This window comes from Triticum urartu, chromosome 2A (genome assembly GCF_056163025.1).
Source record: "Triticum urartu cultivar PI428250 chromosome 2A, HENAU_Tu73, whole genome shotgun sequence".
NCBI classification, from domain to species: Eukaryota; Viridiplantae; Streptophyta; class Magnoliopsida; order Poales; family Poaceae; genus Triticum; species Triticum urartu.
Genome location: NC_141874.1, coordinates 685061863 through 685133951, shown reverse-complemented (window position 1 = coordinate 685133951; position 72089 = coordinate 685061863).

The window sequence follows — 72089 nt, the reverse complement described above, 5'->3', positions numbered from 1 at the left end:
AACTTGTCGAAAACCTTTCGCAACAAGTCGAGCTTTGTAGACAGTAACATTACCGTCAGCGTCAGTCTTCTTCTTGAAGATCCATTTATTCTCTATGGCCTGCTGATCATCGGGCAAGTCAACCAAAGTCCACACTTTGTTCTCATACATGGATCCCATCTCAGATTTCATGGCTTCAAGCCATTTTGCGTTATCTGGGCTCATCATCACTTCCTCGTAGTTCGTAGGTTCGTCATGGTCAAGTAACATGACTTCCAGAATAGTATTATCGTACCATTCTGGTGCGGATCTTACTCTGGTTGACCTACGAGGTTTGGTAGTAACTTGATCAGAAGTTTCATGATCATCATCATTAGCTTCCTCACTTACTGGTGTAGAAATCACTGGAACTGATTTCAGTGATGAACTACTTTCCAATAAGGGAGAAGGTACAATTATCTCGTCAAGTTCTACTTTCCTCCCACTCACTTCTTTCGAGAGAAACTCTTTCTCTAGAAAGGATCCATTCTTAGCAATGAATATCTTGCCTTCGGATCTGTGATAGAAGGTGTACCCAACAGTCTCCTTTGGGTATCCTATGAATACACATTTCTCCAATTTGGGTTCGAGCTTATCAGGTTGAAGCTTTTTCACATAAGCATCGCAGCCCCAAACTTTAAGAAACGACAACTTGGGTTTCTTGCAAAACCACAGTTCATAAGGTGTCGTTGATACGTCTCCAACGTATCTATAATTTTTGATTGTTCCATGCTATTATATTATCTGTTTTGGATGTTAATGGGCTTTATTTTACAATTTTATATTATTTTTGGGACTAACCTATTAGCCCAAGGCCCAGTGCAAATTGTTGTTTTTTTGCCTATTCAGTGTTTCGCAGAAAAGGAATATCAAACGGAATCCAAACGGAATGAAACCTTTGGAAACCTGATTTTTGGAACAAACGTGATCCGGAGCACTTGGAGTGGACGTCAAGAAACAAACGAGGAGTCCACGAGGCAGGGGGTGCTACCTCTTGAGCACTGCATTGGTTTTCCCTTGAAGAGGAAAGGGTGATGCAGGAAAGTAGCGTAAGTATTTCGCTCAGTTTTTGAGAACCAAGGTATCAATCCAGTAGGAGGCCGCGCACGAGTCCCTCGCACCTACACAAACAAATAAATCCTCGCAACCAACGCGATAAGGGGTTGTCAATCCCTACACGGTCACTTACGAGAGTGAGATCTGATAGATATGATAGGATAATATTTCTGGTATTTTTATGATAAAGAGAAATAAAAGATGCAAAGTAAAATAAATGGCAAAGGAAATAACTAAGTATTGGAAGATTAATATGATGGAAGATAGACCCGGGACCATAGGTTTCACTAGTAGCTTCTCTCAAGAGCATAAGTATTTACGGTTGGTGAACAAATTACTATTGAGCAATTGACAGAATTGAGCATAGTTATGAGAATATCTAGGTATGATCATGTATATAGGCACCACGTCCGCAACAAGTAGACCGGCTCCTGCCTGCATCTACTACTATTACTCCACACATCGACCGCTATCCAGCATGCATCTAGAGTATTAAGTTCAAGAGAACAGAGTAACGCTTTAAGAAAGATGACATGATGTAGAGGGATAAACACATGCAATATGATATAAACCCCATCTTGTTATCCTCAATGGCAACAATACAATACGTGCCTTGCTGCCCCTACTGTGACTGGGAAAGGACACCGCAAGATTGAACCCAAAGCTAAGCACTTCTCCCATTGCAAGAAAGATCAATCTAGTAGGCCAAACCAAACTGATAATTCGAAGAGACTTGCAAAGATAACCAATCATACATAAAAGAATTCAGAGAAGATTCAGATATTGTTCATAGATAAACTTGAAAATAAACCCACAATTCATCAGTCTCGACAAACACACCGCAAAAGAAGATTACATCGAATATTTCTCCACAAGAGAGGGGGAGAACTTTGTATTGAGATCCAAAAAGAGAGAAGAAGTCATCTAGCTAATAACTATGGACCCATAGGTCTGAAGTAAACTACTCACACTTCATCGGAGGGGCTATGGTGTTGATGTAGAAGCCCTCCGTGATCGACGCCCCCTCCGGCGGAGCTTCGAAAAAGACCCCAAGATGGGATCTCGTGGATACAGGAAGTTACGGCGGTGGCATTAGGGTTTTGGCTCCATATCTGGTAGGTTGGGGGTACATAGGTATATATAGGAGGAAGGAGTACGTCGGTGGAGCAACAGGGGGCCCACGAGGGTGGAGGGCGCGCCTGGAGGTTAGGAGCGCCCCCCTACCTCATGCCTTCCTCGTTGATTGCTTGACGTAGGGTCCAAGTCCTCTGGATCATGTTCGTTCCGAAAATCACGTTCCGGAAGGTTTCATTCCGTTTGGACTCCGTTTGATATTCTTTTTCTACTAAACCCTAAAATAGGCAAAAAAAATAGCAATTCTTGGCTGGGCCTCCGGTTAATAGGTTACTCCCAAAAATAATATAAAAGTGTATAATAAAGCCCAATAATGTCCAAAACAGAATATAATATAGCATGGATCAATCAAAAATTATAGATACGTTGGAGACGTATCAGGGGGCGCGCCCTCCCCCCTCATGGGCCCCTCGTGACTCAACTGACCTACTTCTTCTTCCTATATATAATCATATACCCTAAAAACATCCAGGAGCACCACGAAACCCTATTTCCACTGCCGCAACCTTTTGCACCCAAGAGATCCCATCATGGGGCCTTTTTCGGAGCTCCGCCGGAGGGGGCATCGATCACGGAGGGCCTCTACATCAACTCCATGGCCCCTCCAAAGATGTGTGAGTAGTTATTTCAGACCTTCGGGTCCATATTTATTAGCTAGATGGCTTCATCTCTCTCTTTGAATCTCAATACAAGGTTCTCCTCGATCTTCTTGGAGATCTATTCGATATAACTCTTTTTGTGGTGTGTTTGTCAAGATCCGATGAATTGTGGGTTTATGATCAAGACTATCTATGAACAATATTTGATTCTTCTCTGAAATCTTTTATGCATGATTGGTTATCTTTGCATGTCTCTTCAAATTATCAGTTTGGTTTGGCCTAGTAGATTGATCTTTCTTGCAATGGGAGAAGTGCTTAGCTTTGGGTTCAATCTTGCGGTGCTCGATCCCAGTGACAGAAAGGGAAATGACACGTATTGTATTGTTGCCATCAAGGATAAAAAGATGGGGTTTATATCATATTGCTTGAGTTTATCCCTCTACATCATGTCATCTTACCTAATGCGTTACTCTGTTCTTATGAACTTAATACTCTAGATGCATGCTGGATAGCGGTCGATGTGTGGAGTAATAGTAGTAGATGCAGGCAGGAGTCGGTCTACCTGTCATAGACGTGATGCCTATATACATGATCATGCCTAGATATTCTCATAATTATTCTCTTTTCTATCAATTGCTCGACAGTAATTTGTTCACCCACCGTAATACTTATGCTATCTTGAGAGAAGCCACTAGTGAAACCTATGGCCCCCGGGTCTATTCTCCAACATATTAATCTCCCATCAACAAGCTATTTCTATTACCTTTTATTTTGCAATCTTTACTTTTAATATCTATCATAAAAATACCAAAAATATTATCTTATCATCTCTATCAGATCTCACTCTCGTAAGTGACTGTGAAGGGATTTACAACCCCTTTATCGCGTTGGTTGCGAGGTTCTTATTTGTTTGTGTAGGTACGAGGGACTTGCATGTGGCCTCCTACTGGATTGATACCTTGGTTCAAAAAACTGAGGGAAATACTTACGCTACTTTGCTGCATCACCCTTTCCTCTTCAAGGAAAAACCAACGCAGTGCTCAAGAGGTAGCAGTCGTCTCGACGGATTTAGATGGTGCCCTATTTAATGTGAATGCAGCCATCTCTAATGCATAACCCCAAAATGATAGCAGTAAATCAGTGAGAGACATCGTAGATCGCACCATATCTAATAAAGTGTGGTTATGACGTTCAGACACACCATTATGTTGTGGTGTTCCAGGTGGCATGAGTTGTGAAACTATTCCGCATTGTTTCAAATGAAGTCCAAACTCATAACTCAAATACTCACCTCCACGATCAGATCGTAGAAACTTGATTTTCCTATTACGATGATTTTCCACTTCACTCTAAAATTCTTTGAACTTTTCAAATGTTTCAGACTTAAGTTACATCAAGTAGATATACCCATATCTCCTCAAATCATCTGTGAAGGTGAGAAAATAACGATATCCGCTGCGAGCTTCAATGTGCATTGGACCACATACATCAGTATGATTTCCAATAACTCTGTTGCTCGCTCCATTGTTCTGGAGAACGGAGTTTTAGTCATCTTGCCCATGAGGCATGGTTCGCAAGTACCAAGTGATTCATAATCAAGTGATTCCAGAAGTCCATCAAAATGGAGTTGCTTCATGCGCTTTACACCAATATGACCTAAACAGCAGTGCCACAAATAAGTTGCACTATCATTATCAACTTTGCATCTTTTGGCTTCAATACTATGAACATGTGTATCACTACTATCAAGATTTAGTAAAATAGACCACTCAGCAAGGGTGCATGACCATAAAGATATTACTCATATAAATAGAACAACCATTATTCTCTGATTTAAATTAATAACCATCTCGCATTAAACAAGATCCAGATATAATGTTCATGCTCAACGCTGGCACCAAATAACAATTATTTAGGTCTAAAAACTAATCCCGAAGGTAGATGTAGAGGTAGCATTCCGACGGCGATCACATCGACTTTGGAACCATTTCCCACGCGCATCGTCACCTCGTCCTTAGCCAATCTTCGCTTAATTCGTAGCCCCCATTTTGAGTTGCAAATGTTAGCAACTGAACCAGTATCAAATACCCATGCACTACTGCGATCATTAGTAAGGTACACATCAATAACATGTATATCAAATATACTTTTCACTTTGCCATCCTTCTTCTCCACCAAATACTTGCGGCAGTTCCACTTCCAGTGACTAGTTCCTTTGAAGTATAAGCACTCAGTCTCAGGCTTAGGTCCAGACTTGGGTTTCTTCACTTGAGCAACAACTGGCTTGATGTTCTTCTTGAAGTTCCCCTTCTCCCCTTTACCCTTTTTCTTGAAACTGATGGTCTTGTTGAACATCAACACTTGATGCTCCTTCTTGATTTCTACCTCTGCAACCTTTAGCATTGCGAAGAGCTCAGGAATAGTCTTATCCATCCCTTGCATATTATAGCTCATCACGCAGCTCTTGTAGCTTGGTGGCAGTGATTGAAGAACTCTGTCAATGACACTATCATCAGGAAGATTAACTCCTAGTTGAGTCAAGTGGTTGTGGTACCCAGACATTCTGAGTATATGTTCACTGACATAACTATTCTCCTCCATCTTGCAGCTGTAGAACTTATTGGAGACTTCATATCTCTCAATCCAGGCATTTGCTTGAAATATTAACTTCAACTCCTGGAACATCTCATATGCTTCATGACGTTCAAAACATCGTTGAAAGTCCCGGTTCTAAGCCATAAAGCATGGCACACTGAACTATCGACTAGTCATCAGCTTTTCTCTACCAGGTGTTCATAACATCTGGCGTTTCTCCTGTAGCGGGGTTGTCACCTAGCGGTGCTTCCAGGACGTAATTCTTCTATGCAGCAATGAGGATAATCCTCAAGTTACGGACCCAGTCCATGTAGTTGCTACCATCATCTTTCAACTTAGCTTTCTCTAGGAACGCATTAAAATTCGACGGAACAACAACACGGGCCATCTATCTATAACAACATAGACATGCAAAATACTATCAGGTACTAAGTTCATGATAAATTAAATTTCAATTAATCAAATTACTTAAGAACTCCCACTTAGATAGACATCTCTCTAATCATCTAAGTGATCACGTGATCCATATCAACTAAACCATGTCCGATCATCACGTGAGATGGAGTAGTTTTCAATGGTGAACATCACTATGTTGATCATATGTACTATATGATTCATGCTTGACCTTTCGGTATCCAGTGTTCCGAGGCCATATCTGCATATGATAGGCTCGTCAAGTTTAACCCGAGTATTCCGCGTGTGCAAAACTGGCTTGCACCCATTGTATGTGAACGTAGAGCTTATCACACCCGATCATCACGTGGTGTCTCGGCACGACGAACTGTAGCAACGGTGCATACTCGGGGAGAACACTTATACCTTGAAATTTAGTGAGAGATCGTATTATAATGCTACCACCGAACTAAGGAAAATAAGATGCATAAAGGATAAACATCACATGCAATCAATATAAGTTATATGATATGGCCATCATCATCTTGTACCTTTGATCTCCATCTCCAAAGCACTGTCATGATCACTATCGTCACCGGCTTGACACCTTGATCTCCATCGAAGCATCATTGTCGTCTCGCCAACTATTGCTTCTACGACTATCGCTACCGCTTAGTGATAAAGTAAAGCAATTGCATGGCGATTGCATTTCATACAATAAAGCGACAACCATATGGCTCCTGCCAGTTGCCGATAACTGTGTTACAAAACATGATCATCTCATATAATAAGATTTAGCATCATATCTTGACCATACCACATCACAACATGCCCTGCAAAAACAAGTTAGACGTCCTCTACTTTGTGGTATAGTGATTGCTTTTTGATCTTCAGAAAGAACCATATTCATTGAATCTGATTCAACTGCAGCTGGAGAAAAAAACACCCACTAGCCACCTGTGTGCGAAGCACGTCGGTAGAACCAGTCTCACGTAAGCGTACGCGTAATGTCGGTCTGGGCCGCTTCATCCAACAATGATGTTGAATCAAGAATCAACTAGTGAAGGCAAGCAATATGTATATACTCATGCCCACAACTCCTTTGTGTTCTACTCGTGCATATAACAACTACGCATAAACCTGGCTCGGATGCCACTGTTGGGGAACACTGTAATTTCAAAAAAAATCTAACTCACACGCAAGATCATGGTGATGCATAGCAACAAGAGGGGAGAGTATCATCTACGTACCCTCGTAGACCGTAAGCGGAAGCGTTATGACAACGCGGATGATGTAGTCGTACATCTTCACGATCAACCGATCTAGTACCGAAGATACGACACCTCCGCGATCTGCACACGTTCGGCTCAGTGACGTCCCGCAAACTCACAATCCAGTAGAGCTTCGAGGGAGAGCTTCGTCAGCACGACGGCGTGATGATGGTGATGATGTTGCTATCGGAACAGGGCTTCGCCAAAGCACCACTACGATATTACCGAGGTGGATTATGGTGGAGGGCGGCACTGTCGGTGTCAAAACCGGCGGATCTTCGGTAGGGGGTCCCGAACTGTGCGTCTAAGGCGGATGGTAAGAGGAGGCAGGGGACACGATGTTTTTCCCAGGTTCGGGCCCTCTTGACGGAGGTAAACCCCTACGTCCTGCTTGATTATTCTTGATAATATGAGTAGTACAGGAGTTGATCTACCACGAGATCAGAGAGGCTAAACCCTAGAAGCTAGCCTATGGTATGATTGTATGTTGTCCTATGGACAAAACCCTCCGGTTTATATAGGCACCGTAGGGGGCTAGGGTTACACAGAGTCGGTTACAAGGAAGGAGATCTACGTATCCATATTGCCAAGCTTACCTTCCACGCCAAGGAGAGTACCATCCAGACATGGGACGAAGTCTTCAATCTTGTATCTTCATAGTCCAATAGTCCAGCCAAAGGATATAATCCGGCTGTCCGGATACCCCCTAATCCAGGACTCCCTCAGTAGCCCTTGAAGCAGGCTTCAATGACGACGAGTCCGGCGCGCAGATTGTCTTCGGCATTGCAAGGCGGGTTCCTCCCCCGAATACTTCATAGAAGAGTTTGAACACGAGGATCGTGTCCGGCTCTGCAAAACAAATTCCACATACTACCGAGAGAATAATATTTCCACAAATCTAATCTGCTGACGTACCCCGTAGCGTGACATCACACCACTGCAGGTCTTGATTTGAATCGTTTTTCATAACCTATCTCAGCATGTTTCGCGAGGCGGTTTCCTTGGCACATCTTGTCGAAGCAGAGATCGTGTCCCCTTATTACGGGATTCCTATCAATACGGACGTTGGTAACCCAACTGCACCATCAATTACGGCGCTTGGGGCATAAGCAAGTTTTACCAGGCTGGTGGGGGCGCATAGTTTTGTCCGCCCTTATAAAGGGATAAGGTCTCACGTTTTTCTACCCACGCCTTCTTCCTCCTTGCTCATCCATTCTTGCGCACTCGAGCTCCAACGCCCAAGTCCACATCCTCCTCCCCAACTCTCTCCAAACAAGTCCGAAGCGGGAGGCAAGTGGATGGCCTCCTCCATAACGGAGGGACACATCAAAAAGCTACATGGAGCCAGATACCTAGCCACGGATATCGCGCACCGGCTTCCAGCCGTGGGGCAGATCGTCCCTGCCCCGGAACCTCATGAAAGGGTGGTTTTCCTCCCCCACTTCGTCCGCGGACTGGGGTTTCCCCTCCATCCATTCGTCTGCAGCCTCATGTTCTATTATGTGCTGGACTTTCATGATCTGGCCCCGAATTTCATCCTCAACATCTCGGCGTTCATCGTCGTGTGCGAGGCCTTCCTCCGCATCCGGCCCCACTTCGGCCTATGGCTGAAGACCTTCAATATCAAGCCGAAGGTAGTAGGCGGCGAACAAGCGGAATGCAGCAGAGCCATGGTGGGCAAAATGCCCAACGTTACATGGCTCGAGGGCTCCTTCGTGGAGACCATAAAGGGGTGGCAGTCGGGGTGGTTCTACATCACCGAGCCGCGTGACACCAACTGGGTGGCGGCCCCCGAGTTTCGATCCGGAATCCCCATGCGGCTCACTTCCTGGAAGGAAGGAGAAGGGCCTGTCCTGGGGTTCATCGGTGGAGCTGGACGGACTCCAGAAGTGTATCCGGAACATGATAAGCAAGAAACTTAAGCTTGTCAACATAGTCCAGGTCATGCTCTTCCGCCGGATCCTCCCGTGTCAACAACGGGTTTTCAACTTATGGGAGTTCGATCCGGCCCAGCACCAGACTCTACATGAGCTCTTCGACACGATGCATAAGGACGTCTGGAAGGTGCTATTCAAGGGTGCCGAGGTCCCTCCTTCTCTTACCGAGGACCATGGGCTAAGCATGAAGTGCCCTGCGAATCCGGTAAGTTCTGTACATTTGGTAGGGTATTTATTTCTCATAGCTTAACCATGTGCGGGGTCTGAGCTCCCATGCCTTTGATAGGACTGGGTGGAGACATCGGAGCAGATTAACTGTCCGGCCCCTCTGCCCGAAGACCCTGCGGACGCTCTCCTGACGGAGATGCAGACTCCGGCTCCTTATGAGGTGTCGGAGAAGACCAAGAAGAAGGCCAAGGGAACCCGAAAGAGTTCCCGGTGCCAGGTGGTATCGGACTCATCGTCCGATAACTCCGAGACGCACTCCTCCCGTGAAAACGAGGAGGAGGAAGATGAAGACTCTCTCCCTCCAACCGGGGGAGACAAGTAAAGGAAGGCCGCCCCAACCGGGGAGGCCGAAGGGTCCAAGAAGGGAAGGACTCTCCTTCCGGACTGTTCCACCACCGCCGCCGACGGCGAAGACGAGTGGTTACTCAGGGCCAAGCCCCTGGAGAAGTCGTAAGTATTCGGATACCAGAGTAACTCATAGCATATTTTTATTGCACTGCTTCTCCTAATCGTCGAATATGATCACGTAGTCTGCCCCGAGCCCGTATCGACGTACCCTCGTCGGACGGTTCCTTGGACTCGTCGGATATGGATAGCGATCCACTTCCATCCGCCTCCTCTCCTCGCCCTATGGACAATGTCGAGGTATTGTCTCAAGGGGCACCGAACCGGGGGGAGATAGTCCCGGAGGCGCCTCAAGGCGACCTTCCAAACTCCAGGAGCAAAGGGAGCAAGGCTCCCAGGGGTTCCAAGTTCGGCCCTCAGCCGGACACCGTGCCGAAACCTCCAGTGGTTCCGGACTCGGGCAGGCGGCCTTCTTCCAAGAGGGGGAAGCCGTCCGTGCCGGTGACCTCTGTCCATCCAGAGGCACCGGACAACCTGCTGGGAACGCTTTGCGGCGCTTCCATCGACGAAGAGCACCGCACTATTATGAGTGCGGTGATCAAGAAGGTTCGGTCTGCCAAGAGCGGACTGACCGAAGCCTGTGCCAGCCTTCTAATAGGCTTTGAGGTAAGTATTTAAAATATAGGAAAATATTACCGCATAGACAGTAGTCCCTGATGCTCTGTTTGGTGTTCACAAAGAAAAGCCGAATAGAGGATCAAATAATATCTGTAGGATTCTAATACAAGTATGTTTGTATGCGTATGCAGGCTTCGCTGCTGACCTCTGCCGCACTGACTACGGAGGTCACTGCACTAAGGCAGAACCTCGAGCGGTCCGAGAAAGAGCTTGGTCTTGCCAAGAGGCAGCTCGAGGAGAACAAAGGTAAGTAATACCTTGTCTATATAAAAAAGAAAATGTGGTTGTGAAATGACAGGATCATCATGAATGTTTCAGGGGCCACGACCGAAGTGGCGACCCTGAAGCAAGCATTGTCCGAGGCCGAAAACAAAGCGGCCAAGGAGCGCACCGAGCGGGAGAAACAAGAGGCACGGGTGGGCGAGGTGCAGCAAGAGCTCCAGGATCTCGTGAAGAAACATGAGACTTTGGAGCTTGACTCGAAGACGCGAGAGTCCGAGCTTGCCGCGGCCCTCGAGAGCACAAAGCATGCCAAGGCTGAGGCCCAAAAGGCCCTCCAGGAAATTGAGGTGATGAGGAAGATAGCGGTGGGTAAGGCATTCAATATGCGAAGCAAGCATGTGAAAGTAAATTACTTGTTACTTACCCGAGTCCGGAGCTCTCCAGGAGCATTCATAGATTTGCCCCGCAGCGTATCGGATGCCGCAAAAATATTACCAGGCCGAGGAGGGAAGCTCGACGGAGAAGCTGTTCTGGTCTCAGTATACTGGGACCGAACATCCGATGCCTATGAGCGACCAGCTGAAGCAACTGGTCGAGCTGCACAAGGTGACCAAACAGGCCATGAAGGGCCTTATAGTCCGGATGTGGCCTGGCGACTCCCTTCCCAATAGCTACTTCGGCCTGCTGAGGCGACTTGTGGATGCCTGCCCATGGCTGGAAGTCATCAAGAGGTCTGTCTATATCGAAGGTGCCCGCCGGGCTTTTGCCCGTGCAAAGGTGCACTGGGCCAAGATGGACGCCGAGAAGCTGGTGAAGGAGGGGCCGCCGCAGGGCAAGGAGCATCGCCACCCCGAAATGTATTATGAGGGTGTCCTGAAGGGTGCCCGTCTTGTGGCAGACGAGTGTGCAAAGGATGTAATTTTTGAATGAACTTGCTCGTGTGATCCTGTATTATGAAAACTTGTTCATATGCACTATGCAACGCTTGTTTGAATTTAAAATATTACCTTCCGTGCGGCTGTTTGTTAAATCTGAGAGATGGCCAGTCGTCGGCTTCTGCCCCCATGCCACGAGTGCTGGGGTGTTCGGGATAAATCTGAGCACTCTTTTTCCCATTGTTGGGTCCTTCGAGGGAGGTGCTCAGCACAATGAACAAGGCAATCAGACTATAATTCTTTATCACTCTCACATACCCATAGAAGTATACAATTTGAAATTTTGGCGAAGCCCCTAGTATTCGGAAGGCCGAATTCGGGGCGCTATACATGCCTTAAGCCGGACAAAGCCGACTCCTCGCTCTAAGCGGCATAAGTGTTTAGGGACTCGAGACCTCTCGAACAGCGACCAGCTCCCGCCTTATCATGACAGTCAGTTTTAGCTTTCTGCCTCCTTGGTTGTTGCATAAGTCCTGGGAGTTCCGTGGTGCGACGTAGCTTTCTGTCTCCTTGGTTGTTGCATTGTGTGTCCGGCAATCGTACTGCCAAACGGGGTTTCCAGAGATTAAAGTCCTGAAAGAGAGAAAAATAACAAAGCGGGAAGCCCCTAGTGCGGTTGAGCCACGTCTTGGGGCGTGCCGTAGTTGTGCCCCCCTCCCCACCTGTGCCCATGGTATTTTCAATGCGTAATTATGTACGCGTGGCATGGATTTTGCCGTTTGGCTGGTACTAGGGTGGGGGCCGCCTTGCTATGCGAGCTCAGAACGTGCCAGGCGGTCTTGTTGCCGATTACTCCGGGCGCGCTTGAAGGTGTCCGGGTCTTTAATCGCCGAACTGGTGGATTGCCTTAAGAGGCTGTTTTGCGCTTCTGCTGCGAGGGCCGCAGTGTGCTCCTCCATGCGGAGAGAGCGCTCTGTGCTTCCATTGACTGTGATGACCCCCCGAGGTCCTGGCATCTTGAGCTTGAGATATGCATAATGCGGTACCGCGTTGAATCTCGCAAATGCGGTTCGCCCGAGCAGTGCATGATAGCCATTGCGGAACGGGACTATATCGAAGATTAACTCCTCGCTTCGGAAGTTATCCGGGGATCCGAAGACCACTTCCAGTGTGACTGAGCCTGTGCAATGGGCCTCTACACCTGGTATGACGCCTTTGAAGGTCATTTTTGTGGTTTTGATCCTTGAGGGGTCTATACCCATTTTGCGCACTATGTCCTGATAAAGAAGGTTCAGGCTGCTGCCACCGTCCATAAGGACTCGAGTGAGGTGAAATCCGTCGATGATTGGGTCTAGGACCAGTGCGGCGAATCCGCCATGACGGATACTAGTGGGATGGTCCCTGCGATCGAAGGTGATTGGACAGGAGGACCATGGGTTGAACTTTGGGGTGACTGGCTCCAATGCATATACATCCCTTAACACACGCTTCCGCTCCCTCTTGGGGATGTGGATTGCGTATATCATGTTCACCGTCCGCACTTGTGGGGGGAACCTCTTCTGTCCTCCGGTGTTCGGCTGCCGGGGCTCCTCCTCGTCATCGCTATGTGACCCCTTATCTTTGTTTTCGGCATTTAACTTGCCGGCCTGCTTGAACACCCAACATTCCCTGTTGGTGTGGTTGGCTGGCTTGTCGGGGGTGCCATGTATTTGGCATGAGCAATCGAGTATTCGGTCCAAACTGGACAGGCTCGGAGTGCTTCTTTTGAATGGCTTTTTCCGCGGACCGGGTTTAGAGCCTCTGAATATGGCATTGACTGTCGTATCCTCGGTATTGTCGTTGTTGATGCGGCGCTTGTGTTTGTTGCGACGTGACCTGCCATTGCCATCCTTGGTATCCGAAGTACCATGGTTCTTTGATATATTATTGCTGCGAGCCAGCCAGCTGTCTTCTCCCGCGCAAAAGCAGGTCATGAGTGTCGTGAGGGCTGCCATAGATTTCAGCTTTTCCTGGCCAAGGTGCCGGGCGAGCCACTCATCGCGGATGTTGTGCTTAAAAGCTGCTAGGGCCTCTGCATCCGGACAGTCAATGATTTGATTTTTCTTTGTCAGGAACCGTGTCCAGAATTGCCTGGCCAATTCCTTTGGCTGCTGAATTATGTGGCTCAAGTCATCAGCATCTGGTGGTCGCACGTAAGTGCGCTGGAAGTTGTCGAGGAATGCGGCTTCCAGATCTTCCCAACAGCCGATGGATTCTGCTGGCAGGCTGTTGAGCCAATGCCAAGATGGTCCTTTGAGCTTGAGTGGGAGGTACTTGATGGCGTGTAGATCGTCACCGCGGGCCATGTGGATGTGCAGGAGGAAGTCCTCGATCCATACCGCTGGATCTGTTGTGTTGTTGTATGAATTTACGGGTTTGAAACCCTCTAGGATTTTGTGATCCATTACTTCGTCTGTGAAGCATATGGGGTGTGCGGCGCCTCTGTAGTGAGCTATGTCACGACGCAGCTCGAATGAGTCTTGTCCGCTGTGTTCGGCCCGGCCGGATTTACTTTTACTGTATCCGATGTGACGGTTATCGTCTCGTGTAGTGGCGCGCCCTCATGATCCGTAGATCGATCTTGCGTGTTTTGCTTTGTCCTCCAATACGTCTCGCAAGTCTAGCGTGTTTCCCCGTGCCTTGTTATTTTTATTTGAGTGGCATCGAGGTGCGGGCTCGGTTTTTGGCTGAAATGCCTCTCTGTCACGGCCAAGAGGTGGCCGATCAGCCGTGTCATATGCTGGAGATGTAGGTTTTAATGCTTCCTCCTCCAGTCGGGGAAGCAACCTACGCTTTGGGTAACTCCTGGAGGGGCGTTTGAGTTCATATTCCTCGGCCGCAAGGACTTCAGTCCATCTATCAGCTACCAAATCTTGATCAGCTTGAAGCTGGTGCTGCTTTTTCTTAAGGCTATTTACCGTGGCTATAAGCCGGCGCTTGAAGCGCTCTTGCTCGGCGGGATCCACCGGCACGACAAATTCGTCGTCGTCGAGGCTTGCCTCGTCTTCGGAGGGAGGCATGTAATTATCATCCTCAGCCTCTCCATCTGCCGCTCTCTCGGGAGGGCTGGCTTCTCCATCCTCCTGCTCTAAATCTTGCTGGAGGGGATTGTTGTCGTCTTTGGCACTGTCCGGAGTGCTATTATCTCCTGTGTCGGTGTCACCGCTTTTGCTTTGGCGAGACTTAGATCAGCGTCGCTGACGCTGGCTGTCGGTGTCAAAACCGGCGAATCTTGGGTAGGGGGTCCCGAACTGTGCGTCTAAGGCGGATGGGAACAGGGGGCAGGGGACACGATGTTTTACCTAGGTTCGGGCCCTCTTGATGGAGGTAAAACCCTACGTCCTGCTTGATTATTCCTGATAATATGAGTAGTACAAGAGTTGATCTACCACGAGATCGGAGAGGCTAAACCCTAGAAGCTAGCCTATGGTATGATTGTATGTTGTCCTACGGACTAAAACCCTCCGGTTTATATAGACACCGGAGGAGGCTAGGGTTACACAAGGTCGGTTACAAAGGAGGAGATATGCATATCCGTATTGCCTAGCTTGCCTTCCACGCCAAGTAGAGTCCCATCCGGACACGGGACGAAGTCTTCAATCTCATATCTTCATAGTCCAACAGTCCGGCCAAAGGATATAGTCCGGCTATCTGAAGACCCCCTAATCCAGGACTCCCTCGGTAGCCCTTGAACCAGGCTTCAATGACGATGAGTCCGGCACGCAGTGTTGTCTTCGGCATTGCAAGGCGGGTTCCTCCTCCGAATACACCACAAAAGAGTTTGAATACAAGGATAGTGTCTGACCCTGCAAAATAAGTTCCACATACCATCATAGAGAGAATAATATTTCCACAAATCCAATCCGCTGACACGTTTTGGCAGCATGACATCACACCACGACCCGGTAATTATTTGAACTGTTTTTCTTTAACCAACCCCACACATAACTCGAGGCGGTTTCTTGACACGTCTTGTCAAAGCAGAGATCATGTTCCCTTTATCACGGGATTCTCATCAATACAAACGTGGGTAACCCAACCGTGCCTGTTGGTATGACTCCTAGATCTTAGGTAAGTCTCGAACGGCCATGAGGAGGATGCCTGATATTCATCCCCTTTATAAAGGTACAAGGATTTCTCTTTTTTCCCTCCTGTGCTCAATCGAATCCTTCCCCCGCCTCGAGTTCTAACACCCAAAGCCCAGGTCAGGTGCTTCGGACCTTCAATCATGTCCGGATCCAGCCTTTGGGGCCGGTGGATGCCTTCCTCTGTCATGGAGGAGGACATCAAGAAGTTGAGGGAGGCCAGATATCTCACCACCGAAATTTCGCATAGGCTGCCCGCCCGAGGGCATGTCATCCCTACTCCCGAACCCAACGAGAGTGTTGTGTTCGTCTCCCACTTCCTCCGAGGACTAGGCCTCGCTCTAGATCCCTTTGTTAGGGGTCTTATGTTCTATTACGGGCTGGATTTTCACGATCTGGCCCCGGATTCCGTTCTTCACATCTCGTCATTTATTGTCGTTTGTGAGGCCTTCCTCCGCATTACCCCTCACTTTGGCCTGTGGCTCAAGACCTGCGATGTGAAGCCGAAGATGGTTGAGGGGCAGTACGCAGTGTGCGGAGGTGCTCTGATAAGCAAAATTGTTGATGCTCCATGGCCAAAGGGTTCCTTTCCAGAGGTGTCCGGATTGTGGCAACGGGAGTGGTTTTACGTCACAACTCCCCGAAGTGCCAAGTGGGTAGCTGCCCCCACCTTTCGCTCGGGCCCTCCACCACAACTGATGTCATAGATCAGCAGGGGGCTGAGCTGGGGTCCAGCCAAGGACGTGCCAATACTGCAGAGCCGTATCCGAGATCTCTTCGAGGGAGATTTCAGTCTGGTTATGGTAATGCAAGTTATGTTGGTTCGTCGAGTCCAGCCTTGCAAATGCCGACCCCTCCGCATGTGGGAATTCAACCCGGAAGGACCGCGCACTATTTAGAATTTCCTCGGCATGACGCGTGAGGAGATGTACAAATCATTCTTCGGACACCACCGAGGACGTGGGCCTGAGCTGCAACCGCCCCGCGGCCCAAGTAAGTAATCCCATGGCTGAACACACTGTCCTTTTATTTATCATGACATCATTCTGAAGAATCGCTCTTTGACCAGGACTGGATAACACAGGCAAAGATGGTCCGGTGTTCGGCCCGCCTTCCTGAAGGCTTGGACAATCCGGTGCTGGAAAAGATGCTCGAGCCAGCACCTTGTCTAGTGCCCTCAAAGGAAGATGAAGGGGGGAATAAAGAGGGCGAAAGCGGGCCTCCATCGCTACCTATTCCAATCGAGGGAATAAGAGCCTCCGCGAGGGAGGATAACCTAGGGGAAGTATCCGACATTCTCTCTCCCCGGGGAAGGAAGAGATCTACCTCTGAAGATCCGGAAACTAAGGTTTCCAAACGGGAGAAGAAATCTCCGCCAGAGGGACCTGCCTCGGAGGGTACTCTTGCCGCACAACGTCCGCGCGGGGATCATCCCTCTACCGAGCTATAAGTAAAAGGGTATTCAATAACCACAATATCTTTCTCTATTCCTGAGGAAAATAATCGAAGCATTTATCTTGCAGTTTGGATCTTAGCCCTTCTCAGCAGAGCTCGTCTTCGGGGGATCTTCTTCCAGAGATGATGGAGAGCGAAACGCCTCCCCCTGCCACACCGCCTTACGAAGCGGGCAACCCCGAGGTGTTGTCGTGGAGGGCTTCTCCTGATCTGGCAAGGCCAGAAGGTAATCCTATGGCCACCCGAAGTCCTCAGTATCTGGCTCTCAAAGAGAGCAATCAAAAGAGTCCGGCACCGTTTGGTGTGCGGTCGGATGTATAGAGGGATCTGCTGGAGAAAGCGGCTATCTCAGAAGAGCACTGCACATTGATGGGTACGGTGATTGAAAGGATTTCGTCCACCGAAAGTGTCGGTGTACTAGAGTAGGGGTACCCTAGTATCCCGAACTTGTGCACAGGTAGTCGCAGCATCCCGCGGCAAGGCTTGCCGGGTGACCGCCAAGGTCCTCCATGGTTCCTTTGGAGCCATTCAAGGACAAAGTATCCAAGCCAAGGAGACAAGACCCCGGCAAGAGGAGCTTGCCGGGAAGGCCAACCAAGGCATCTCAAGGAACTTGCCGCGACGCGCCACGCATCCCGGCAAGGCCCGGTGAGTGACAAGCTCCCGGACGCGACAAGACAACGACCGCGGCAAGGCGCTTGCCGCGGCAAGCCACCACTCTGTGCCCGCGCTCCAGCACATCAACCAACGTGTCGCTCTGGGACCCTTCTAGGCGTACGTGGCGGGAGGCTGTGCAGCCAGCGGTGCGCGGTGGCAAGCGGCGCTGACAAGATTGCCATCGTGGCGAGCGGTGGCGTCCCTGACGGTCCCTTTTGCACTATTTAGGCGACGCAGACGGGCATTTAATGCCCTGGTCCCCTGCCGTCAGGGTTAGGTATGATACACTGTAGCAGGTAGCTGTACCAACCGCAACACCTTTCCATTTTTACCCTTGTCTACGTTGCCACCTGTCGGTGACCCCTTGAGCATATAAAAGGAGGCCCATGCGCAACGTGGAGGGGGGGGGAAGAGAACACTCACACTCGGTCTCGTTAGCTGCTGGGGTGTACTGTAGCACTCCGCGCTCCCGAGCAAGAACTCAATACAAACCACAAAGCAGGAGTAGGGTTTTACGCATCCGTGTGGCCCGAACCTGGGTAAACTGCTCGTGTGCTTCGCCTCGATCCGCTCTTCGTGCGACCCTCGCCCCCGCCGAACCGAAAGGGACTCGGTCCGCCGGTCCCATAGGTGCTCGTGGATTAGTCCCCAGACACCTTTGGCGCGCAAGGTAGGGGGCTCGAGGTTGTGTGAACCAGATCCGGCGTTCACACGAGCTAGATCTTCATCATCTTCATCGACATGCCGCCGAAGAAGAAGGCTTCGGAGGCGGCTGCTCCGTCCGCGCCGAACCCACCACCGCCGGAGCAAACGGCTGATGGGGCAGACGCCGGTGGAAGAACGGGCGTCGACGAGGGAGCTCACAGTGCTGCCAGGTCCAAGGACAAGGCTGCGCTGCCCATCGGCGGCGTAGCCGGCTCCCACAATGACCAGGCGCACTCCAAGACCTCGGCGTTCGTACATGCACTGCGCCCATCTCAGGAGGCGCGGGACCGGCAGCGTCATGGTACTCACAGTACCATGCGTTTGCTGGACCAAGATCGAGCTGGTGGATCTCGGAGTGCTCAAGACCAGCATGCACGCCAACATGCTGGCACGAGCGAGGCACGGTCGCCTGGACGGGATACTGCTCCTTCTAACATAGTTAGAAGTCCGAGCATATCCCGCTCCTCGCACCGTTCGCCACCGCCACCCGCCACTACAGCAGAAGCTTTGGCGCGAGCTCAACTGCTCCTAGACTACCCTCCAACGGCAGACAAGATCGATGACTGGAGGGCCACCATTCAGAGTCTCATCGGCTTCGCCAACGGCGACACTCAACGGCAGCCGAGCACGTCGCAGCCGCGGCAAGTCAGCCAGGCACGAGCCGGTGGCGACAAGACCGGTGGGGGTGCAACCACTGTCCACTCTCCGCCCCGAAGGCCAAGATCGCCGACTCGCCGGATCCACCTCGACAGCGACTCCACCGCGTCATCAGATCCACGAGCTCGTCGCGATCAGCGTCAAGTTCTTCACGAACGACAGCAAGAAGACGCTCGTACTCACATCGAGCGCTGAAGAGAAGCGCGACGTCAATCGGACCAGCGCACTGGGCCCTCTGTCGACATGCATGCGCCAGGGGAACCACGCGACTTGCTGTACGTGGTAGGTTGCCCTGCGTTTACTCGTGAGCTGCGGCAAGTCCAGTGGCCCAGCACGAAGAATTTCAAGCCAGACGTACCAGAGAAGTACGACGGCAAGTCGCATCCGTCGGAGTTCCTCAGCATCTACACCATCGCGGTGCAGGCTGCCGGGGGGCGGGACGACAAGATCCTTGCCAACTACTTCCCGCTGGTGCTCAAGCCCAACGTCAGGTCCTGGCTCATGCACTTGCCGGACAACTCCATATCCTCCTGGGCAGACCTCTGCCATCAGTTTGTCGGCGCCTTTACAGGCGGCCACAAACCTCATGGCCAAGAGAGTGACCTTCATCTGCTCTCCCAGAAGGAAGGAGAGCCCCTGCGCAAGTACATTCAGAGATTCAGCCGTGTACAGCACAACATCCCAGATGTCCACCCTGCCGCTGTCATCAACGCGTTCCATCAGAACGTGCATAACCGCAGGATGCGGGAGGAGATGGCGATGTGCAAGATCAGAGACGTTAGTGAGCTGTATGCCCTGGCCGACAAGTGCGCACGTGCTGAGGAAGGGAGGAAACTCCCCGAAGAGAATACAGGAGCAGGAGGATCTGACAGCGAGGATGCTGCCCTGGCAAAGAAAAACCGGCGGCGGAACAATAGGAAGAAGAAAGGCAAAGATGTGCTAGTCATTGAGCAGTCCGGCAATGAAGGTGGCGCCAAGAAAGCCAAAGCTAGTAGCTCCGGCAAGGAGATTGCCGCATGCACCAACTGCCAGACTGTGGCGGTCGCCGACAAGCAGGACGGCACCGACAAGCAGTACTGCAAGATCCACCGCACCAAGGGCCATGACCTCCAGAGCTGCAAGAAGGTCGAGCAGCTTGTCCAGCAGCAAAAGGCTGAATACGAGCGATGCAACAAGGAGAGGGCCCAAGGAGGCGCTGGAGAATCTGGCAAGAAGCGCGCCGGTCGGGGAGGACGCCGCGGCAAGGCCAAGCAGCGGCAAGGAGACAGACCTCCCCGCGGCCGCGACAAGGATGAAGATGACGACAACGACGAAGACATGGATGGTGTCGAGACCAGTGAGCAGGAGTTCCAGAAAGCCACAGAGGTCTTGTGCGTTGACGGCGGTGCTTCTCTGCATAATTCGCACCGCCAACTCAAGCAGTGGGTGCGGGAAGTCAATGCGGCGGAACCACCTGTCGAGTCACGCAAGCTTCTGAAATGGTCCAGCACGCCTATCATCTTTGATATTGAGGACCACCATGATCGCACAACTGCGGTCGGGCGCTTGCCAATGTTGGTTACACCAACTATCCGCAACCTCAAGGTCACTAAGATGCTAGTTGACGGCGGGGCCGGCTTGAACCTGATCTCCTCCGCTGTACTCCAGAAACTCCAGATCCCTGACAGCGAGCTTGAAGAGACCGGCACATTCCAAGGAATCAACCCGGGAAGGAGCAAGCCGAAGGGGAAGGTCACGTTGCCAGTAACATTTGGCAGCGAGGTGAACTTGAGGACTGAGAGGGTCACTTTTGACGTTGCCGATTTTCCATTGCCTTACAATGGGATACTCGGCCGTCCAGCACTCGCCAAGTTCATGGTGGCCTCTAACTACGCATACAACAAGCTGAAGATGCCAGGCCCGATAAGCGTCATCTCTGTCCCTGGCGACAAGAAGGATGCTCTTATCTGCGCCGACAAGATCTATCGGGAAGCGGTAGCCGCAACAGATCGCAAGTCACCTGCCGTTGAAGCTCCCGGGGGGGAAGAAGAAGACCAAGTCCGGCAAGAGTTCTGATGCCCACTCCGGCAAGCGCACCTCTTCGGAGTGCTGCGCTGCCATCGAGGACGCACCATCGAGCTCCACCGGCAAGTGTAAGAAGACAATGGCAGCTCCGCCAGAGACCAAGAAGGTGTCCGCCAAGGAGGACGGCACTGGTGGTACCTTCACCATCAGTGCCACTCTCGACCCTAAATAGGAAAGCGCGCTCATTGCTTTCCTGCGGACGAACGTCGACGTGTTTGCGTGGCAACCGTCTGACATCCCTGGTGTACCCAGGAAAGTAATTGAGCACCATCTTGCCGTTTGTCCTCATGCGCGGCCCGTCAAGCAGAAGGTCAGGAAGCAAGCAGTGGAGCGCCAAGAATTCATCGCAGAAGAGATCAAGAAGTTGGAAGCAGCAGGCCTTGTCAGAGGAGTGCTCCATCCTACGTGGTTGGCCAATCCTGTAGTCGTGCGCAAGGCGAACGGGAAATGGAGACTTTGTATCGACTTTACCGATGTTAACAAAGCTTGTCCCAAAGACCCATTTCCTTTGCTGCGCATTGACCAGATTGTTGACTCCACGGTCGGATGTGACTTGCTTTCATTTCTTAACGCATACTCAGGATACCATCAGATCTTCATGGCAGAAGAGGATGAGGAGAAGACCGCATTCATCACTCCATGTGGCACGTACTATTTCATACGGATGCCTTTCGGTTTAAAAAATGCTGGTTCAACATTTGCAAGGGTAGTCCATGTCGCTCTTGAGCCACAAATACACAGAAATGTGGAAGCCTACATGGATGACATAGTGGTCAAGAGCAAGGACAAGGCAACTCTGATTCAAGATTTAGACGAGACCTTTGCAAATCTACGCAAGATCAGCCTCAAGCTCAACCCCGAGAAGTGTGTGTTTGGAGTCCCCTCCGGCAAGCTTCTCGGGTTCTTCGTGTCTCAGCGGGGAATCGAAGCCAATCCCGACAAGATCAAGGCCATTGAGCAGATTGAAGCACCAAAGCGCGTCAAGGATGTACAAAGACTTGCCGGTTGCGTGGCTGCTCTCAGCAGGTTTATCTCTAGGTCTGCTGAGCGCGCCCTGCCGTTTTTCAAAATATTGAAAAAGGCAGGTCCAATGAAATGGACTCCGGAAGCGGAGGCTGCGCTGCAAGACTTGAAGAGATACTTGTCCTCCACTCCAACACTTGTCGCACCTAAGCCACAAGAGAAGTTGCTGCTGTATATAGCGGCAACCAATCAAGTGGTTAGTGCTGCGGTAGTAGCAGAGAGGGAGGCAGATGACGAGCCAGCAACCATGGCAGGCGCATCCAGCGACAAGCAGGGGGCTTCCCCACAAGCTCTGGTCCCGATAAGGATGGATCTGCGCAGACGTGCGAGGAGATACAGAAGAGAATGGTACAGCGCCCAGTTTACTTTGTCAGTTCCCTTCTGCAGGGGGCTAGGTCAAGGTACTCTGGCGTGCAGAAATTGCTTTTCGGCCTTCTCATGGCCTCGAGAAAGCTGCGCCATTACTTCCAAGCACATGAGATCACAGTTGTCACTCGTTTTCCGCTGAAGAGGATACTACAGAATCTAGAAGCGACAGGCAGGATTGTTGAGTGGGCACTGGAACTGTCAAGCTTTGGCCTCAAGTTTGAGAGTACTTCAACTATCCAAAGCAGAGCATTGGCAGAATTCATAGCAGAATGGACGCCAACACCAGATGAAGAAATTCCAGAAACGAGCATCCCCATCGAGGAAGCAAGCAAAGATTGGTTGATGTACTTTGATGGTGCCTTTTCGCTGCAAGGCGCTGGCGTGCTGCTTGTCGCACCCACCGGAGATCACCTCAAGTACGTAGTCCAGATGCACTTTCCCAAGGAGCAAGCAACAAACAATACCGCAGAGTATGAAGGCTTGCTTGCCGGTCTCAGGATCGCGGCAGACCTTGGGATCAAGAAGCTCATTGTCAGGGGTGACTCGCAGCTTGTCGTCCGCCAAGTGAACAAGAGCTATCAGAGTCCGTTGATGGAAGCCTACGTCGACAAAGTGACAAAGCTAGAAGAGCACTTTGATGGCCTACAGATGGAGCATGTTCCAAGAGCTCAGAACGCCATTGCCGATGGCCTATCAAAGTGCGCCGCACTTAAGTTACCTGTGGAACCATGGATCTTTGTGCTCAAGCTGACTCAACCGTCTGTAACGCCATCAACTGGACAGAGCAAGAAGAGGAAGTTGATTTCTGGTGACTATTTTCCGGCAGAGCTTCCCGAAGCCGCCGCCAAGAAGGTCCCCAAGATCAACGCCAAGAGCGCTGAGGAGCAGTCTGCTCCGGCAAGCCCTAGGGTTTGTTCCGTTGAAGCAGAAGCTCCAGACAAGTTTTGCTCCGGCAAGCTTGCCGGGGAACGTCAAGCTCCAGCAGAGCCGCAGGTTCTCGCCGTAGAAGCGGATGTTCCCGCAGCAGCAGATTTGCCTTTAGTCCTTGTTGTCGAGCCACAAGCTCCAGCATGGACACAGCAGATTGTCCGTTTCCTTCAGACAGGAGAACTTCCCGAAGAGCAAGAAGAAGCGGAAAGAGTAGCCCGGCAGTCAAGTATGTACCAGTTTGTCGACAACACACTGTACAGAAGAAGACTCAACGGTGTGAAATTGAAGTGTATTCACCGGGAAGACGGACAAAAGCTGTTGGCAGAGATACATGGAGGCATATGTGGTCACCACATTGGCGCAAGAGCACTTGCCGGCAAAGCATTCCGGCAAGGTTTCTTTTGGCCGACAGCCCTCCAGGATGCAACTGCACAAGTAACCAAGTGTGAAGCGTGCCAGTTCCATTCCAAGCACATACACCAACCAGCTCAAGCTCTCCAGACGATCCCTTTATCCTGGCCATTTTCGGTCTGGGGGCTCGACATCCTCGGCCCCTTTCCCCGAGCAGTCGGGGGCTTTGAGTACTTGTACGTTGCAACCGACAAGTTCACAAAGTGGCCGGAAGTGGAAGCAGTGAGGAAGGTGACAGCGCAGTCAGCAGTCAAGTTCTTCAGGTCGATTGTTTGCCGCTTCGGGATCCCTAACAGGATAATCACCGACAACGGTATGCAATTCACGAGCCGCACCTTCATGCAGTATGTCCAAGACCTTGGCGCCAAGGTCTGCTTCGCTTATGTTGCTCACCCGAGAAGCAACGGTCAAGCGGAGAGGGCAAATGCTGAAGTGCTGCGTGGGCTCAAGACCAGGACTTTCGACAGGCTGCACAAGTGCGGAAGAAACTGGATCGAGGAGCTGCCGGTGGTTCTTTGGTCGATCAGGACGACGCCAAATCGAGCCACTGGCCAGACACCTTTCGCTCTAGTCTATGGAGCAGAGGCAGTTCTCCACATGGAACTCGTATACGGGTCACCTCGAGTGCTCGCTTATGATGAGCTTGAGCAAGAGCAGCTGCGACAAGATAACGTGCTACTCCTTGAGGAAGACCGTCTTCAGGCTGCTGTACGAGCTGCTCGCTACCAGCAAGCTTTGAGCCGCTACCATAGCCGCAAAGTTAACGCCAGAAGTCTCGAGGAAGGTGACCTTGTTCTTCGGCGTGTTCAGTCCGCCAAGAATTCCAACAAGTTGACGCCGAAGTGGGAAGGCCCTTACCGGGTGAAACGAGTCACTAGGCCTGGCGCTGTCCACCTTGAGACCGAAGATAACATTCCGGTGAGCAATTCCTGGAACATTGAGCATCTTCGTAAGTTTTACCCGTAAGGCGCGGTTGCCGGAACCTATTCTGGCAACCACCTTTTGTACAAGTCTTGCCGCTGTTGCATGTAATCCTTTGTACAAAGCCGGGCGCAGACCCCGTGCATAAGTAAAGCTCATATGCTCCGCACATCTTGTCAATTTCATGCTTTCTATTTTTTGCATATGTGATCTGACACTTTGTGCAGCACCTACTACCCGGTAAGCAATAACGAGCCGTAAGGCTCCATATCTTTATTTTCTCCTCTTTCTTTTTTCTCAAGGAAAGGAAGGTTCCCTCGCCCACAAGTTTGCCGGGGGGAAAGGAGAAGATAATGGTATGGACCAGGCGTCGTTCAAGAAAGTTTCGCCTTAACGGGAAGCAAACAACAGAAAAGCTAAGTTGCCAAAGTTTGAGCAATCAGATTTTTTAAATTTTTAAGTTATCTCCCTTGAACGACCGCACTTTGTATGGAAAACCTGTGCGCGGAGGAACCAACTCGTAGCTAGTTGTGCCCTTACTTTGTTTCGAGTCCGCTCAACAACTTAAGTGAGCTGCGACTAGTTGCGACAAGGTTTCTTGTCGGTAGCGGCACCGCCAGCAGGCTGCTGACGTCCCGCACTCAGCGCTCGCGGCTAAGGTGCCTGCACCGGCAAGTTCCCTAAAAGCGTAGGGCAAAAACATACAAAGGGAGGAATCAAGTAAAGGGAATAACATTGCAATCATTACCCGGAATAGAGTTATATTACAAGGTAGCTTGTCGCGGCTCTAACAGATTGTTCTCATAACATGACCAGCAGCGACAAGAAAAGAAGAAAACGGGCGGCCTAGTCTACGCGATCGCCCTCAATCCTCTTGATCCCGCTCACCTTGTCCACAATGGGTGCGACAAGGGTCTTGAGCGCCTCCAGATCAGCATCCGGCGGCAGAGTCTTGAGGACGTTGGTGAGGTTGAGGCCCGGGTTGCGGAAGGCCACCTTCACCAACACCTTTTGAAGAGCTCCCGCGCAGATCTTGCGCGACTCGTCGGCCAGCTGCTTTGGGATCTTCTCCCGGAGCCGCTGGAGGGCCGTCGCCACACCTTTGAAGGACAAGGTGAGCTTGGCGCTAGGTTGGAGGTTCTCATCAGAGGGATACCCGAGATCCTCCACCCCCAGCTGCGCCAGCTCCCTGTCGATATCTGCGGCAGCATTCACGAGACCCTCTGTCCAGTGCTCCACATTCTCCCTAAAAGCATTCTGGGCGGCGGCAGCACTCGCCAGCAGCGCCTTGTCAGCCTTGATCTCCTCCTTCAAGGCCACCTCCTGCTCCCTGGCGCCGTCCAGCGTCTTGGTCAAAGTGGTCAGCTTCAACTCAAGATCTGCGTTGGAGTTCTTGGTGGCGCTAAGCTCTTTGCCCTTCTCGGCGAGATGAACCTGCAGCTCTGAGTTGCTGTGGGCGACCTTCTCCCGCTCACGCTTGAGCGCGGCAAGCTCTTCACCACTCGCCTTGAGATCAGCCTCCAGCTGTGCGACCTTCGTCTCCAGCTCCTTCTTGGCGGCCTCGGCAACTACGGCAGCATCCTCTTCTTGCTTAAGGGCTCTGCCGAATTTTTGCTCACGCGCGGCAAGCTCCTCCTCGTGGCTGTCGAGGTTAACTTTCCGCTGCACCAGCTCGCCCTCCTGCGCAGACAGCTTCTCAGCGGCAAGCCGCTGTTGCTCTTCAACTTCGGCCTTCTCGAGGAAGAAGGCCTTCTGCTCTTCGGCGAGTTGCTCCCACTCCTCTGCCAGGGACCGGAGAGCTTCCTGGTTGAGACCCCAGAGCTCCTCCACGCGCTTCTCGATGTCCGCTCCCGCCTTCGCGACAAGCGCCTCGCGGGATTCCAGCTTGGCTTGCCGCGCGCGGTAGAGCGACAACAGCTTCCGTAGCAGCCGCTCCTCCTCAGGCTCGCCGCTGCTGCTGCTCGGCGCATCAACTAGTGTCAGCCCAGCGGAGGCGAGCACCTCTTCATCAAACCTCTCTCCCTCGACCAGCGCCCTGGAGCTTGACGCCCAGGGGAGGTTGATGAAGACGCCATCGCCGGCCTTCAAGTAGACGCCTGGCTGGGGCTCTTCGGAGCCTGGCGCTGTGGCAGCGGCGGACGGGTCGGCGGTTGACGTAGCGCCTGGCGCTCCTGCGGCCTCAGGGCCGTCAGTGCGATCGCCAGACCCCTCGCCAGCTGCTGTGGCGGCAGCTTTGGCGGCCTCGTCGCCGGCGGGATCATCAGCGCCGGCTGCTTCTTCAGTGGCAGCGGCGTCGTCGGCAGCAACCTCGGTCTCCATCGGCTCCGCAGCAGATGGGTCTGATGGCCGGAAAAGTGAGAAAAGTCAAGCAAATACCCAAAAAGAAGAAGAACCCAAGGGAAGCTTTGAAGAGAAGATTACCTGTATTGGGTTCGGCAGTCATAGTCTCTGCCGCCGGGGGGACGCCGGTGCTGTCCCTTGCCGGAGAACTCTCCCTTGCAACCGCCGGATAAAGGCTCTCCTCTCTCTACTCGGGGCATAAAGAAGTGGCGAAAAAGGGCTACATTGGGATAGACTCCGACAAAGTTTTCGCAGAGATGTGCGAAAACTGCCATGGTCAGAACAGCATTGGGGGTGAAGTCAAGGAGGCGGAACCCATATGTGTTCATAATATCGCAGAAAAACTCAGAGAAAGGCGGGCAGAGCCCGCAGTAGAAGAACAAGGCGAAGAAAGGATATCCATTTGGGGCCATTTTCCAAGCGACGGCTGGAAGTACCTTCGTGCGCGGATGCGCTCGCGTCTCCGTTGACCAAAAGAGGTAGTAATTCTCCCTCAGCTCCCTCGCGGCGAGCTTGGGGGGGGAAGATTGCCCGCTCCTTTCGCAGCGCCGCAAGCCGCTGCGCCTCGGTCGACTTCACAACCTTCCCTTTGTCGGCTCTCGGAGCCATGGCGGAAGTGGTGGAGGAGGTCGACGGCGTTGGTGGTGCTGGTGGCGATGGGGGGCGGGGCGCTGCTCTCTTTCAGCTTTGGGAAGACGAGGGAGCGGCGGAGGTTTCCGAGATTGGAGTAGCAACCGGCGAATGGGCGAACTACCCCTGTTTCCCATGCTTATAAAGAGGGAGGGGGCGGACGTTCCGCCTTTCCGAATAAAGAAACCACCCACGATCTCTCCCACGACGCCGCATTCAACGCGTGCCGTTCGGGGAGGGCGCGGTGGATACGGGGAGAGATACGGCGTAACCCAGGCCGCGCGTGCCCGTGCCCTGTTTTGGGCCTGGCCCAACAGCGCTCGGCACCGCGTATGGCCCAGGCCCGGGGGCTCCTGTCGGTGTACTAGAGTAGGGGTACCCTAGTATCCTGAACTTGTGCACGGGTAGTCGCAGCATCCCGCGGCAAGGCTTGCCGGGTGACCGCCAAGGTCCTCCATGGTTCCTTTGGAGCCATTCAAGGACAAAGTATCCAAGCCAAGGAGACAAGACCCCGGCAAGAGGAGCTTGCCGGGAAGGCCAACCAAGGCATCTCAAGGAACTTGCCGCGACGCGCCACGCGTCCCGGCAAGGCCCGGTGAGCGAGAAGCTCCCGGACACGACAAGACAACGACCGCGGCAAGGCGCTTGCCGCGGCAAGCCACAACTCTGTGCCCGCGCTCCAGCACATGCACCAACGTGTCGCTCTGGGACCCTTCCAGGCATACGTGGCGGGAGGCTGTGCAGCCAGCGGTGCATGGTGGCAAGCGGCGCTGACAAGATTGCCATCGTGGCGAGCGGTGGCATCCCTGACGGTCCCTTTTGCACTATTTAGGCGACGCAGATGGGCATTTAATGCCCTGGTCCCCTGCCGTCGGGGTTAGGTATGATACACTGTAGCAGGTAGCTGTACCAACCGCAACACCTTTCCATTTTTACCCTGGTCTATGTTGCCACCTGTCGGTGACCCCTTGAGCATATAAAAGGAGGCCCATGCGCAACATGGAGGGGGGGAGGAAGAGAACACTCACGCTCGGTCTCATTAGCTGCTGGGGTGTACTGTAGCACTCCACGCTCCCGAGCAAGAACTCAATACCAACCACAAAGCAGGAGTAGGGTTTTACGCATCCGTGCGGCCCGAACCTGGGTAAACTGCTCGTGTGCTTCGCCTTGATCCGCTCTTCGTGCGACCCTCGCCCCCGCCGAACCGAAAGGGACTCGGTCCGCCGGTCCCATAGGTGCTCGTGGATTAGTCCCCCGACAGAAAGCGGGCTGCAGGAAACCTTTATGAGTCTACTAATGGGTTTTGAGGTACGTGAAATGATGTACATTTTTGAAAGTACCGCACATTTTTAGATGTGCCCTGTGTAGATAGTAGCCCCTAAGACTCTGGTTGTCGTCCAAAACGGCGGCAAACAGAGGATCATAGTCCCAGGCAATAACCAGACTACCTTTATGTGCAGGTGGTGGAGGCTCCGGTGGCTAGTCGGACTGATGGGTATGCCGAACTAAAGCGGCAGCTGGATGCGGCAGATGCAGACATCGTGCTTGTCAACAAGCGGCTTGACGAGGCGCAGGGTCAGTGATTTTTCTGGAGATTGTCACATAATAGGAGCAGCCTAATGACAGTATCTTTAATATGTTGTGACTGCAGATGGAGCGGCCACCGTGGAGATCCTTCGGGCGGAGCTTACCCGAGCCAAGGAGCAAGCAAGGAGTAGCAATGCGGCCGCTTTACAGGTGGCCGAAGAGTTAAGGGCCGAAAAGGCCGCACATTGCGAGAGCAAAGAAAAAATTGCCAAGATGGCCGTGGAGTTAAAAGATGCTGCTGACCGTTACCGGCTTCTTGAAGAGGAAAACCGGGCGAAAGCGACGGACCTGGAGAAGGCCCGGGTGGCTGCCAAGGAAGCCCGCTCCAAACTTAGAGCGATGAAGGAGGAGCTGAATCAAGCTGCAGATATCGTGTCTGGGAAGCCTTTCTTGTTGCGGACTAAGTTCGGAGATCCGAAGTATGCTCCTCTGGACCGGTTATGGAGTTCTGCGGACGCGTACATCGATTTGGCTGCCGGCGCTGCTGATGCCGCCGAGTACTTCAAGGATCAGAAAGGTCCCAAAGTGGAGAAGCTGTTCTGGTCACATTTTCACGCTCTAGTCCGTCCGCTGCTGCTGAATGAGCGATTGACCGGTTGGGCCGAGCTCCATAGGTTTTCCGTACTTGCCATGAGGTCTGTTGTGGATCACGTATGGCCGGGAGGGCCAAGGCCGAGTAGCTACTTTAGTTTAGTGCAACAATTCCTTGAAGCTGTGCCACGCATCGATGTAGTAAAGAGATCAGCGTGCATAGAAGGTGCGCGGATGGCCCTTGCCCGTGTCAAAACATACTAGGCGGAGATGGAGGCCACCACTGTTGCGGCATAGGGTTCGGCCATAGGCCGAGTGGCTGCCGAGCACTACTTTGAAGAAGTCCTTGAAGGCGCTCATTCGATAGAGGCGCAGTGCTCAAAGAATATTATTTTCCAGTGACATGTAGTCCCATTGTACAAACAATGTTTTATTGAATTTATCAAGGTTGTATTTATACTTTTGCCCGAAAGTGCTATGATGCCTCCTGTGCGGCCGTTTATGTATATATGTATATAACCTGAAAGATGGTAGTCGTCGGCTTCAGCCCCCACGCATATAATGTGGGGGTGTTTGCAGAAGACGCATGTTCACACTTGATCCAACGTCTTGGTCCATTAAGGAGGTGATAGCGCAGCGAACTAGGCAACCGGACTATAATGCTTTAACACTTTCACTTAGCTAGAGGAGTTTGACAGTGGGGCTACTATATAGCCCCTGGTGGCTCCGCGCTCATCCGGATTCGGGGCGCGTACATGCCTGGCCGGGAAACGGCCCTTCGTTAAGGTGGAGGAATCTCAAAGATTCCGCTAGGTCATCGAGTGGTTGACCAGTCTCACGCTATATCATGACAGTCAGTTTTCGGCTTTCTCTACTGAGGTGCTCGTCCGGATGAACCAGGGCACAATCGCAGTAGTTCTCCTGGTGCCGCCTTAGCCGATAGAGCGGAACGTAAGGTAGAAAAACACAGGAGCCGGGCAAACCCAACATTTGACCAAAGACATGATTCAGGGCTGATGCATGTAAGGCCAAACTCGCGACGCCGAACACTCCCTAAGGTATTCGGTCTTTATGATGTAAACCGAGCCTAAATAGTGCCCTTTGTAATAAGCCCCTGGTGTCCAGGTACGTGCAATATTCAGACGTGGCCACATGCCAATACGTCAGCATCCTTCTCAATTGTACTGAGAATCCGAGGGATGTGTATCAACAAGAGACAGTAAAAAAGGTTTACGCAGGGTCTCAATCTAAAAAGAATCCTTGGAACGGGTCCCTGCTGCACGTCTGCGCCTGTGTCTCCGTGGTGCCGTATTCTGGACGGGTGTAGCACGATGGTCATCTCTATCAATTACATATAGCTGCACCGGACTCGTCCAACCGTGTCCGTGGTCTTAACGACCTGTTAGATGCTTTAGTTGGTGAGGCCATTTAGTGTGCGGCTGCCAAGGCAGCCGCGCGGTCTTCCATGCGCAAGGAGCACTCAATATTTCCATTTACTGTAATGATGCCACGTGGACCGGGCATTTTAAGCATGAGGCAAGCGTAATGCGGTATTGCGTTAAAGCGAGCGAAAGCTTCGTGTCCGAGTAGTGCTTGATAGCCACTTTGGAACGGAGCGATGTGGAAGGTTAAATTTTCGCTGCGGAAGTTATAGGGGAAGCCGAATATAACCTCTAGTAGTAGGGAGCCCGTGCAATGGGATTCTGGGTCTGGCGTTACTCCTTTAAAGGTAGTATTGCTATGGCTAATTTTTGTTGGGTCTATCCCCATTTTGCGGACTGTGTCCTGATATATCAGGTTTAAACTACTGCCGCCTGATAACCCACAAGTATAGGGGATCGCAACAGCTTTTGAGGGTAGAGTATTCAACCCAAATTTATTGATTCGACACAAGGGGAGCCAAAGAATATTCTCAAGTATTAGCAGCTGATTTGTCAATTCAACCACACCTGGAAACTTAGTATCTGCAGCAAAGTGTTTAGTAGCAAAGTAATATGATAGTGGCGGTAGCGGCAACAAAAGTAAAGACAGCAAAAGTAATGTTTTTGGTATTTTGTAGTGATTGTAACAGTAGCAGCAGGAAAGTAAATAAGCGAGAACCAGTATATGGAAAACTTGTAGGCACCAGATCAGTGATGGATAATTATGCCGGATGCAGTTCATACTGTAACAGTCATAACATAGGGTGACACAGAACTAGCTCCAATTCATCAATGTAATGTAGGCATGTATTCCGTATATAGTCATACGTGCTTATGGAAAAGAACTTGCATGACATCTTTTGTCCTACCCTCCCGTGGCAGCGGGGTCCTATTGGAAACTAAGGGATATTAAGGCCTCCTTTTAATAGAGAACCGGAACAAAGCATTAGCACATAGTGAATACATGAACTCCTCAAACTATGGTCATCACCGGGAGTGGTCCCGATTATTGTCACTTCGGGGTTGCCAGATCATAACACATAGTAGGTGACTATAGACTTGCAAGATAGGATCAAGAACTCACATATATTCATGAAAACATAATAGGTTCAGATCTGAAATCATGGCACTCGGGCCCTGGTGACAAGCATTAAGCATAGCAAAGTCATAGCAACATCAATCTCAGAACATAATGGATACTAGGGATCAAACCCTAACAAAACTAACTCGATTACATGATAAATCTCATCCAACCCATCATCGTCCAGCAAACCTACGATGGAATTACTCACGCACGGCGGTGAGCACCATGAAATTGGTGATGGAGGATGGTTGATGATGATGACGGCGACGAATCCCCCTCTCCAAAGCCTCGAACGGACTCCAGATCAGCCCTCCCGAGAGGTTTTAGGGCTTGGCGGCGGCTCCGTATCGTAAAACGCGATGATTTCTTCTCTCTGATTTTTTTCTATACGAAAGCAAATATATAGAGTTGGAGTTGGCGTCGGAGGGTTTCCAGGGGGCCCACGAGGTAGGGGGGCGCGCCCTAGGGGGGCGTGCCCCCCACCCTCGTGAGAAGGGTGTGGGCCCCCTGGTCTTCATCTTTGGCGAGGATTTTTTATTGTTTTTTCTAAGATGTTCCGTGGAGTTTCAGGTCATTCCGAGAATATTTGTTTTCTGCACATAAAACAACACCATGGCAATTCTGCTGAAAACAGCGTCAGTCCGGGTTAGTTCCATTCAAATCATACAAGTTAGAGTCCAAAACAAGGGCAAAAGTGTTTGGAAAAGTAGATACGACGGAGACTTATCAACTCCCCCATGCGTAAACCCTTGCTTGTCCTCAAGCAATTTAGTTTACAAATTGAAAGAAAGAAAGAAAAACTTTTACAAACTCTGTTTGCTCTTGTTGTTGTAACTATGTCAAGCCAGCATTCAAGTTTTCAGCATAGATCATAACTAACCATACTTGCAATAATTCTCAGGTCTCATAATTACTCATATCAATAGCATAATCAACTAGCAAGTCATAATAATAAATCTCGGATGACAACACTTTCTCAAAACAATAATAATATGATATAACAAGATGGTATCTCGCTAGCCCTTTCTGAGACCGCAAAACATAAATGTAGAGCACCTTTAAAGATCAAGGACTGACTAGACATTGTAATTCATGGTAAAAGATATCCAATCATAGTCATACCCAATATAAATTAACATTCATGAATGCAAATGACGGCTGCGCTCTCCAGCTAGTGCTTTTTAATAAGAGGGTGATGACTCAACATAAAAGTAAATGGATAGGCCCTTCGCAGAGGGAAGCAGGGATTTGTAGAGGTGCCAGAGATCGGTTTTGCAATAGAGATAAATTGAATTTTGAGCGGTATACTTTCATTGTCAACGTGACAACTAAGAGATGGCGACATCTTCCATGCTAAACACATTATAGGCGGTTCCCAAACAGAATGGTAAAGTTTATACTCCCCCTCCACCAACAAGCATCAATCCATGCTTGCTCGAAACAACGAGTGCCTCCAACATACATCAGGTCCCAAGGGGAGTTTTGTTTGCAATTAATTTTGATTTAGTTTGCATAAAGCATGGGACTGGGCATCCTGGTGACCAGCCATTTTCTCGTGAGTGAGGAGCGGAGTCCACTCCTCTTGAGAATAACCCGCCTAACACGGAAGATAAGGACAGCCTTTGTTGATACATGAGCTATTCGAGCATACAAAACAGAATGTTTATTTGAAGGTTTAGAGTTTGGCACATACTATTTTACTTGGAATGGCAGGTAGATACCGCATATAGGAAGGTATGGTGGACTCATCTGGAATAACTTTGGGGTTTAAGGGATTGGATGCACAAGCAGTATTCCCGCTTAGTACAAGTGGAGGCTAGCAAAAGACTGGGAAGCGACCAACTAGAGAGCGACAACAACCATGTACATGCATTAAAAGTAATAAACATTGGATGCAAGCATGAGTAGGATATAATCCACCATGAACATAAATATCTTGAAGGCTATGTTGATTTTGTTTCAACTACATGCGTGAACATGTGCCAAGTCAAGTCACTTAAATCATTCAAAAGAGGATACCACCCCATCATACCACATCATAATCATCTCAATAGCATGTTGGCACCCGAGGTAAATCATTATAACTCATAGCTAATCAAGCATGGCAGAAGCAACTATGATCTGTAATTGTCATTGCAAACATGTTTATTCATAATAAGCTGAATCAAGAACGAGGGACTCATCATATTTACAAAAACAAAAGAGGTCGAGTTCATACCAGCTTTTCTCATCTCAGTCAGTCCATCATATATCATCATAATTTCCTTTCACTTGCACGACCGAACGGTGTGAATAATAATAAGAGTGCACGTGCATTGGACTAAGCTGGAATCTGCGAGCATTCAATAAACAGGAGAAGACAAGGCAATATGGGCTCCAGGTTAAATCAACAATAATGCATATAAGAGCCACTTCAACAATTTAATTATGGTCTTCTCCTACTGACCCCCAAAGAAAAGAAAAGAAATAAAACTATTTACACGGGAAAGCTCCCAACAAGCAAAAGAAGAACGGGAAATATTTTTGGGTTTTCTTTTTAATTATTACTACTACAGCAGAAAAATAAACTACTACTATTTTTTTGTTTTTCTTAAGGTTTAACAAAAACACAAGAAGAAAGCAGGGAAAGGAAAATAAACTAGCATGGATATTATAGTGAAAAAGTATGAGCACCGACATCTAGCAATGAGTGTGTGTGAGCATAAATGTAATGTCGGTGAGAAATACGTACTCCCCCAAGCTTAGGCTTTTGTCCTTAGTTGGTCTATGGCCATGGCTGGCCTGGCGCATATCCATAATAATAGTTGTTGGGGTCGTACTCTGATGAGGAGGAATAGTTGGGATCATACTGTGATGAAGAAGAAGACTCTGACTGCCACTGGCTGACAGTCATCTCTGGATCCCAAGAATAAACAGATTGTCGTGGAGGCTCATCTTGTGGCTCCTGTTCCGGGGCTGGTGCAGGATTCTTGTAAGCTTGTACGGCAGCCCACGTGACGAGGTAGAGTCCTACAAAATTAAACAAAGAAGGAGCAGGCAGGATAATAGTCTCAGGATGATGTTTGTTAAAGAACAATTGATATTTAAGCTCTCCTGCCCTATTCTTAACAATAAAATCATGTGCCACCATACTTTTATGATCTAGATAAACACGGGGCAGCACCTTTTCTTCCTTCTCAGCATGCCTAATGGGTATGTTAAAATGTGCAGCTAGGCTTGTGGCATAGACGCCTCCAAAGATGGGACCCTTAGTACGGTTCATACTTAACCGTCTAGCAATAATATCATCCATACTAAAATTGTTATCACTGTATAAACCGTGGTGCAAAATAATTATATCAGCGATACTCAGGTTTCCACTCTTTCCGCGTCCAATTAAACAACGACTAGCAAATAATGCAAAGTAGCGTAAAACAGGAAAATGTATGCTAGTGATTCGTGCATCGGAAACCTTTCTAGTTTCTCCTACAATGATAGTATCAATAAATGATGATGTGGCTCTTTTGTCTTGCCCTCAAAAGGGATTAGACAAATCCGACAGAAATCATAAAGTGACATCTCCTTATGGTCATCATATAAATGAAACTCCACCGTAGGTGGTGAGTTCCTAGAATGAAAATGAAAGTTTTGCACAAAAGTATTTGTGAGCAAGAGATACTGATCGCATTGGTCGTGGAGGAAAGTGGTGAGGCCTGCATTGTGAGCCAATTCATGAAAATCTTCATAGATACCGTCTGTTCTCATGAAATCTTCAGAAGGCCATTCACACGCCCGAATCTCCGCGGTGGGCGGCAAATTATACTTAGGCTTCGGTGCCTTTTCCTTCGAGCTTTGGCTCGACGAGCCCCTCAAAAATCTCCTCATTATTTTTCTGAAACAATCTGAAATTTTTAGTAACTTCAAAATAAAAGTAAACCAAACTCAATAATATTGATAGCAACTACTCCTACAAGTGCCTAGAGCCTATATCAAGCATTAGAACTACTTAGAACCATATAAATTTGACATGCAAGCTCAAGAACATGGTCACCTATGCAGCACAAATTTGCAAAGAATAAAGCACTAGAACAAAAACTAATTGGACCAATGGAGGAGTCACATACAAAGGAACAATCTCCCCAAGCAGTTTTGCGAGAGGTGCTTTGAGCAAGGAGATCGAAGATCGCAGCAAAAGTGGCTGGAACTCATGCTTGAGTTGGTTTTTCGCGTTTGTGTGAGATAGAGGATGAAGATGGGTGCTGGGATAAGTGGAGGAGGGCTACCATGGGCCCACGAGGCAGGGGGCGCGCCCACCACCCTCGTGGCCAGGTGGCAGCTCCTCCCGCGGTAATTTTTGCACAGTAAATCCTCAAATATTCTCGAAAAAATCATATTAAATTGGAATGGCATTCTGAGGACTTTTATTTTCGGGATATTTTTATATTGTAAGGATAAGTCAGGAAACAGACAGAAAATACTTTTTTACTTTATTTAATATAAATAACAGAAAGTAGAGAGAGGGTACAGATGTTTGTGCTTCTAGTTTCATCCATCTCATGCTCATCAAAAAGAATCCACTAACAAGGTTGATCAAGTCTTGTTAACAAACCCGTTCCGATAATCATGAAACCGGAGAAATTTCGAATAACACTAAGTTACCTCAACGGGGATATGTACATCACCTATAATAAGAATATCATACTTCTTCTTGACAGTAGGGAGAGGAAATTCAAAACCTCCAAATATAATCGATGGAATTTTCCCAATAGAGTTGATACTATGAACTTGAGGTTGTTTCCTCGGAAAGTGTACCGTATGCTCATTACCATTAACATGAAAAGTGACATTGCCTTTGTTGCAATCAATAACAGCCCATGCAGTATTAAGAAAAGGTCTTCCAAGAATAATAGACATACTATCATCCTCGGGAATATCAAGAATAACAAAGTCCGTTAAAATAGTAACGTTTGCAACTACAACAGGCACATCCTCACAGATACCGACAGGTATAGAAGTTGATTTATCAGCCATTTGCAAAGATATTTCAGTAGGTGTTAGCTTATTCAAGTCAAGTCTACGATATAAAGAGAGAGGCATAACACTAACACCGGCTCCAAGATCACATAAAGCAGTTTTAATATAATTTCTTTTAATGGAGCAAGGTATAGTAGGTACTCTAGGGTCTCCAAGTTTCTTTGGTATTCCACCCTTAAAAGTATAATTAGCAAGCATGGTGGAAATTTCAGCTTCCGGTATCTTTCCTTTATTAGTAATGATATCCTTCATATATTTAGCATAAGGATTTTTTTAGCACATCAGTTAATCTCATATGCAAAAAGATAGGCCTAATCATTTCAGCAAAGTGCTCAAAATCCTTATCATCCTTTTTCTTGGATGGTTTCGGAGGAAAAGGCATGGGTTTCTGAACCCAAGGTTCCCTTTCTTTACCATGTTTCCTAGCAACAAAGTCTCTTTTATCATAACGTTGATTCTTTGATTGTGGGTTATCAAGATCAACAGCGGCTTCAATTTCTACATCATTATCATTACTAGGTTGAGCATCATCATGAACATCATTATTAATATTTTTACTAGGTTCATGTTCATTACTAGATTGTGTTTCAGCATCATACATAGAAATATCATTTGGATTAGCAGGTGGTTCAGCAATAGGTTCACTAGAAGTTTGCACAGTTCTATCATTTTTCTTCTTCTTTTTAGAAGAACTAGGAACATCAATATTATTTCTTTGAGAATCTTGCTCGATTCTCTTAGGGTGGCCTTCAGGATACAAAGGTTCCTGAGTCATTCTACCAGTTCTAGTAGCCACTCTAACAACATAATCATTTTTCTTATTATTCATTTCATTTAGCACTTCTTTTTGAGCTTTAAGTACTTGTTCTACTTGAGTGGTAACCATAGAAGCATGTTCGCTAACAAGTTTAAGTACACCTTTAATATCAGCCATATAATCACCCAAGCGTCTAATCATATAAGCATTTTCTTTTAATTGTCTACCAAAATAAGCATTGAAGTCGTCTTGCTTAAACATAAAGTTATCAAACTCATCCAAGCACTGACTAGCAATTTTAGTAGGAGGGACTTCAGCTTTATCATATCTATAGAGAAAATTTACCTTTACTACCTGTGTCGGGATATCGGGATCAGGAGGTTCTTCAGTAAATAAATAATTAAGATCATATGTTTCTTCAACAGGCGGTGAATTAAGACCATGTATTTCTTCAATAGGAGGTAAATTCTTAACGTCTTCAGCTTTAATACCTTTTTCTTTCATAGATTTCTTTGCCTCTTGCATATCTTCGGGACTGAGAAATAGAACACCTCTCTTCTTTGGAGTTGGTTTCGGAATAGGCTCAGTAATTGGAGCAGGAGTTGGCTCAGGAGCTGGCTTAGGAGCTGGCTCAGGAGGTGCCCAATTATTTTCATTTGTCAACATATTATTCAATAGAATTTCAGCTTCATCCGGTGTTCTTTCCTTGAAAAGAGAACCAGCAAAACTATCCAGGTAATCTCTGGAAGCATCGGTTAGTCCATTATAAAAGATATCAAGTATTTCAGGTTTCTTAAGAGGATGATCAGGCAAAGCATTAAGTAACTTGAGAAGCCTCCCCCAAGCTTGTGGGAGACTCTCTTCTTTAATTTGCACGAAGTTGTATATTTCCCTCAAAGCAGCTTGTTTCTTATGAGCAGGGAAATATTTAGCACAGAAGTAATATATCATATCGTGGGGACTACGCACAGAACTAGGATCAAGAGAATTAAACCATATCTTAGCATCACCCTTTAATGAGAACGGAAATATTTTGAGTATATAGAAGTAACGCAATCTCTCGTCATTAGTGAACAGGGCAGCTATATCATTTAACTTAGTAAGATGTGCCACAACAGTTTCAGATTCATAGCCATAAAACAGATCAGATTCAACCAAAGTAATTATATCATGATCAACAGAGAATTCATAATCCTTATCAGGAACACATATAGGTGAAGTAGCAAAAGCAGGGTCGGGTTTCATTTTATCTCTAAGTGATTCTTTGTTCCATTTAATTAAGAACCTCTTAAGCTCATATCTATCTCTGCAAGCTAAAATAGCTAAAGAAGCATCTTGATCAAATAAATAACCCTCAGGAATAACAGGCATATTTTCATCATCACTATCATCACTACTAGGACAAGGGCTATAGATAGGATTGATACTAATGGCGCACCAGGGAAGTAGTGCGCCACTACTATATACTAATGGCGCACCTGTTGGTGATGCGCCATTAGTGTGGAAAACACTAATGGCGCACCAGAAACAGGGTGCGCCACTAGTATTATTTTTTTTCATTTTTCCATACATACTAATGGCGCATCAGGTCGACAATGCGCCATTACTAGTTCTAACTAGTAATGGCGCACCAGGCAGAGAGTGCGCCATTACTGTAATTTTTTTCTTATTCTTTTTTTTGCAAAACTACTAATGGCGCACCGTTTCACAGTGCGCCATTACTAGTTTAAACTAGTAATGGCGCACTATTACACGGTGCGCCATTAGTATATATATATTTATATTTTTTTACTTTTTTGCAAAACTTCTAATGGCGCACCACCTGCAGGTGCGCCATTAGTAACCAGGGTTACTAATGGCGCATTTCCTTGTGGTGCGCCATTAGTAACCTGGGACCCCAACAAGATATTTTGGACAGCCCCACACCTACCCACTCACTTTCCCCACTTTATTCCCTCCACCTCCTTCTCCAAGCTTTCGGCTGCCTCCTCCTCCTCACCTCATTTCCACCATAGATTCATCAAAATTAAGTGGTGAAATTACCTTTTTTGATAGGTAAGTAAGGGGAAAGCTATCTTCATGATGTAGATCTACTTTTTTCTCCCTAGCTCGCTCCAACAACGTGCACATGCACTTTTTGTGGCCTAGCTAGATCTATGTATGTTTGTGGTGTTGCATGTGTTTGTGGTGTTGCATATATGCTTGTCTTTGAAGGTACCGGTATTTGAAATGCAATAGTTGCCAATATTTTGCCGGAATGTATTGATTCATTTCCGTTTCGGCGAGAATTTTGGCACTATGCATTCTTTTTGGTCCTATTTTTAGGGAAGGTCATGCCAAATTTTTTCTTGGTTCTAAAATATCGTTTTGCTCTACCCCGCAGGCGACCATGGTCCGCACGATGACTGAAGGCATCATGAATAGGTTTTTGAGCTCCGCGACGGCCGAGATGCTTCAAAAGAACGAGACGGAGATAAGATGTCCGTTTCGAAGATGCAAGCTAAAGAGCCTTATTGCGGACCCGGATTCCGGGCAGGTGCGGGACCACCTGCTCTTGCGTGGTTTCATGGATGGCTATCGGTGGCAAGGTGATGAACATGACTATGAAGTCGTCCATGGCCGGGGCCGGGCAAGAAATGAGGAAGGGCAACAAGACAAGTACCACCGCGGCGAGAGCGGGCAAGAAGACGAAGAATCTCCAGGACATGATCACGACGGTGATGCTGTACATAGTCATCATGTAGAAGATGTCGTACATGATGATGAGGAAGATCAAGACGAAGGGCATGATCATGAAGATGAAGATGCCGGAGCAGACGACGATGGAGGCTGGGTGCAGGACCCTCATATTCAAGAGATGCTTCTCAAGCAGACGGATAACGCAAGAGCTGCCGCCCGAGAGAAAGCCAAGCTGGATCAACAGGAGATACACGTGGTTACTCCACTGTATGAAGGATGCAGGCCCGAGGATACCCGCCTGAAAGTAATGCTCATGCCTCTGGAGATGAAGGTAAAACACAAAATGACCGACACATGCTTCGACGAGAACATGTCATTCTGGCACGAACGTCTTCCCAAGGGGAACAAGTGCCCGACCAGTTTCGAGGAGGCGAAGAAAATCATGTGTCCTCTGGATTTACCGCACGTGAAATACCATGTGTGCATGAACAATTGTATCATTTATCGGGACGAGCACGCAGAGTCTACCATATGTCCGGTGTGCGGCATCACTCGATACAAGAAGAGGAAGAAAGCTCCTCGAAAATCGGTGTGGTACTTTCCGATCACTCCTCGTCTGCAGCGGTATTTCGCGGACCCTAATGTAGCAAAGCTCCTGCGTTGGCACGCGGATAGGGAGGAGAAGAAGCGGGAAGATGACGGAAATGATCCGGAGATAAATAAAAAAGACAAGATGCTGAGTCACCCTAAGGATGCGAGCCAGTGGCAAGCGTTGAACTTCGAATACCCAGAATTTGGGAAGGATCCAAGGAACATCGTGCTGGGCGCGAGCACCGATGGAGTCAATCCGTTTGGTAGACAGAGAAGCACACATAGCACCTGGCCTGTGTTTGTGTGGATGTACAACCTTCCCCCCTGGTTGTGCATGAAGAGGAAGTACATTCACATGAGTATGCTAATTGAAGGGCCGAAACAACCAGGGAACGACATCAATCTGTATCTGGGGCTGCTGAAGGAGGAGCTAGACACGCTGTGGAAAACGCCAGCCAATATGTGGGACGCCGCAGAGAAAGAATATTTCCCTATGAGAGCCGACTGCTCACGACGGTGCACGACTATCTCGGTTACGGATATCTCGCGGGGCAGGTAGTCCACGGATTTTCTGGACGCGTAAGGTGCATGGATGACACAACGTATCGCCAGCTAGATAGAGATCCCGGGTCTTCGAAAACCATGTTCATGGGACATCGAAGGTGGCTTCGCGACGATGACCCGTGGAGGAAACGCAAGGATCTGTTCGATGGTGAAACCGAACCCCGAAAACTCCCATGTACGAGGAGCAGCAAGGAAATAGACGAGCTGTTGAAAAATTGGAAAGACTGCCCACTGCCGGGAAAGAAGCAAAAGGCGCCAGAGCCGGGAAAGAAGCGAAAGGCGCCAGAACCGCTGCTGAAGGTATGGAAAACGAGGTCTGTTTTCTGGGACTTTCCATACTGGAAGATCCACCGTGTGCCTCACAGCCTTGATGTCATGCATATCACGAAGAACGTGTGCGAGAGTCTGCTTGGTACCCTGCTCAACATGCCAGAGAGGACCAAAGATGGGCCGAAAGCAAGGGAAGACTTGAAATCAATGGGCATCAGGCAGGAGCTTCACGCTAATGATGATGATGATGATGATGATGAGGCGAAGCAGGACACAGAAAGTCGTCGCAAAGGAAAAAAGGCCAAGAAGACCGGAAATGACTACCCTCCCGCGTGCTTCACTCTAAGTCAGGAGGAGATCAAGCAGTTTTTCACCTGCCTCCTAGGAGTAAAACTTCCTTACGGTTACGCGGGGAAGATAAGCAGATACCTAGACCCAGCGAAGCAGAAGTTCAGTGGGATGAAGTCTCACGACTGTCACGTGCTGATGACGCAGATACTTCCAGTTGCAATCCGTGGGATCATGGACGTGCACGTCCGTGAAACGCTATTTGGCCTATGCAACTTTTTTGACGTCATCTCTCAGAAGGCGATTGGCGTGAGGCAACTCAGAAGGCTACAGGAAGAGATCGTGGTGATACTATGCGAGCTTGAGATGTACTTCCCGCCCGCATTCTTCGACGTTATGGTGCATCTGCTGGTCCATATCGTGGAGGATATCATCCAACTCGGGCCGACATTCCTGCACAGCATGATGCCGTTCGAAAGGATGAATGGTTTCATCAAAGGATACGTTCGCAACATGTCACGTCTAGAGGGAAGTATAGCCAGGGGCTTTCTAACCGAAGAGTGCATCTCCTACTGCACGAATTATCTAGGCATCGAGAACCCCGTTGGTTTGCCCGTCAATAGGCACCTCGGCAGGCTCGCTGGATGGGGTCACCGTGAGGGTCGCCGCGAAATGCATGTCTACTTCGAGGGTCGACTCGCCGACTTTGAAAGAGCAAACCTAGTCGCGCTACAACACATAGATGTGGTCGATCCTTGGGTGGTAGAGCACAAAACCTTTATTGAGAAGACGTACAATGACCGAGGCCAACAGAGGACGGACGGAGATATACTCAAAGAGCACAACTCATGTTTCACGCGTTGGTTCAAGCAGAAGCTTCTGTCGTACCCTTTACATGAGGATTCTTCCGCGGAAGAACAACTCATATTCGCCTTGTCACAGGGCGCCGAGCACAACCTGATGACCTATGAGGCGTACGATATCAACGGCTACACATTCTACACCGAGGACAAGGACATGAAGAGCGATGGTTATCAGAACTCTGGGGTAACGATGGAATCCTACACCGGCAACGACAAGGACAGATACTACGGAAGGATCGAGGAGATCTGGGAGCTGAGCTACGCTGGAGAGAAGGTCCTGATGTTCCGTGTCAGATGGGCCAAGAGCGTCCTAAAAGAAGACCGGTATTTCACCACCATGGTTATACCCGAAGCCAAATCCAAGACCGCGGGCGCAAACGTCACCGCGAAAAATGAGCCATGGGTACTGGCTTCCCAAGTGGACCAATGCTTCTTCATTACCGACCCGTCAAAGCCAGTCGTGTTGTCGTGAGGAGAGGCAAAAGGAAGATCATCGGAATGGATGGAGTAGCCAATGAGCAAGACTTCGACAAGTACGGCGACCCGAAGATCGAACATGACGACGACGATGAAGTAGCAGCACACACCACAAGAAGAAGCAGGACCACCCTACCTAAAGGACGTCCGTTCCATAGAGGAACTCCATTTGCGAAAAAGAAGGGCAAGAAGATTGTGAACAGATAGCTAGCTAAGATCGATTGTATTTAAATCATAGTCTTCATTTCTCGATTGTATTTCATGGGCACTTTTTGATATCATGAATATTTTTAAATTTCATGGGCACTTTTTGAATTCATTAGGACACTTGATCTCGATCCCCCTCCATCTCGATCTCGATTCCCCCTCCATCTCGATATCGATCCCATCCGCACCCTCCCCCTCTAGCTAGCTCCACCGCCGACGACGACCCACCGCAACCCTCCCCCGCTCCACCGCCGCCGACGAGCACCCGGCCCCCCGCACCCCTAGGGGGGTTATTACTTTTTTTATAAAAAAATATATTGTTATGATTTAAACAAGTTTGAACAGTTTTAAACACAAATAAATATCAAACAGGATTTAAAATGCATAAAAAATATTGGGGAGCTAGGAATCGAACCCAGGACCTCCTGGTGTGTGTGCTGCGTATTGACCAGTCGGGCTAGTGGGCGGGGTCTGTTGTAGATAGGGTTAGGTTGTATATAACCTGACAAGTCGGGCTAGATTAAATTACTTATGGCGCACCCCTCGGTGGTGCACCATTGCTATGGATGTACTTATGGCGCACCCCTGGGTGGTGCGCCATTGCTAAGCCTCCCCCCACACTAAAATCCCCAATCTCCATTTCTCTCTAATCCCTCCCCTGCCTCGTCTCACCCGCGCCTGACCACCACCGCCCACCACTTCCCCGTGCTCGCCGTCCCCGGCCGTGCTCGCTTCCCCCGCCGCACCCGACCACCTCCCTCACCGTCCCCCCTCCGCCCGCGCCCGCGCCCTCGCCGTCCCCCTCCCCCCGTGGCCCTGCCTGCATCAACCTTCCTCCCGAGCGCGACAGCTAGGGTTCCTAGCCGCCGCCACCGCTGCCGGCCCGCCGCCGCGGCGCGCCCAGCCGGCCGAACCCTCCGCTGCCCTGCCTCCGGTACAGGACCCCAGCAGCGCCTCCCCCCATCAAGCAGCCGCTCCCACCAGCAGCACCCCCCTCCCTGGAGCAGGCACTCCTGCCCAGCAACGCTGCCGCCCGGAGCTACGCCGGCGACCAGTTCGTAGGCAGGTAGCCACCACTCCTTCGTCCTTCCTCCCTCTTCCCTCATCCCCCTCCCTCCTTCCTCTTGCATCCTCTGTTCAATTTTTTGCTTGCTGCGTGATTTTTCCAGAGCATGCTCAAGTTTACATGTGAAAGGATTGTGCTTGATAGGTGTTTGTGATAATGCCTCTAAGGGAGGGGGGCATCGTGTCATTAGTCTCTGTATCAGAGTCTTTTTTTCCTAGCCGTGTTGTCACCAAAAAATGCAATAAATTCTCATGGTTCGAAACCTTTGATACTTGGCTTCTCCAAATGAGAAATTTATGCATGTAATAATTGGTTTACCTTAGTTTGCAGAAATATGAAATTAAGCCTTACTTAGTAACAATGTTTCAAGAAGATCAATTTGGAAGCTCTGCTTCACAGGATGCCTTCAGACACTTGCACATATCTTTCTAACTCATGCATTATTTCATCTATTAGACACTTCAAAGTGATGGCTATTTCCTTTACCTTAGAGGAAAAACAAAATAATATCTTCTACTTTGCCTAGAGGAAATATAATTTCATGGACTACTTGTTATATCAAATTTTTAGCTAAGTTTTGTCTCCCTGCGAAAATTGGGCAAATTCCTTCTCAAAATCACATGTTTTAACTAGGAAGAACCTGAGACACTATGGCATCAACACTTGTAAGAAAAGAAATAGCAGGAGAATGAAGATTATATTAAAAAATGGTATTAGTAATGGTAAACAAGCATATAATCCCTCCCAGGTAGTAACAATAACTTTATGTAGGAGAGTGAAAGAAGAAGCATAGGCGATCAGGTTCGATCACGGTTGGAGAAAAATTGAGGCGTTTGTTGGCTCCAAGACAGTGATACAGGTATATACATGTGCTCTGCTTACTTGATCATACAGAAGATTTTCGTATAAGAGTTACGTTTCAAGTTGCTGAACCTTTTCATATAAGTTTGCTTCCAAGGAGTTGTTCTATGTTTGGTCCAATTCTGAAGAAATAAAAAGTGAATAGTTTGTTTGTTCCCTGTGTGGTCACTCTATTTTTTGAGTACTGACATTAGTTATGTTTGTTAGCAGCAAGATATTTAAATGAAGCTTGTTCTTTTTCAACTGTTCAACTGATGCCATGAAACTGAATATAGTAGTTGAAAACCCTGTTTTTCTTCCTAATCATGAAAATTTCATGGGTGCTGTAAAATGTGCAGGTGGTGAGTTGAGGCTCAGCATACAGCTTGTTTGGACTAACCAAGAGGATGAGGTATGTTGCTTGCCCAAGCTAAGTGACACGTACGCACCAAGTTTTCTGTTATATAATTACCTGTTAGTGCTTAGTTAAACTGCATGATACGGCCATAGCAGATGGATGGTACTAGGTGTTGTTTTGTTTCTTGCCAATGTATTCAGAGAGCAGATGTGCCACTGCAGATTTCTTTTCTTGAAGGCAGCTCACATAAGTTGAGCTACAAGTGAACAACTTGCTGCTATTAGATCTGGAATGGAAGCTCACATAAGTTGAGCTGATTTTTGTCCATATGAAAGCAGAGGCATATGGTCTGTGGCCTTTTCATCCATATGAAAGTAGAGGCACATTGTGGTGCTAGTTTGCTGGGTTTTGTCTCCGACCATCATGTCGTGATGAATTTACAGGTACCCCGAGAGGCCCTTGAGTTTGCCGGAATGTCGATTAACTTCCGTTCCGGCAAATTCGGGTACTCCATATGTCCTATTTTCAGCAAAGGTCATGACGAAATTTTTCGTGAATTTTAGCATGACTTTGCTAAAAAATAGGACATATGGGGTACTTGCGATAATGCATGGGCCGGGGTATCTTAGTACTTAATTAAGTAGGATCAACTGCCCCTTTATTCTTCCTGCATTAAACCATAGGTGGCAATAGAGCCAAGTGATTAGGCCCAACTTAGAATTCTCCTTAGCATCGATAAACCCTAGATGATAAACCCAACATAGGTGGCAATAGAGCCAAGTGATTAGTGCCTAGTGATTAGGCCCAACCTAGGGTGCCTCGGCATAGATAAACCCTAAATGATGAAAACTTAACTTGGCTGCCCCGGATGCCTCGGTGTCGATGAGAACCTAAATGATGTACGCTTAGGCTTTTAGGGTGCCTCGGCGTCGACAAACCCTAAATGATGAAAGCTTAGGCTTTTAGGGTGCCTCAGTGTCAACAAACCCTAAATGATGAGACCATGATCTTGTTCCTTGACAATAACCAACTTTTTGACCAAACTTTTTTCCTATTTAGAGTGAAACATGGCCCACAACGATGAGGCCGGTGGTTCGGGCGGCAAGCAATTCTGGGAGCTATCCCAGGAGATGGAGGAACAACCTCACCGCTATGAGGACGCCGCGGAAGACACCGATCCTGATTACACAACCCCTAGTGGCGTCGGGGATGACACCACTGATGGTGCCGCCGAGGATGCCACCACTGATGATGGCGGCGCGCACACAGATGGCAGCCAACCGAAGAAGCAAAGGAAGGACCGGTGCCCGAATGCGCTCCGCACCCTCAAGGAGGAATTCACTCAAGTGGACTCCGACGGGAATCAAACGGAGCACAAACATATAGTCAAGGGGTACTCGCTTCAGCTCGGGTGCATTCTCCGGAGCACCGTCTCGATCAACACCGAGAACCTTAGGCATAAGGACCGAGGGAATTTGCGCAACCTCCTCTTCACGAAGCTGCACGAACGATACAAGTTCCCCGCCGAATTTGAAAACACACGCCTCTCGGGGAATAAAGTGAACAGTGCCGCCCTCACGAAGATGAGCACGGCCCTGTCTACTTGGAAAAGCGCGGTGAAGAGAATGATTGATAAAGGTGATAGTTATGAGAAGATCAAGGCGAAATATCCTTTGATGAGCGAAGATGAGTACAAGGAGTTCAAGATCAAGTGCGAGAGCAGTGCAACCTCCGAATCAAGTCAGTGGGGGAAAGAAATGCGGGAGTTGAACTTAGGGGAACACAAACTCGGTCCCGGCGGTTACAGAGTGGCGGAGCCTATATGGGACAAGGAGGACGCGAAGCGTGCCGAGCAAGGCCTACCGCCCTGCTTTGAGAAATACAGCGGTGACAAGCAGACCAGGAACTATGTCAGGGCCCGGTACAAGGAGGACCCGATAACAAAGGAGCTTACCACGGATCCGAACACCAGAGCGCTTGAGCTTCTTCTGGTAAGGAATACACCCCCGCGTAATTAGCTCCATATGGTTGCACTCTAATGAATCCCCAATATTTCTAAATGGTTCACGTTCCTTTCGCAGGACACTGAAAGCAGTAGCGCGGGGTCGTCTAAGAGCTCCCCTTTAGACACCCCTTTAAATAGGGCGTTGAACGTAATGAAAAACAAGGATAAGCTCACTAAGCCGACATCAGCTGGTCGTGTGGCCGGCAAAGGCTTGTCCACAAAATGGGGGTCATACTATACCGCTGGTGTGCGGAAGGAGAAAAAGACCAGCTCGGAAAGCCAGACGCGCGAGGTTGAAGAACTCAAGGCACAAGTGGCGCGGATTCCGGAGCTTGTCCAAGAGCAAGTGCAACAACAACTTGGAACGACGCTCAATGCCATGGTGCCTACGTTGATTCATGGGCTGACGATGTGGATTGCGGGCGGCCAACAGGGGCCTCCCCTGATTCCCAGCTTCACAGCCAGCAACTCGCACAGCGCGCAGGCGGTGCCATTGGTGTCTCCGGCGGCAGCGCCATTGATGTCTCCGGCGGAGGCGGTATTCGTGTCTCTGGCGCCGGCACGGGCATTGGAGCTTAATGCACCCAGGTGTACGCCAGCCGGCACCTCGCCAGAAAGCGCCCCTTCTGTCAGTTGCACGCCCGCCGTTGGCGGTGCCTTGACATTAGCCGAGCTCGACGGCATCACGATAACCAAGCCTCTCGGCCGATGACTTCATCTCCTTGCCTTTGACTGGGCATCCCTGACGCCCTATACATGTTTTTGCAGGGCACCGCCGACGTTCCTTGCACTCTTCTGCATTTCGTGGGCGCCGAGTTGGTCGATGTCGCCAAGGGCAGAATCGTTCAACTGGGCAACCCCATGTTCCACGGTAATCCGATGCCACCCACAATGTATAGGGTTGAAGTGGTTCGGGGGCTGCCAGGCTGCGACGAGCTGTTACCTCCGATTCGACCCGCTGCGGCCGACGAAGAAGATGAGATGACCCTCAGCACATGCGTAAACTGGCCCCTGCTTTGGCCGAAGAGCCAGATTCGTTTGGGGGCGGGGGACACCACCCCACAGACAAGACCGCCAGTCGTGCCGGCGCCAAGCCATGGCAAGAACGCCGCAACGCTACCGGACCTGCCGGACATCCCTATGGCACAGGATCCGGATAGCCCTATGGCACAGGATCCGGACGGCGACGACAACGACGACGGTACATTTACCAAAGTTGATAAGTACTTTGCCGAACATGGGTACGTTGACGAGTTCTGCGGGCCTCTTTCTCAAGAACCCAACCAAGACGACCGCGATCTAGCTGGTACGGCGGAGAAATCCAATTGCAACAGGCGTCGTCTGGTGTTCAGTTCTCAGGACACGCCTCCATCTCCCGCCTTCACCGAGCCTCAGATAGCTGAGGTGCGAAATATTATCAGCCCCAACATGCTCAAGAAGGCGGTCTGTGAGCAGAACTCGGTTCCATTACAGGAGATCAAGAAGAAGCAACGGAAACGAAAGACTAACAAGGGCGCCGGTGCGAGCCAGCCGGCACCGAGTTCGATCCGTGCTCAGGACGGGCCACCTTCACCTAAGGATATCTCGAGGAGGGTGCATGTGGCGGGTAGGGCGATGCTACCGCCAAATATGCTGAATGCTGCAACCGGTGCTATGCGGAGTCTGCACGACAGTGTTCTTTCTTTGGAGAAGTGGCGTCTCAGAGAGAAGGATGTGGCATACCCGGTTTTCGTGACCAAGGTGCCAGACGGCAAGGGCTTTGTGGATGGCGACATCGGGGGTACGATCGTCCTGCGGTTTGATGACATCTTTGCTATGTTTAACCTTCATCCGCTACACTACACCTTCGTTCGGCTGTTTTCACTGAGTATGGAGATGCGGATCATTAGAGACAAGACCCTGGACATCGTGATAGTCGACCCCTTCTACATGCGTGCCAAGCACTTGAGCAGCGCTGGGGACCGCCAGGTTACGAGTTCACACCTCGAAGGCGTCATTCTGGCAAACCCAGAGAAGGATAACTTCCTTGTGGCTTACTTTCCCGAGTAAGTCATCCCTTAACCGCCTCGTAACATATGATTTCGATCGTTCTTTTTTTTCTAACATTCTATGTTCTGTGCAGTGACACACATTGCACACTCATCCTCTTAAGCCCGAAATATTCCATGGCCACGTATTTAGACCCGAACCGTAACTCCAAGATAGACTACACAAATGTCAAGAAAGTTCTTGATGGTGTTCTCCCCGCCTACGCCAAATCTGGAGGCACCTTCACCAGGGCAGTTCGTAAGTACGGCAAGCACATGTTCTCACACAATACAAAGTTCTGCTGCGTCAAGCAGCTGCCTGGCGGTCAGAAGGATGCCTACTACGCCCTCCATCACATGCGGGCGATCGTAAGGGACCATCATCAACTTCTGCTACCAGATAATCTCAAAGATTGGGCCGCGAGCTTGTCGGCAGTCCAGGGCGCGGACCTCAGACAAGAATTCTTTTGCATCCAGTCGGAGTTTGCGAACATCATCCATCAAGATGTCCTTCATACCTCGGGGCAGTTCTTCCTCAGATATCAACCGTCCAACAGTGAGATAGATGAAATGCTACAAATGCAGGGTGACAACGACCGCGATTTCATGACCATCACGACAGACGGCGGCTTCATCCACGTTCCTGTCCGATGAGTCGAGTCGAAAGTAGTGATGTGTAGTTCTGAAACATTGATTGGCTCATGTTGTAATTATACTTTAATGAATTCGTATGTCTCTTTGGTTTGGACAGTCGTTCAACTTAGATGTAATCGATGCTATTTATTAGTAGGACCATGAATCGTGCTATTAATGTCTTGCTTTTCTCTTCCGATCCTTTTGTTGCATACTTACATATTGCTTCTGTATTGTCTGTTGTTTGGCTTGTGCATAGAGATGCCGTCGTATGACGTGTACAAGGGTAAGGTTCCTGGAGTCTACGACGACTGGGAGGAGTGTCGGATACAGGTTCACCATTTCAGCGGTAATAGTTACAAAGGGTACACCACTAGGGCGGAGGCCGGATCTAGATACGCCCGCTATCTAGCGGGAGAGAGGAGGGAGCGTTGGAGGAACCGGATGAAGACCGGTTTGATCGCGATGATGCTCATCGTGATGACCACAGCTCTCTTCTATGTGATGGTAGTTTAAATGATCGATATTGACTTGTAATGTGAAGACAAACTCGATACTCACGGTCTTGAGACTTGTAATGTTTTATCTTTGTTCGGTCTTTTGAATTCGGAGACTAATATGATGAATTGTATTCGGAGACTAATCTTCTATTGTATTCGATGAATCTGATGTTGCTGTGTGCTGCTGTCTATATTCTGTCTAATAATATATTTTATATTCTGTCTAATAATATATTTTGTAACCTGCACAAAAATCAGAAAAGGAAAAAAAACAAATATTCATACTAATGGCGCATCACCACCAGGTGCGCCATTAGTATGCCAAAGGATACTAATGGCGCATCAACAGAGAATGCGCCATTAGTATGACAAAGCCATGCTTACGTATGCCCCCCCGGGAGGCACACTAATGGCGCATGCTGTTACATACTAATGGCGCACTAGTTGGTGCGCCATTAGTATACCAGATACTAATGGCGCACCTGTAATACCAGTTGCAGGTAATGCGCCATTAGTAGGCAAAACCAGTGCGCCATTAGTAGGCCTTTTCCTAGTAGTGCATCATCGTATTCAGATTCAATAATTTCTCTTTCTCTAGCCCAAGCAATTTGTTCATCAAGAAATTCACTAAGGGGCACAGTAGTATCAGGCATAGAAGCAGTTTCATCATAAGTATCATGCATACAGAAGTGGCATCATCAATAACATGCGACATATCAGAACGAATAGCAAAAGCAGGTGTAGGTGTCGAAAACTTACTCATAACAGAAGGTGAATCAAGTGCAGAGCTAGATGGCAGTTCCTTACCTCCCCTCGTAGTTGAGGGATAAATCTTGGTTTTTGGATCTCTCAAGTTCTTCATAGTGTCCAGGAGATATAAATCCCAAGTGACTCAAAGAATAGAGCTATGCTCCCCGGCAACGGCGCCAGAAATTAGTCTTGATAACCCACAAGTATAGGGGATCGCAACAGCTTTCGTGGGTAGAGTATTCAACCCAAATTTATTGATTTGACACAAGGGGAGCCAAAGAATATTCTCAAGTATTAGCAGCTGAGTTATCAATTCAACCACACCTGGAAACTTAGTATCTGCAGCAAAGTGTTTAGTAGAAAAGTAATATGATAGTGGCGGTAGCGGCAACAAAAGTAAAGACAGCAAAAGTAATGTTTTTGGTATTTTGTAGTGATTGTAACAGTAGGAGCGGGAAAGTAAATAAGCGAGAACCAGTATATGGAAAACTCGTAGGCACCGGATCAGTGATGGATAATTATGCCGGATGCGATTCATCATGTAACAGTCATAACATAGGGTGACACAAAACTAGCTCCAATTCATCAATGTAATGTAGGCATGTATTCCGTATATAGTCATACGTGCTTATGGAAAAGAACTTGCATGACATCTTTTGTCCTACCCTCCTGTGGCAGCGGGGTCCTATTGGAAACTAAGGGATATTAAGGCCTCCTTTTAATAGAGAACCAGAACAAAGCATTAGCACATAGTGAATACATGAACTCCTCAAACTATGGTCATCACCGGGAGTGATCCCGATTATTGTCACTTCGGGGTTGCCGGATCATAACACATAGTAGGTGACTATAGACTTGCAAGATAGGATCAAGAACTCACATATATTCATGAAAACATAATAGGTTCAGATCTGAAATCATGGCACTTGGGCCCTAGTGACAAGCATTAAGCATAGCAAAGTCATAGCAACATCAATCTCAGAACATAATGGATACTAGGGATCAAACCCTAACAAAACTAACTCAATTACATGATAAATCTCATCCAACCCATCACCTTCCAGCAGGCCTACGATGGAATTACTCACGCAAGGCGGTGAGCATCATGAAATTGGTGATGGAGGATGGTTGATGATGACGATGGCGACGAATCCCCCTCTCCGGAGACCCGAACGGACTCCAGATCAGCCCTCCCGAGAGGTTTTAGGGCTTGGCGGTGGCTCCGTATCGTAAAACACGATGATTTCTTCTCTCTGATTTTTTTCTCTCCGAAAGCAAATATATAGAGTAGGAGTTGGCATCAGAGGGTTTCCAGGGGGCCCACGAGGTAGGGGGGCGCGCCCCCCATCCTCGTGAGAAGGGTGTGGGCCCCCTGGTCTTCATCTTTGGCAAGGATTTTTTTATTGTTTTTTCTAAGATGTTCCGTGGAGTTTCAGGTCATTCCGAGAATATTTGTTTTCTGCACATAAAACAACACCATGGCAATTCTGCTGAAAATAGCATCAGTCCGGGTTAGTTCCATTCAAATCATACAAGTTAGAGTCCAAAACAAGGGCAAAAGTGTTTGGAAAAGTAGATACGACGGAGACGTATCACCGCCGTCCATCAGGACTCGTGTGAAGTGGTATCCGTCAATTATTGGGTCTAATACCAAGGCAGCCCATCCTGCATGCCGGATACTTGCTGAGTAATCTCGATGGTCGAAGGTGATCGGTTGGGACGACCAGTGGCAGAACTCCGCGGTGATAGGCCCTGGGGCATGTGTCTCTAGGAGTGCCGCTTTGTTTCTCCCCTTTGTCACGTGTAATACGTTCACTGTTTTGACTTCTGGTGGGAACTTCTTATGTTCCCCAGTGCTTTGCTTGCGAGGCTCGTCCTCGTCTTTGCTTGGTGTATCCTGCCCCTTATATTCGGCGTTGGGCTTGCCAGACTGCTTGAAGACCCAACATTCTCTATGGGTATGATTTGCAGGTTTATCGGGGGTGCTATGGATCTGACATATTTGGTCCAGAATCTTGTTTAGGCTGGACAGTTCGTCTTTGTTGCCTTTGGAGGGCAGCTTTTGCTGACTTGGCCGAGAGCTTTTCAATCCGGCGTTTACCGCCGTGCTCTTTGGGATGTCTTCTTTATTCCGGCGCTTGTTTTTGCTGCGTCGTGATTTCCTGTTTCCGTCCCTGACTTCGGATGTACTTGGGTCGCTGGTGCTACATCGGGCTAACCAGTTGTCCTCGCCCGCACAAAAGCGGGTCATGAGGCTTGTTAATGCTGCCATTGTTCTCGGCTTTTCTTGGCCGAGGTGTTTGGAAAGCCATTCGTCTCGAATGCTGTGCTTGAAAGCTGCTAAGGCTTCGGCGTCCGGACAGTCGACTATTTGGTTGTTTTTAGTGAGGAACCTGTTCCAAAGCTTTCGGGCTGACTCTCCGAGCTGTTGAGTTATATGACTTAAATCGTCTGCATCCGGTGGTCGGACATAGGTCCCTTGAAAATTTGCCCGAAAGGCGTCTTCGAGCTCTTCCCAGCTTCCAATGGAGTTTTTGGGGAGGCTTTTAAGCCAGTGCCGAGCTGGCCCTTTGAGCTTGAGGGGTAAGTACTTGATGGCGTCGAGATCGTCTCCTCGAGCCATATGGATATGGAGGATATAGTCCTCAATCCAGACCCCAGGGTCTGTCGTTCCGTCGTATGCCTGTATGTTTATGGGTTTGAATCCCTCTGGAAATTCATGGTCCAGCACTTCATCGGTGAAACATAGGGGGTGTGCGGCACCCCTGTATTTGAGTGTACCGTGGTGTTGGGATGTTTGGTGTGTTGCATTGCATGCTGGAGCGCGCTTGCGTGGCCCATAGATGGATCTGGTTGCGCCGTCCTTTTGATGCGAGCCCTCACGTGGATTGCGTACTGGCTTATGTGCGGCGTCGTTTGCCGCTCTATGTTGGCCACGAGGTCATCTATCCGACCAGATGGCTGCTTTGTTTTTTGGTTGCGGGGGATCTAAGGCCTCCTCGTCGAATTCAAGTAGCAACTTTCGCTTCGGGTAGCTCTTGGTGTGGCGATTACCGCCGTACTTCGCTGCAGTGTTGAGTACTTCACTCCATCTGATTCTGAGTGTGTCTTGTGCAGCCGTGAGCCTTTGCTTCTGCTTTCTCAGACTCTTCGCAGTGGCAACCAGCCTTTGATGGGCATTATGTTGCTCCGGGTGCCTGTCCGGTGTGATATCGTCCGGACTGTTATCTTCGACGGGGTCGGGTTGTTCGGTTTGATTCTCCGTGTTGCCCTGGTCGGGCGATGGTTCACCCTGCTCTATCACTGGGTCTATATGATCGTTGTTTCTGCCGAGGCAGGATTTGGAGCGGCGCTTACGCCGCCGCTTTGACTGCTTCTCGAGGGAACAACCCTTCGCTGCATCCTTCCGTTCCTCGTCGATGTTTTCTTTGGGTGTGTCCACCATGTATACATCATATGATGAAGTGGGCGTCCAGTGCCCTGTGGGCAGTGGTTCCTGTTCGTCTCCTGCATCGTCGTCCATACCGTCGATGTCTCCGGAGTCGAAGTCAAGCATGTTGGTCAAATCGTCGACAGTGGCTACTAAGTGGGTGGTGGGTGGGCAGCGAATTTCTTCGTCATCCGCATCCCAATCCTGCCGAACATAGTTCGGCCCGGACTCTCCTGACAGGGAGAGAGACCTTAATGAGTTCAGTATGTCGCCGAAGGGCGAGTGCTGAAAGATATCCGCGGAGGTGAACTCCATGATCGGCGCCCAATCGGATTCGATAGGCATGGGCGCAGGCGGTTCAGAGTCCGTGGTCAGGGAAGAATCCGGTAGTTCGGCGTCACGGCTCCCGTGAAGGGTAAGGTCGATATTCGGCTCGATCGCCGCTGAGAACACGGCTTCCATGGCGGGGTCTATCCACCCGTCCATGGAAGGCGCAATTGGCTCCGAATTGAGGGTCGGAGCGGTTGCCGGTGCAGTCTCCTGAACACTGTCCGATGGTAGAGCTAAATCATGCTCATCGTGACCGTGCGGCGCACTTGGCAGGGGCTCGAATCCATCGAAGATGAAGTCTCCGCGGATGTCGGTCGTGTAGTTTAAGCTTCCAAACCTGACCTGGTGACCAGGGGCGTAACTCTCGATCTGCTCCAGATGGCCAAGTGAGTTGGCCCGCAGTGTGAAGCTGTCGAATACAAAGATCTGTCCGGGGAGAAAAGTCTCACCCTGGACTGCATCGCTATCAATGATCGAAGGAGCCATCAAGCCTAATGACGACGACACAGAGGAACTCTCAATGAAAGCACCAATGTCGGTGTCAAAACCGGTGGATCTCGGGTAGGGGGTCCCGAACTGTGCGTCTAAGGCGGATGGTAGTAGGAGGCAGGGGACACGATGTTTTACCCAGGTTCGGGCCCTCTTGATGGAGGTAAAACCCTACGTCCTGCTTGATTATTCTTGATAATATGAGTAGTACAAGAGTTGATCTACCACGAGATCAGAGAGGCTACACCCTAGAAGCTAGCCTATGGTATGATTGTATGTTGTCCTACGGACTAAAACCCTCCGGTTTATATAGACACCGGAGAAGGCTAGGGTTACACAAGGTCGGTTATAAAGGAGGAGATATGCATATTCGTATTGCCTAGCTTGCCTTCCACGCCAAGTAGAGTCCCATTCAGACACGGGACGAAGTCTTCAATCTCGTATCTTCATAGTCCAATAGTCTGGCCAAAGGATATAGTCCGGTTGTCCGGAGACCCCCTAATCCAGGACTCCCTCACCGATGCTTGGGTTGCTTCTTGGAGGGGTCATCCTCCGCTGTCTCGTCGTCATTGCCTTCTTTGGGTGTGTCCACCATGTATATATCATATGATGAGGTGGCTGTCTAGTGCCCTGTGGGCAGTGGTTCCTCTTCGTCTCCCGCATCGGCGTCCATATCGTCGATGTCTTCGGAGTCGAAGTCGAGCATGTCGGTCAAATTGTCGACAGTGGCTACTAAGTGGGTGGTGGGTGGGCGGCGAATTTATTCGTCATCCGCATCCCAATCCTGCCAAACATAGTTCGGCCAGGACTCTCCTGACAGGGAGAGAGACCTTAATGAGTTCAGTATGTCGCCGAAGGGCGAGTGCTGAAAGATATCCGTGGAGGTGAACTCCATGATCGGCACTCAGTCGGATTCAATAGGCATGGGCGCAGGCGGTTCGGAGTCTGTGGCCGGGGAAGAATCCGGCAATTTGGCGTCATGGCTCTCGTGAAGGGTAAGGTCGATACTCAGCTCAATCGCCGCTGAGAATGCGGCCACCGTGGCGGGGTCTATCCACCCGTCCATGGATGGCGCGATCGGCTCCGAATTGAGGGTCGGAGCGGTTGCCGGTGCGGTCTCCTGAACACTGTTTGATGGTAGAGCTAAATCATGATCATTGTAACCGTGCGGCGCACTCGGCAGGGGCTCGAATCCGTCGAAGATGAAGTCTCCGCGGATGTCGGTCGTGTAGTTTAAGCTTCCAAACCTAACCTGGTGGCTAGGGGCGTAACTCTCGATCTGCTCCAGATGGCCAAGCGAGTTGGCCCGCAGTGCGAAGCCGCCGAATACAAAGATCTATCCGGGGAGAAAGGTCTCACCCTGGACTGCATCGCTATCGATGATCGAAGGAGCCATCAAGCCTAACGGTGACGACACAGAGGAACTCTCAATGAAAGCACCAATGTCGGTGTGAAAACCGGCGGATCTTGGGTAGGGGGTCCCGAACTGTGCGTCTAAGGCGGATGGTAACAGGAGGCAGGGGACACGATGTTTTCCCTAGGTTCAGGCCCTCTTGATGGAGGTAAAACCCTACGTCCTGCTTGATTATTCTTGATAATATGAGTAGTACAAGAGTTGATCTACCACGAGATCAGAGAGGCTAAACCCTAGAAGCTAGCCTATGGTATGATTGTATGTTGTCCTACGGACTAAACCCTCCGGTTTATATAGGCACCGAAGCGGGCTAGGGTTACACAGAGTCAGTTACAAGGAAGGAGATCTACGTATCCGTATTGCCAAGCTTGCCTTCCACGCCAAGGAGAGTCCCATCCGGACACAGGACGAAGTCTTCAATCTTGTATCTTCATAGTCCAACAGTCCGGCCAAAGGATATAATCCGGCTATCCGCATACCCCCTAATCCAGGACTCCCTCAGGCACCGCACACGGCTAAAGATCAATGATCAACTTGTGCGTCCATAGGGTGCCCCCTTCCCCGTATATAAAGGAGTGGAGGAGGGGGAGGGGGCCGGCCTCTCTAGGCGTGCCCCAAGAAGTCCTACTCCCACTGGGAGTAGGATTCCCCCCTTCCCTTTGTTGGTTCTAGGAGAGAAGGAAGGAGAGGGAACAAGGTAAGAAAGGGGGGCGGGCCCCCCTCCCAATTAGGATTGGGCTTGGGGGGCCCTCGTTTGCTTCTTTCCCCTCTCTTCCACTAAGGCCCAATAAGGCCCATATACCTCCAAGGGGGTTCCAGTCACCTCCCAGTACTCCGGTATATTCCCAATTTCAACCGGAACCATTCCGATGTCCAAACATAGGCTTCCAATATATCGATCTTTATGTCTCAACCATTTAGAGACTCCTTGTCATGTCCGTGATCAAATCTGGGACTCCAAACTACCTTCGGTAGAGCAAAACACATAAACTCGTAATACCGACTGTCACCGAACGTTAAGCGTGCGGACCCTACGGGTTCGAGAACTATGTAGACATGACCAAGACATGTCTTAGGTCAATAACCAATAGCGGAACCTGGATGTTCATATTCATTCCTACATATTCTACAACGATCTTTATCGGTCAAACCGCATAACGATATACGTTGTTCCCTTTGCCATCGGTATGTTACTTGCCCGAGATTCGATCGTCGGTATCTCAATACCTAGTTCAATCTCGTTACTGGCAAGTCCCTTTACTCGTTCCGTAATGCTACATCCCGTAACTAACTCATTAGCTACATTACTTGCAAGGCTTAAAGTGATGTACATTACCGAGAGGGCCCACAGATACCTCTCCGACAATAGGAGTGACAAATCCTAATGTTGATCCATGCCAACTCAAAAAACACCATCGGAGACACCTGTAGAGCACCTTTATAATCACCCAGTTACATTGTGACGTTTGGTAGCACACAAAGTGTTCCTCTGGTATTCGGGAGTTGCATGATCACATAGTCATAGGAACATGTATAGTTATGGAGAAAGCAATAGCAACAAACTAAACGATCATCGTGCTAAGCTAACTGATAGGTCAAGTCAATCACATCATTCTCTAATGATGTGATCTCGTTAATCAAATGACAACTCATGTCTATGGTTAGGAAACATAACCATCATTGATTCAACGAGCTAGTCAAGTAGAGGCAAACTAGTGACACTCTGTTTGTCTATGTATTCACACATGTACTAAGTTTCCGGTGAATGCAATTCTAGCATGAATAATAAATATTTATCATGATATAAGGAAATATAAATAACAACTTTATTATTGCCCCTAGGGCATATTTCCTTCACCAGTTTCAAGAAAAAGAGTAAAGGGAAGACAGGGAACTTCAAGAAGAACAACAAGCCAGTTGTTGCTCAAGTGAAGAAACCCAAGTCTGGACCTAAGCCTGTGACTGAGTGCTTCTGCTGCAAACGGACTGGTCACTGGAAGTGAAACTGCCCCAAGTATTTGGCGGAGAAGAAGGATGGCAAAGTGAAAGGTATATTTGACATACATGTTATTGATGTGTACCTTACAAATGCTCGCAATAGTGCCTGGGTATTTGATACTAATTCATTTGCTAACATTTGCAACTCGAAATAGGGGCTACGGATTAAGCGATGATTGGCTAAGGACGAGGTGACGATCCGCGTGGGAAATGGTTCCAAAGTTGATGTGATCGTCGTCGGCACGCTACCTCTACATCTACCTTCGGCATTAGTTTTAGACCTAAATAATTGTTATTTGGTGCCAGCGTTGAGCATGAACATTATATCTGGATCTTGTTTGATGCGAGACGGTTATTCATTTAAATCAGAGAATAATATTTTTTCTATTTATATGAGTAATATATTTTATGGTCATGCACCCTTGATGAGTGGTCTATTTTTACTAAATCTTGATAGTAGTGATACACATGTTCATAGTATTGAAGCCAAAAGTTGCAGAGTTGATAATGATAGTGCAACTTATTTGTGGCACTGCCATTTGGGTCATATTGGTGTAAAGTGCATGAAGAAACTCCACTCTGATGGACTTCTGGAATCACTTGATTATGATTCACTTGGTACTTGCGAACCATGCCTCATGGGCAAGATAACTAAAACGCTGTTCTCCGGAACAATGGAGTGAGCAACAGAGTTATTGGAAATCATACATACTGATGTATGTCACTACAAAAAAAGACACATCCGTGACATTTTGGGCCGGACGAAAAAAATGTGTCATACATATGACACTTCTATGAAGATAATTGTGACAAAACCTGGTATCATCATAGATGTGGTGGGCTCCTACTTCTATGACAAAAAATCATGACAGAAAATGGGCTTTTCATCCTAGGCGGGCTGGAGAAGCAGCTGCATGACATTCTTTGGGCCGTCCATGACGGAAAAAACCATGGTAGAAGTGAGGGCGAGGAAAATTTCGGGGAGTTCCCAGTTACGGTGGGAGGTCGGCGGCCGAGCGATGCGCGTTTCTCTCATATACGTACGCGTGTGTGTGTGAGGCGTTGGCTCTAACTGAACCCGAGCGATTGCACTGCAGGCTACGCGTTACTGAACCCGAGCGATCAATCGATGGCTGTTAACTGAACCCGATCGAGCAATTCCTTCGCTACTGCTGCTAACTGAAGCCGGTCGATGTTTCCTCTAGATGAACAGTGAGCGTTGCGGGGGGGTGGATGAACAGTTCCCGGTGGGGGTGGATGAACAGGACCCCGTGGTGTTGCCTCTGGATGAACAGGACCCCGATCGATCGAGTCGGTTGGGGCTGGATGAACAGGACCCCGTGGAGGGCTGGATGAATAGGACCACCCCGTGGAGGGCAGGATGAACAATAGATGATGGAGGGCAGGATGAACAGTAGCCCGTGGAGGGGTGGTTGAACAGGAGCCCGTGGAGAGGGCTGGTTGAACAGTAGCCAGTGGAGTAGCGCGTGGTGGAGGCTGGATGAACAGGAGCCCGTGGATGAACAGTCGCAGGTGGAGGCTGGAGGAGGTCGACGGTGGATGAACAGTAGCTCATGGAGGCTGGAGGGGGTCGACGGTGGAGATGAACAGTATCCTGTGGAGTCCCATTTTGCGGTACGCCACACCCCTCTCGATGAACAGGACCTCTGTTTCGACCGTAGCGCTCCAATACAGGTCTGTTTCGTCTGTTTTGTGAGTAGGCGTTCGATACCCCGCCCGTATGTACACATACGTGGCCGTATTTTCTTTCTTGCACCCTGGCCGCCTCTACTACGACACGTGCGCGCCTCTACATCCACCAGTATATATGTACGTACACATTCGCGACCAGAATGACAACGCTACGTACGCTTCGACCAGGTGGGTCCCGACTGTCAGGCACTTCCTTGCATGCGAAGATGTAGCTGGTGGGTCCCTGCAGTCAGGGGGCGAAATACGTTGGCCCCTCCGGTGGGTCCCCGCTGTCAGGTGGAGGAATAATTATTTTGCACGTAATAAGGAGGCACTTCCTTGCTGCGGCTGTGGACCCAGCTATCAGCCTCTCCACGTACAGTCCACGTCCGATGGAAGCTGTTCCTTGACCACGTTGACCACGCCGCACCGAGAGCACCAGGGCGGTGGATGACGGCGAGGCCTAGGAAGGGGATGACGCAGAGCCGGGGAAGACGCGGCAGTGGATGCCCACGCGTAGAGGACTACGAGGGCACTGGTTCACTGCGGTGTGAGGCTGCCGTCGCCGCAGAGTAACAGGGGTTGTGGGTGAGTAGAGGGATGGCCTGGCCAGCGGTGGGAGTAGTAGGGGGCGGTGAGGCCTCCGCCGCATCGCAGCGACCACGGGAGGCAGGAGCACAAGGCACGACCGGCGCTGGTTTGGGCGGCTGGAGCAAGAAGACCAGAGGTTGAAGAAGCACTACGGTCGTTGGATGGACATCGTACGGTCACTGGAGCTAGAATCGTGCATATTGACTAAGTTGACAAAGCCCTCCATCCCTATCAACTTAGTAGGCCCACAAGTCAGCCTGCCACTATACTGGGTCCCAGCTAACAGGGGGAGTATTCATCTTTTTTGTGCGTAATAAGGAGGCACTTCCTTGCGTGCGAACATATATCTGGTGGGTTTGAGCTGTCAATGACGGTAATGTTTTTTCCGTGAAATACAGAGGCCCTTTCGGTGGGTCCCTGATGTCAGGTGGAGGAATCATTATTTTGCACGTAATAAGGAGGCATTTCCTTGCATGCGGCCGTGGACCCAGCTGTCGGCCTCTCCACGTACAGTCCACTTTAGATGCATGTCGGTCGTTGACCACGTTGACCAAGCCGCGCCGAGAGCACCAGGGCGGTGGACGACGGCGATGCCTAGGAAGGGAACGACACGGAGGCAGGGAAGACTCGGCAGTTGTTTCCCACGCGGAGGGGAGTACGACTGTACGAGGGTTTACTGGTTCGTCTGCCATCGCTGGAGAATAACAGCAGGTGTGGGTGAGTAGAGGGATGGCTAGGCCAGCGATGGGAGTACGGTGGGGCGGTGAGGCCTGCGCGGCAGCACAGCCGACCGCGGGGAGGAGGGAGCAGGCAGTCCCGCCGGCGCTTGTTTGAGCGGCTGGAGCAGGAAGAGCAAAGATTGAAGAAGCACGACGGCCGTTGGATGGACATCCAACAGTCACTGCTTGTGCGTCAACCTTGTTTTTTAGGAATGCCTCAAATTTGTGGAAAACAGCATACAGCCCATCTGCCATTATTTCTAATAATTTTCAACCCATTTGCTAATTCTTAAGGTTTTTTTGGAGCCCATGTTCTTTTTGTTAGCATTACAGCCCAAATTGTGGCCACGGTTAAAAAATTATACGAAATTTTGCATATTTCGGTGCGGTCCGAACTGTTTTTAATCCCGAAATTTCGACTCACATTCAAACTGATTTTAAAAATAAATGTATATCAATATAAAATCCAACAAATTCTCCATGCATAAAAATTAATGTAATTTAAAATCTTGAAATGAATAAAAGATATTTGAAACTAATTGCCGGTTTGATGTGTTTTAAAAATGTACAGCCCATTTCTCATTACTGATGGGCCATTTTCTCGGCCAACCGAATGAGAGCTCTCCTCGTCTTGAAAGATTTGCAGCCCAACAGGCCTGACAAAGCGACTTACTTGGCAAATCACAAAAAAACTGGGTTGTGGCCATGGACCCAGCTGTCAGCCTCTCCACGTGCAGTACTCTTCCGATGGAAGTCGTTCCTTGACCACGTTGACCACGCCGCGCGGAGAGCACCACGGCGGTAGACGACGGCGAGGCCTAGGAAGGGGATGACGCGGAGCCGGGGAAGACGCGGCAGTGGAAGCCCGCGCGGAGAGGAGTACGAGGGTTCACTGGTTCGGCTGCGGTGTGAGGCTGCCGTCGCCGCTGGGCCTGGCCAACGGTGGGAATAGTAGGGGGCGGTGAGGCCTCCGTGGCAGCACAACCGGCCACGGGAGGCAGGAGCATGCGGCACGACCGGCGCTGATTTGGGCGGCTGGAGCAAGAAGACCAGAGGTTGAAGAAGCACTACGGCTGTTGGATGGACATCGTACGGTCACTGGAGCTAGAATCGTTCATATTGACTAAGTTGACGAAGCCCTCCGTCCCCGTCAACTTTGTTGGCCCACAAGTCATCCTCCCACTATGGTGGGTCCGACATGTCAGCGGGGGGAACATTTTTTTCACGAAATACAGAGGCCCTTCCGGTGGGTCCCAGCTGTCAAGTGGAGGAATCATTATTTTGCGCGTACAGTCCACGGCCGATGGATGTCGTTTGTTGACCAAGTTGACCAGGCCACGCCGAGAGCACCATGGCGGTGGACAACGGCGAGGCCTAGGAAGGGAACGACACGGAGCCGGGGAAGACTCGGCAATGGTTGCCCACGCGGTGGGGAGTACGACGGTTTACTGGTCCGGCTGCCGTCGCCGGAAAATAACAGGAGGTGTGGGTGAGTAGAGGAATGGCCTGGCCAGCAATGAAGTAGGGTGGGGCGGTACGGCCTGTGCGGCAGCACAGCCGGCCATGGGAGGCGGGAGCAGGCAGTCCCACCGGAGCTGGTTTGGGCGGCTGGAGCAAGAAGATCAGATATTGAAGAAGCAGCACGGCCTTTGGATTAACATCCAACGGTCACTGCTGCTAGAATCGTTTGTAGACTAAGTGGACAAAGCCAAAGTACACGTCAACCTAGTAGACCCACAAGTCAGCCTCCAAATATGTCCCAAACAGCATACAGCCCGAAATTTCTAGCCAGATTCAAATTAATTTTAAATCTAAATATACCTTAATTTAAATTCAATGAAATTTTACCCGCACAAAAACAATGAAATTTAAAATATCAAAATCCGAAAGAAAACAATATTTTGGAACTAATTGTCTGTTTGCTGTTTTTTTTCATTTTACAGCCCATTTATTATTATTTATAGCCCATTTCTTATTACTTATAGCCCATTTTCTGGGCAAAATGCATCCCTCCTCGTCTTGAAAGATTTCCGGCCCAGCAGGGCGTAGAAAAGCAAGTAGGCCTACGTTGGTTATTCTATAAAAAACAAAATAGCTGGCTAGCAATTTTCAAAAAGGAAAAAACAAACTGGGCTGGTCATGTGCTAAACATATGAAATAAAAGCCTGGGCTAGATGGGCCACGGGTCCTGCACAACCCAGTTGATACCCTTCTCCGTCCCGAAAAAACAAAATTACTGCGCGCGCTGCTGGGTCCCTACTGTCATCCTCACCATGTACAGTCATCTCCTTATTCCTCTCGGTTGTTGACCATGTTGACAACACCGGAGGGCGGCGCCGCGGCGAGCGAACCAAGGCGGAGGACGATGGTGAGGCCTCGGACGGGAACGAATAGGAGCCGGGGCAGATCACAGCCAGCCGTGGGAGGCGGGAGCAGGCGGTCCCGCCGGTGCTGGTTTGGCGGCTCGAGGAAGAAGAGACTGAAGAAACGCGACAGACGTTGAATGTCAATCCAACGGTCAAGGTTGGCACAATCGTTTGTTAACTAAGCGGACACCAAGTAGCATACTTTTTTATATATAGGAAGAAAACTACGAGGAAAATGCGTTCGTCTGCCGTCCTCCTCACAGGGAACGTTCGCCACATAAGTGACTATCACCCTTGGTTTTCAACCAAGAGGTCTTGGGTTCGAGTCCCAGGAACTCTCAATTTTTTCCTCCTTCCTTCGTCGCAAAAAAAGGGAAAGAAAATCAAAGACTTGGGAAGGCGTACATAACAAGCTAGTGTACCAGTAATGAGATGTTGCCGAGTTTTAGAAAAAAGAAAGACGTGCTCGTGTAGCTGGTTCGAATCCAAACCTAGACTATGACTATATATGGTGCTATGCTACTCTGCAAGTAATGAAACTGACATATCCAATGTTCGCTTCTCCTCTTCTCTACTTACTCTGCCTAGCATCAGAAGCTCTGGCCGCAGCAACCATGTCCGCTGGCTGCTCGTCCACCTGCTCTTCAGCAGGCAACAACCAGATATGCGCCAAGTCGCAACCCGTACCATCGCCTGTGGGTCTCATCACACCCTCACCGACACGCGCACCGCAACCGATTGCTCATCGCAACCCGCTGCTGTTGGTGTGGTGCCACTGCTGCAAATCACGCAGAGTCATCCGTCGCGTCTCAACCACAATCCGCAACCCTGGCCGAGTCTTCTACAAATTCTCGAGTCATGGGGTAATAATATGTTTAAGTGTTGTTCTGCTGCTTTCAGTTGCTGATTTTTTTAATAGTTTGGTTGATGATCTACCAATTTGATTCGTGTAGAAAAGGGAAGATTCGTGTGATTTGTATTTCTGGGAAGTTGCTAATGTGGGGGAATGCAACTACGCTGATTATTTGGTTAGCCGAGGAATCCCAATACCAGCAGGTTGGGGTGTTGGACAAGTAACTGAAGGAACGGCAGAAGAGGAAGATGCAGAGCAAAAGGTTAAAGATGTAGTTCCTCTGATCATGGCCAAGCAACAGCTGCTGAACGGCCTTGACAGCAATGAGGAGATGAAAGAGCTTGTGAAGATAATGGGCAAAATCGATGTGCTCTGTAGGATGATTGTCTCTTTATTTGCAGTGTATGTAGCACTCGTGATGTATTCAGTGGCTACGACATGAGCACTTTGCTGAAACTAGTAATGAATGAAACCTGTGTAGCAGGCTGGGTGTAATGTTGTGAACATCTAATGATTTCTATTAACGGAAATCAGGGGGTATCCCCTTTTGCTCATATAAATAAATAAATAGCAGAGGCCCTGTCGGGTCAGCTTTGTTCTCATTTGAAGACGTCGAGAAAATTGCAGTCCAACAGCAAACTATGTCATCAAATTCAAGTTTCACAGCCAAATATGAGTACAACTAAACAACAATGTCATCATGTTTTAGTTGTCATACAATCACCAAACACAAATCAGCATACATAACAAGTGATGTTCTCACAGCAAAATACTAAACAACATGTTCATTAGGTTTCAGTTGTCATAGAAAACACAATTTCACATAGTAGATAAAAAACATCTTCTGATAGGCAAATACGACAAAAGCAATGTAATCATCATCCGCAGCAGCAGCGTCAACATCTTCGCCATGTATATCAGTCTGAATCATAATTCCCCACGGTGTCATCTTCTTCTTCGTCCTCAACGTCCTCGAACGTTGGCTTCTTCTTGATCAACTCTTGTACGTCCACAGCACGACGGGCAATCTTTTCGCCGGCGTCATTGACGTGATGGTTCTCAAAGATATTAGGAACATCTGTGTTATCTTGTACATCAGGAGCAGTGTAAGCATCGTCTTGTTGTGCAACTTCATTAAACGAATTCCTCTGCTCAAACCTTTGCAATACTCTCCAGTCTTTGCTTCATGCAAATGTGTCTTCCAAGAAAAATATCTGTGTTGCTTGATTTGCCAAAATAAAAGGCTCGTTGGTCTGGTACGCCACCTTGACATTGATGGATTTGAAATAATCATCAGCTCTGGGTTTTGCAATCCTGGAAAACAGGTTATACCAACGACAGCACAACAGAACCACACACCGACGATTCTCGGAACTGGAGATATACTGCAACTGATTAATGTCTGTTATGTTAGCATACATTTCAGTTATCTCTTTGTCATACGTATCCGTGCTCATGATGGCACTGTTTTGTGTCTTCCTGCCTTCTTCTCGTGCAAGGGTGTTGTAGCGCACATCTCCAACAACGCAAGATTCATAATGTCTTACCCGAGTATCAGGACCCATTGCAAAGTGAGTAAAGGGCATCATCAACTGCCTGCCCATCCTCCCACATCTTCTTAACCTATGGTTAGAAAATAGACAAGCGGATCATCTTATGTACTCAATATATTAAAAAAACTGACAGTGCACTTCAAAAGCTTACATGGTTCTTGAACCATTTCACAAATCCTGCCATAACCAGTTTGTCAATGTTTCTTGGATTTTGCGGCAGTAACTCCTCTTTGTAGATGCTGCACAACATAGTGATCGCGTCAAACATCTAAATAATTAAGAATGTGCTGCAAGTTTAGTAGATTACGATGTATAAGCTGCAGTACTACACTTACTTGATATAAGGTAGTATCTCAGGACAGTTATTCAACACATACCAAACCATTTTGTCCAAATCTTTAGGTTTGTCCTCTTGTCGAATCTTCCGTGTAACTCGAACAGAATAATCAAAAACATTGAGCTCGGGATTGTCTTCACCCACCTCTTTGCTAAGCTGGTCAGCTGTTTCAATGTATTTTGAGCAGAATGTCAACGCTTCTGTAGCAATGTAGGCCTCTGCAATGGAACCTCAGGTCTAGCTCTGTTCCTAACATAGCCCTTGAAAGTGCCTAGCCGCCTTTCAATAGGGTACATCCGGCCATACTGTACTGGACCTCTAAGTAGTGCCTCATTAGGTAGATGAACAGCCAAATGCACCATCACATCAAAGAAGGCTGGAGGATATATCTTCTCAAGGTCGCATAGGATAGTTGGTATCTTGTCTCTAAGATGCTCCAAAGCATCTATCATGATATTCCTACTACAGAGTTCCCTAAAGAATTGTCCCAACTCTGCAACTGCTCTGTATAAGTCAGAGCGGCCCAATCCTCTAAGGATAATGGGTAAAACCCTTTGAAGTAGGACATGGCAGTGATGAGTTTTCAACCCTTGTACCTTGTTTCCATCTGCACTGACTCTCCTTTCAGGGTTGGAAGCAAATCCATGTGGGAATCTCACACATGACAGGACCTCGCAGAATTCTTTTCTTTTTACCTTGTCCAAGACGTACAGAGCTGGTGCCATATCCCGTGGTTTACCTTCATCTTGCACCTGCAAATCCTTTCTGATACCCAGGTGTGTCAAATCAATCCTAGATTTTAAGGTATCTTTCGTCTTACCTTCGATTAAGAAGTGTGTCGATAATGCTGTCACATATATTTTTATCGATGTGCATCACATCAAGATTATGCCGCAGATCCAAATCTTTCCAATACTCCAAGTCCCACAAAGTGGACCTGCAGGTAAACAATAATCTCTCTTCTACCCTGTCACGCTTCCTTTTCCCGCTACCATTACCAGGATGGTTTCCTAGTGTAATATGCTTGACCTTCTCTAATTCCATTTGCAACTCATCGGCGGTGAGCCTCTTTGGCGCATCACGGTTTTCATGCTTTGCATTGAACACATGTCTTCGGTATTTTCTAGGATGCGGCTTGTCCTTGGCAAGGAAACGACAGTGTCCAATGTAACAGATCTTTCTAAGTATTGCGTATGACAGCGGTTTCCTGTCACAGCGAACACATGCATTGTAACCATGTGTCGTCCGCCCTGACATAGTGCCCAAAGCCGGATAATCATGGATGCACCAAATTATAACAGCACACAGAAAGAAATCTGGTGGGCTGCTATATAGGTCTCGAGTGAGAACACCCTTCCATAGCTGTTGAAGTTCCTCCACAAGAGGCTCCATGAACAAATCAAAATCCTTTCCAGGACTTTTTGGACTTGGGATGAGCAAGGCCATCATGTAGTTTGATTCTTTGGTGCAGACATTTGGAGGCATGTTGTACGGGATAACAAGCACTGGCCACATGCTATATGTGGCGCTCTGGTGGCCAAATGGGTTAAATCCATCTGAAGCTAAGCCAAGTCTAATGTTTCTCGGGTCAGCAGCAAACTCTTTGTGTTTATCATTGAAGCTTTTCCACTCACTACCATGAGATGGATGGCTCATTACATTCTGATCTCTGTACTCCTCGTTCCTAGAATGCCACAGTACATCCTCTCTTGTTTCAGCATCATGAAACAACCTCTGCAATCTTGGTGTAATTGGAAAATGTCTCAGAACATTATGAGGAATCCTCTTCACAGCATCGCCATCTTTCCATCTTGATGATTTGCATTTCGGGCATTCACTTAATTTGGCATAATCCTTCCGAAACAGAACACAATTATTCTTACAAACATGGATCATATCATATCCAATTCCAACTGCACGAAGGAAATTCTTCATTTTACTGTAGGTGTGTGGCAGCTCAGACGCATCTGGGAAAGATTCGCGGAAAGCAGCCAACATCGCATCGAATGATTTGTTGGTCATCCGCTCAGATGTCTTCACCTGAAAAAAGGTGACCATAGCTGAGAATACTGACAGCTTATTTCCTGGGATGACAGCAACGTTGCATTGTTCCAACATGCGGGCCCACCATTTTTCTTCTGTAGGTGAAAGTTCATGGAATGCACGAGCATTTCGTAGCATTGTTTCAATGTTGGTTAAACTCACTGGCTCCGCCACCACCACCTCCTCCTCCTCTTCCACCTGAGCATCAGGCAGATCAAGATGGTGATCTGCTGCTTCCACGTAGTCAATAACATTGATGTTCACAGCTTCACCATGATGAACCCACCTAGTATATGTGACCGACATCCCATACAAGTGTAGATGATTTTGCACAGTTGACTGGGGTCTTGTAACTGAATTCATACAACTGCTACACAGGCAGAGCACATCTGATTTCGGACCACCGTACTCAGCTCTGATAAAGTTCATGAAGTTTTCAACCCCCTCGACATATGCAGCGGAGAATCTTCGAGCAGAAGTTATCCAAGTCCTGTCCATCTGTTAGACATACAAATTAGTTCTTCTACTAGATATTACAGGAAAAACATATATGCTTTTTTATGAAGTCCAGAAAAAAACACCTAGGTCGATGTCTAAAGCTATGGCAAGATATTTGGACGACCAAATCTAAGTAACGAAATATATGTAAAGCTAATTCAGCAAACAGATTTGAGTGCCAAATTATGGCAGGCTGTTTCAGCAGTCAATGAGGCCAAGCACACAGCCATCGAACTATCGAAGGCCATCGCAGCAACAAAGATCGAGTATAAAACGGTGTAGAGCTATTTCAGCTAACAGATTGGCTACTAGATCATGGAAATCTACGTCACAATAAATATATGGCAGGATATTTTAGCAACTAATCGGCCTTGGCATGCCATCTCGGCTAAGCAGATTGAGTGCAGAACAGGGCAAGGAAGCTTCTTAAGCAGAGCATATTGACAGTAAACTACTTCGGCAAACAGTGAGATTAACAGCGTCTATTAGCTAACATTCAGCGCTACACCTGTTGGAAATATGCCCTAGAGGCAATAATAAATTAGTTATTATTATATTTCCTTGTTCATGATAATCGTTTATTATCCATGCTATAATTGTATTGATAGGAAACTCAGATACATGTGTGGATACATAGACAACACCATGTCCCTAGTAAGCCTCTAGTTGACTAGCTCGTTGATCAATAGATGGTTATGGTTTCCTGACCATGGACATTGGATGTCGTTGATAACGGGATCACATCATTAGGAGAATGATGTGATGGACAAGACCCAATCCTAAGCATAGCACTAGATCGTGTAGTTCGTATGCTAAAGCTTTTCTAATGTCAAGTATCATTTCCTTAGACCATGAGATTGTGCCACTCCTGGATACCGTAGGAGTGCTTTGGGTGTACCAAACGTCACAACGTAACTGGGTGACTATAAAGGTGCACTACAGGTATCTCTGAAAGTGTCTGTTGGGTTGGCACGAATCGAGACTGGGATTTGTCACTCCGTGTAAACGGAGAGGTATCTCTGGGCCCACTCGGTAGGACATCATCATAATGTGCACAATGTGATCAAGGAGTTGATCACGGGATGATGTGTTACGGAACGAGTGAAGAGACTTGCCGGTAACGAGATTGAACAAGGTATCGGGATACCGACGATCGAATCTCGGGCAAGTATCGTACCGCTAGACAAAGGGAATTGTATACGGGATTGATTAAGTCCTTGACATCATGGTTCATCCGATGATATCATCGTGGAACATGTGGGAGCCAACATGGGTATCCAGATCCCGCTGTTGGTTATTGACCGGAGAACGTCTCGGTCATGTCTGCATGTCTCCCGAACCCGTAGGGTCTACACACTTAAGGTTCGATGACGCTAGGGTTATAAAGGAAGTTTGTATGTGGTTACCGAATGTTGTTCGGAGTCCCGGATGAGATCCCGAACGTCACGAGGAGTTCCAGAATGGTCCGGAGGTAAAGATTTATATATAGGAAGTCCTATTTCGGCCATCGGGACAAGTTTCGGGGTCATCGGTATTGTACCGGGACCACCGAAAGGGTCCCGGGGGTCCACCGGGTGGGGCCACCTATCCCGGAGGGTCCCATGGGCTGAAGTGGGAAGGGATCCAGC